This window comes from Lolium perenne, chromosome 3 (assembly GCF_019359855.2).
Source record: "Lolium perenne isolate Kyuss_39 chromosome 3, Kyuss_2.0, whole genome shotgun sequence".
Classification (NCBI taxonomy): Eukaryota; Viridiplantae; Streptophyta; class Magnoliopsida; order Poales; family Poaceae; genus Lolium; species Lolium perenne.
Window position 1 is genome coordinate 246640477 of NC_067246.2, and position 59182 is coordinate 246699658.

General features: G+C 43.9%; 2 protein-coding genes across 3 annotated transcripts; one reads left to right on the top strand and one right to left on the bottom strand.

Moving 5' to 3' along the window:
- Window positions 1–11687: 11687 nt before the first annotated feature.
- LOC127344602 (protein STICHEL-like 4) lies at window positions 11688–18521 on the top strand. The gene is made up of 6 exons (XM_051370909.2): window positions 11688–13695; window positions 14280–14499; window positions 14673–15134; window positions 16215–16863; window positions 17215–17275; window positions 18167–18521. Exons 1-6 carry the CDS (start codon window positions 11968–11970, stop codon window positions 18257–18259), a joined length of 3213 nt encoding a protein of 1070 aa, XP_051226869.1. The 5' UTR covers window positions 11688–11967; the 3' UTR covers window positions 18260–18521.
- A 290-nt stretch (window positions 18522–18811) lies between these two features.
- On the bottom strand, window positions 18812–21796 carry LOC127344603 (uncharacterized). Of its 2 annotated transcripts, none has more exons than XM_051370911.2 (6): window positions 21410–21796; window positions 20910–21065; window positions 20687–20819; window positions 20560–20599; window positions 20314–20422; window positions 18812–19227 (listed from the first exon to the last, which is right to left on the bottom strand). In XM_051370911.2, exons 1-5 carry the CDS (start codon window positions 21710–21712, stop codon window positions 20335–20337), a joined length of 720 nt encoding a protein of 239 aa, XP_051226871.1. In that variant the 5' UTR covers window positions 21713–21796; the 3' UTR covers window positions 18812–19227; window positions 20314–20334. The 2 variants fall into 2 exon arrangements, with proteins under 2 accessions (XP_051226871.1, XP_051226870.1); XM_051370910.2 differs by having other exon boundaries at window positions 18812–19124; window positions 21410–21795.
- Between the last annotated feature and the right edge of the window lie 37386 nt (window positions 21797–59182).

The following is a 59182-nucleotide window of genomic DNA, read 5'->3' on the forward strand; positions in this document are numbered from 1 at the left end:
CAATTTAGATACTAGCTAATCACAAAGAAGAACAAAGCGGAGATGGAGTATACCACACTAGATTCTAGAGCACGGTTCCTGTAGCGTCTTGTCACAAGCATGTGTTAAAATCATCTCTAGCAGCCAAAACTTAAAACGGCTTCTGCATTTTAATTTTTTTAAAAAATAAATGCTTAAAAATAAAAAAATAAAGAGCTACATGTAACTTAGCCTCTAAAACGCTACACTTTCTCTAGCGAACCCTTTGAAACGTTGACTATACAACATTAATTTGCCGAAAAACCGTTTAAGATTTCCCTGTTTCGCGCGGGCTCTGGTGGAACTGATCCAACAAATGCAAACGGTACAACCGAATCTGATTTAGGATAATAAAGTATAAATACGACAGGAATATAAACTAAATTATGAATACTTTAAATTTTACACCATACATCAATAATTTAAATTACATCGTTAGTTCAAATTCGAATAATTAAACAAATAATGAATGATCAGGATGCAAATAATGGTTCAAATCACAAATGAATGAATATGAACTCAAATGAGTAGAAGCGAAAGACTATTACTCATGCAACTGCCAGTGCTGCTCAATGAGATCATGCTCAAGCTGAGTATGCGTGCCAAAGTCTTCAATCTGCCGCTACGTCTCAAGAAATGCTTGGATACGATTTGGATTTCTTATTGGCTTAACAGGTGACATAGGCATCCCAAATGGGCCTGCCGAAGATGGTACCCGGGGTTTACTGGAGGCCCAATACCCGAAGAATAAGAAGATTCGGGAGCCCAAGATTTACTAAGGAAAGATAGAGTTGTAATAGAAATTGTTGTTTGTAATCTGGCGGGACGAGTTAGAAACCGTCCCGGACTCTGTAAACTTGTATAGCACGAATCCCTCGGCTTCACCTCATATATAAGGGGGAGTCGAGGGACAAAAGAATCAACCGAATCATTGTCTGCAAATCCTAGTTTTCACAATCGTCGAGTACTTTTCGGCTGAAACCTTCGAGATCTACTTACCCTCTACTTCTAACTAAACCCTAGCCTACAATCCATAGGCATTGACAAGTTAATCCCTTGTCAATTGGCGCCGTCTGTGGGAATTAGAGGCGTAAGGAGCTGATCTCGATGGCACGCTCAAGATCTTCGACATCGTCAACCGCAAGCAACACAATGGATCGAGGTAAACAGATCGCTACTGGTCTTGTCAAACTGAACCCGACGAAGTGTTCTTTTGGCGTCCCAGCAGGAGAACTTCTGGGGTTTCTAGTTTCGGCAAGAGGGATTGAAGCAAATCCCGAAAAAATACAAGCCATAGTAACAATGAGAAAACCAACAAAGTTGAAAGAAATACAGCAGCTAACTGGGCGAGTCGCAGCTTTGAGCAGGTTCGTCGCCAGGTTAGGAGAAAAAGCGTTACCATTTTATGCGCTGATAAAACAAGGAGATAAATTCCAGTGGAACGAAGAGGCCGACAGAGCTTTCGAGGATCTGAAGCGAAAAATCTCGACACCACCAATCCTGGTGGCTCCAAAGGAAAAGGAACCTCTCCTGCTATATATCGCAGCCACGCCCCAAGTGGTTAGCACGGTATTAGTTGTCGAAAGAGAAGAAGAAGGGAAAATCCATGGAGTGCAGCGGCCAGTATACTTCGTGAGCGAAGTCTTGTCACCTTCAAAACAAAGGTACCCTCAGTACCAAAAGCTAGCATATGGAGTGTTCACGACAGCACGAAAATTGCGCCACTATTTTTCGGCACACCCGATCATAGTGGTCAATGAAGCTCCCTTGTCAAATATACTGAATAACCCAGAAGCTACGGGTCGTGTCTCCCTTTGGGGAATAGAACTTTCCTCGGGACATCACGTATGAAAAAGAAAAGCAATAAAGTCGCAAATACTGCGGACTTCATCGCGAGAATGGATGGAGTTGCAAAATACAGACCTCCAGATTTATCGAGAACTTGGACCATGAACTTTGATGGGTCCAAGAGACTAGAAGGAGCTGGCGCAGGAGTAGTACTCATATCACCGTAAGGCGACAAATTGAAGTACATCCTCCGGATGACGTTCCTTAACGCATCTAACAATGAAGCAGAATATGAGGCCCTCATACACGGGATGAAGATGGCGAAAGCACTGGAGCAACTCGATTAAAAATCTTTGGCGACTCACGAGTTGGTGGCTCAGCAAGTTATGAACCAATGTGATGCAATCAATGATAGCATGATGGCATACAAGGAGGTGTACAACGAGCTTGAGAAGTTATTCGATGGATGCGAAGTAAATCATATTAGCAGGTTGAGCAACGACGAAGCCGACGTTCTTGCAAACATCGGGTCACAGTGCCTTCCAGTCCCGCCAGGTGTATTCTGGGAAGAGATAACAGAGAGATCCACTAAGCCAACAAAGTCAAAAAAGAAGGAGAAGAAACCCTTGGGGGCTGCCAAGGAAAAGCAAGAGGACGAAGAAGAGGATCAGGACTTGGTCCTGGTGATACGGATACCGTGGATGCAGCCGTACATATCATACATCATGAGGAAAGAAATACCCGATGATCCGGTTGAAGCAAGGCGAGTAATTCGACGCTCCAAAGCTTTTACGGTGGTCAAGGGAGAATTGTATAAGCGAAGTATTTCAGGCGTTTTGCAAAGGTGCGTTACACCGAAGAAGGAAGAATAATCCTGAAGGATGTACACGAAGGAATATGTGGCCACCACGCAAGTAGTCGAGCTATCGCAGCCAAGGTTTTTCGGGCAGGATTCTACTTGGTTGACAGCAATCGAGGACGCCAAGGACATAGTAAGAACTTGCGACGCATGTCAAAGGTTCGCCGCAAAACCTCACTCTCCAGCAGCAGAGCTAGCACCAATACCATTGTCTTGGCCCTTTGCTCAATGGGGACTTGATATGGTGGGTAAGTTACACAAATCCTGGCCAGGAGGAAAGGAGTACATGCTAGTAGTGTCGATAAGTTTACAAAGTGGATAGAAGCGAAGCCGATAAATTCACCGGATGGAGCATCCGCAGAAAATTCGTAAAAGGCCTCGTCTTCAGATTTGGAGTGCCCCACGGCATCGTCACAGGACAACGGCAGCAACTTCACATCCCATGAATTCAAAGATTATTGCGAAGAGGTGGGTATTAAGCTGAACTTTGCGTCGCTTGCACATCCTCAAACCAATGGGCAAGTCGAGAAAGCCAATGGCATCATCTGCAATGGTATCAAGAAGCGCTTGTTAGGACCACTTGGAAAAAGCTCGACATACCTGGCCGAAGAACTACCAAGCGTGTTGTGGAGCATCCGAACAACACCAAACACAACAACGCAGAAACTCCGTTTTTCTGGTTCATGGAGCGAGGCAAGACTACCAATCGAGATAGAGCACAACTCTCCACGTGTCGCTGAATATGATGAAGAAACGTCGAGAAGAGTGCTAGAAGACGACGTCGACGCACTTGATGAAGCTCGAGATGAAGTATTATCTCGGGTAACCAAATATCAACAGGACTTGAAGAATTACCACGATCGACGTTTGCGGCCAAGATCTTTTCAGGTGGGAGACCTAGTTCTTCGGCTCACGCAAAAAAGTCATGAAAAACTCGAGTCACCATGGCTTGGCCCTTATATTGTCACGGAAGTAATTGGAGGAGGAGCATACAGAATAAAGGACAAGAAGACAGGGGTGGAGGAGCCAAACCCCCGGAACGTGGCGCAACTCAGGCGTTTTTACGCCTAGCGTCCAAAGATCCTCGGTGTAAAGCTTCCCTGTCCCCAAACGCCCGCGAGTTTTCAGACGCACTCCTTTCCTTATTCGGGGCACCGAGTGGGGCCGGAGAAGGTTTTTAATGAGGCGGGCTCGCGGTGCTGCAATATAATAAAGATAGTGACAATATAACTTTTCTTCTTTATCGACATGACCAAAGTCTTCGCTCCGACGAATTTCAATATAGTTCATCGACAAAAGGAAAAACTTGCCTTGGTATTCAAATACCTCGTGAGTCAACAAAAATACAAAATAGTACTCAATAAAAAGCTTGGGGGCTCATATTCGCCTTAAATATATAAATGCCTTGGTTCAAAACCTCGCAAGTATACAAATATAGTAAAGAGTCACCGAAACACTCGGGGCTAAACAAACAGAGAAATATAATGATTGCTTTACAATATAGTCATGGATTACAAAGAAAAAAATATCTACAAGAAGAAACTAACTAGTCTTGATTCAATATGTCATCAAGAGTAACCCTGTTTTCCTCAGGAGCAGCACCAAGAAAATCGGCATAATGGCCATCGGCAAAAAGTCGGCATCCATCCGAAGTAGGTCTTCAATCATTTCTTCGGCTATAGGCGTAACCTTCGTGTTAATCCTGTCAACACCAACTCTCCGACGTTTTACTTTTTGGTGAACCTTCTCGACAACCTGGGTAAGGTCAAGCTTCGAGTGGCAGATTTGGAGCATGATAAGAGCAAATCTGGCGCCACTACTAGTTGAGCTTTGACAAAATCATGGATACTGCGAGCATCCTTGAACCTTTCCATCAATTCAGGAAGAGTTTTTGGTTGGACGTTCCGAGGAAACATGGAGTTGTAAACCATGGACAAGGTCTTGGTACGAAGTCGAGGAAATCGCGAGTTTGAGAGGCACGATCTTGAAATCGACAATTTGGCGGGTCCTTTCCGGGGTAGCCCAAAACAAAGAACCATGTTCCAAGGAGAGATTAACAAGGAGGGTTGTCCTAGCATTCACCCTCTCTTCCTCGGCAGCGACATCGGTAAAGGCACCTATCAAAACAAAAAAGCGGAAACCTTCAAAGAAACAATAGTATGCGAGATAAAGGATATCAGCGGATGAAACAGGCATACCCGACATATCTCAGATCGGCTTCATTTATTAATTCGAGCATGAAATTTTCTCGAATAGTCGCCTTTTCAGCCTCGGAAGCAGCAATTTCCTTAGCAGCTACGGCCTCGCGAGCTTGTTGAAGAGCAATTTTTTCGGCTTCGAGATGACTTACGAGATTGCTCCATCATCACAAGTGTTTGCTTCTTCGCATACGAAGTTGTTGCCGAAGTTCATCTAGTTCTTGCGACAAGGTATCGTCGACAGGAGCGGTATCACCAAAAGCTTTCCTCGCGCGGGAAGAAGAAGGCGAAACATTGGAAGGAGCAGAAGATGGAGTATAGTTATCAAATATCAACTGAAAAATAAACAAGACAACATCAAATAACAAGCAAAGATAGAAGTCTTCATTAATCTCTTGGAATAATTACAAGGGCATTACAGTGGAGTTAAGAAAGTACGTGTCGCCAAATGACTACTTTGGCGACAGAAGCAAAAGAAACAGAAAAGAAAAACAGAGGCATGCAACTAGACCTCCGGCCTCGAGGAGCTAGGAGTTGAAGCTGGCTTGATCCCCAGATACGCCAAGATCTTCTTCGTGTTGGGCTTGGCCGCCTTGATCAGCGACCTCCATCTTGACTGCTCTATCTCGACCGGTGTCGCCAACCTTCATCCAATCAAGCGTCTGTTTGAGCAACCAGGGCAACAAGGTACTCTCGACAAAGAACCTTCATATTCTCTGACGCATCTTCAATCCCAGGTCTTCCGAAGCATTAAACATCTTGGCGAGGTTAAGGAAAGTTGCGGGTTCTTCTTTCTTCGGGAAGAAATAAGGGAACAACGCTGACAATCCTGCATTAGCATTTGCCACGCCTTCACGAATCTCGCGCCCGTGAAACTCCAGAAGAGAAAGTGCGTCAAGGAGAGGATCGTTGACAGGATTATCCAGATCAAAATCCTGGTTTGTTTGGGCTGCCACACGAGACAAGACATCAGTCAAACAATCAAGAAACAGGAAGTGCAGTAAAATAAAAGGGATTGATAAAATTACTCAGAGTACGTCGACTTTGCGACTTCAAACGCTTGAGGATTCCTTCGTCACGAGAAGCTTGTGCAGCTTTGAGCTCATCCAAGGCAGTTGTCGCATCCTCAAGTTTCTTCTGCAGGTTCCTCGACACCGGCGACTTTCGCCTTAGCTTCATCAGCTTCGACCTTGGCTTTGCTAGCAGCGAGTTCGGCTTTCTTGCGAGCCGCCTCACTTTGCTCAAGTTTTTGAGCCAGTGCGTCGGCGCGTTCGTTAGCCTCTGCAAATTTCTCTGTCGAGATATGGAAAAAAGAGAGAAGAAAGATCAAAAAATCGCGGCAAGCAACAGGAGTGACAAATTAAGGAAAAACGACAAGTATGACAGTCGTTACCTTCGGCTCTATTAGCATATTCACGGTACCCAATAAATTGGGAACCGATGCGGAGAAGATCCTTGATCATAGGCTGTTCAACGTGAACACAGTAAGAGAAACATCGGCATAAAAAAAAAAAAAAAAAAAAAAAAAAAAGAGATGTGAAGAAATAAAATAAAGAAAATATAGATGTCGACAAACTTACATCATCTAGGAGCGGGGGCGACGAACTGCCCAACTGAGGGGCAGAATCAACAATCTTTTCAACCCGTGCCCTTTTTGGTGAAGGGGCACGGGGGCTCGAAGGAGTAGATGTATCAACATTTTGTTGAGGAGGCGACGATTCCTCCCCTTCAACTGGTTTTTCTGAAATTACTAAAGTATGTGATGTGCTCGTTCGAGCAGCCACATCTAAAGTTGGAGTTTCTTCATCATCACTGTGACAAAATAGTGGCAGCATAAAAAGCAAGGCAAAATAAAATTCTTCAAATAAAAAAGGAAAAGAGCAAGGAACCTACGAGCTGATGATACTTTCGATGTATGGATCATAAGCTGCTTTTCGAGGTGCAGAGCAGCTTTCTTCGGGTTTCGAGGTCCCGGAATCTTCGGCATTGCTCCTTTTCCTTTTGCTCTTCGGAGAAACAGCAGGAGGAGGAGATTGTGCTGATGTTGTATCTTCGAGAGGCAGCATCCTTCTCGGTAGATCCCGCAGATTTTCGAGAATGCGGGTTCATTCACAAAAGAGGGGGTCTCTGGTTGACATCATCGACAACGGCTCTTTCTTCGACCTCTCCATCCTCGGAAGAGGAGGAAGGGAAGCCATAGTAGGATGATTCTACAAAGAAATAGTGACAAAAGAGAATAAGTGAGATACCACCGCAAATAAGATACGAGGAACAGTTCAAAACAAGATAAAACTTCGAGAAGACAAAATACCTCGGGAAGAGGATTGGAAGCACTTTGTATGGTTCCACTCGACGGGAGGAGGGAATAGGATCCTTCTTGCCTAATCGAGAAATTCTTCGAACCAATTTTTCCAAGTCCTTTACGAGAAAGATCACTTTGGAGATTACGTTGGCGTCATTTTCACCGAATACGTCCAAAGGGGATTTTTGCGAGCCCGAAGAGGCTGCACTCTAATCCTAAGGAAGTAGGCAGTAATTTGAACACCGAGATAGCTCTTTGCCTCGAGTGTTTTGAAGATGACGGATACGAGCCATGAGCGCCTCTGTCGCTTTTTTTCTCTTCTTCAGAAGCTTCGGCATCCCAGGAACGGCGACGCTGAATCCTGGCACTTCCGTCGAAAGGAACTATGTTGTGCTCCACAGAATTGGCGCTTTCTTCGTGGATGTAGAGCCACTTTTTGCGCCATCCTTGGACAGAATCAGGAAACTTGACGTCGAAATAATCGACATCAGTCCGAACACAGATAACAACGCCACCTATGTTATAAGTGACGTTGTGGGAGCCATTACGGCGGAGGCAGAAAATGCGCTTCCACAGAGCCCAATTGGGAGTGATTCCGAGGAAGCATTCGCAAAGTGTGATAAAAATAGAAATGTGAAGGATGGAATTGGGAGTCAACTGGTGCAGTTGAATCCCATAAACAAAAAGAAGGCCGCGGAGGAAATCGTGGATTGGGGTTGAAAGGCCACGGATCAGGTGATCAACAAAACTAACCCGATACTCCATTGGAGGCTTGGGGTAGCTTTCTTCGCTAGGAAAGCGGATGGCGTCCTCCTTCGTCATGAGGCCGAGCCTCTTCAGCGTGTTGATGTCTTGATTGGAGATTTTGGATCTCTCCCACTCAAGATCCTCGGCGGCCATCTTGGATTCCGGCGTGCTGTGGCGAGTCAGACGCGTGCGCGGTGGCATCAACGGAAGTGGGCAGAGCAATGTATGTGCGTACGGAAGATTGGAGAGAGTTGGGCGCAGGGGAAGTTTTGCGAAAAGGAACAGGTGAGCGGCGCAAGCGAGGGGATGAACGAAGGTTGAAGAAGGGTTTATATAAGATTCGGGTGAAGCAGTGTGCCGTTGGATGAAGAAATCGTGTGGTGAGGATGGATCTTCTAGACACAAGGGCAAAAGAGTATTTTTACTGAAATAGGCGTTACCGTACGTGCGCCAGGAAAAGCGGAGGACGTGTGTCCACTACTTGCACGACGTGTCAACGTAGTCGAATCAATGGACCCACAGGGCAGAAAAATCACGACTATTCGAGGAGGATGAAGTAAATTTGATTAAGGGAAGTATGTCGACAAGAAAAACGGCGACAGAAAGAATTATTCAATACCTCGGGAACCTTTGGTCAAATACAAGTTTTTGCCCAAATGCTCGGGGGCTACTTCAGAAAAAAGTAAATTTTCGAGTATGATAAATATAGAAATTGCGGGAGCCTACAACCAAGCACAAGTCCGTGGCTGTAGCCTCGGGGGCTACTCCCATCGAGAACGCTGTTCGCGCACCCGAGAGATAAAAAAATAGAGAAGAAGAAAGAGATCATATTGGGAAGTAATGAAAATATAGCGACAAGGTGGACTAAAATGTTGAGCCTACAACCAAGCACAAGTTCTTGGTTGTAGCCTCGGGGGCTACTCCCATCGGGAACGCTGTTCGCGTGCCCGATGAAATTAACAAAAATAGAAAAACAAGAGAGTATATTTCGAGTTATAATTAACTCTACATATACTCCCATCGGGAGAACAATATAAGTCATATATGACTCGATAAAATGTGCCATTCCAACAGCCGGAAAAGCACTCGACAATATATTCTCAGAACGCCGAAGTTGCGATCAATTTCTGAATGCCGCAAATTTGCGAAGATAAGACCCCAGATCCGTTCTGCTGGGCGTGGCATCGCCAAAGACTGCGCTCTGCTACTTTTATCCGTATCAACAGATACGAAGAAAAATCCTAACGGACGCGTTAGGTACCCGATAAATTTGACTGGGACTCGACAGAATGGTAAGACCTTAAGCGGCACCTGTCGACGTTTACACCAGTATCCCGAGATCATGTCCGGGGACGTGATTTTGAAGTAGGTTTTTGCGGATTGCCACTAGAGCAGTTAACTAGTACCTGATCCGTCAGATGAACTAGCCCCAATTACCAGTATCCCTGTACAATATAGAATTTTATGTGAAGAAATATAAAAGGTTAAAGCTTTCGAGTAAAAATAAACAATGGAGATTTTCCCTGACTCTACGATTCAAGCAAAATCTCGGGGGCTACTGACATAGGCATCCCAAATGGGCCTGCCGAAGATGGTACCCGGGGTTTACTGGAGGCCCAATACCCGAAGAATAAGAAGATTCGGGAGCCCAAGATTTACTAAGGAAAGATAGAGTTGTAATAGAAATTGTTGTTTGTAATCTGGCGGGACGAGTTAGAAACCGTCCCGGACTCTGTAAACTTGTATAGCACGAATCCCTCGGCTTCACCTCATATATAAGGGGGAGTCGAGGGACAAAAGAATCAACCGAATCATTGTCTGCAAATCCTAGTTTTCACAATCGTCGAGTACTTTTCGGCTGAAACCTTCGAGATCTACTTACCCTCTACTTCTAACTAAACCCTAGCCTACAATCCATAGGCATTGACAAGTTAATCCCTTGTCAACAGGACTACCAACATTGTCGTAAAGAACCCCAAGTTCAAATCCCTCTCATCCTCGGGAATCATGTTGTGGAGAATCACATATGCCACCATGATGTTGTTGAGGGTTTTCTTTTCCTATAAACGAGAAAATCGAGCTTCCAAAACACCAAAATCTCTCTCAATATCCAGCCTATTATGCCTTGGCAAATTGAGCTTGCTTCCTTGTTGTTATATTTAAGGGTAGATGCCATCGGTAAGAAAGTAGCTAAATGTGTAATAATGCACATTAACGGTGTAGTTACAAGTCGGAGCATCACCGCTAACTAGCCTAGAGAAAAGATGAGACCCATGCAATACATCGATGTTATTGAAAGAACCCTTTTAACCTCGAGCTCAGCCACTTCCGCCCCGAACGGGATCCCAGTGAACCTCGAGCAGCAAGCTCCAACGGGTGGGGCATGGGCGTGGCGGATGACAAACGAATTTTTGGCGGCTCCACGACGGAGGTTGCAAGTGCGTAAGCTGAAATGTCCCTTCCACCAAGGGTTTTCCATGCTATACATGGCATCGACAGGTTGGACGTGAACCGTGTATCGATGGGCTAGGATCGATGGGTTGGACATGAACCTGCGTATCGATGGGCTGGGATTGACGGGTTGGACGTGAACCTGCGTATCGATGGGCTGGGATTGACGGGTTGGACGCGAACCTTCGTATCGATGGGTTGGGATTGACGGGCTGGATGCGAACCTGCGTATCGATGGGCTGGGATTGATGGGTTGGACGCGAACCTACGTATCGATGGGCTGGGATTGACGGGTTGGATGCGAACCTGCACATCGATGTGCTGGGTTATCGAATATTCCACCCCCTTTAAAGAACTAATTAAGGGAAAATGATTTTAATTGCACCAACATTTGTTCGTCCAAATATTTAAAACCACGGATCCACCTTTTTCAGTTGAATAAAAATTTCTAAAATCTTAGACACCCATTTCTAAAAGAGCTACAATGCAAGGAAGATATACTGAAATAGGTTGCACTTTCCTTTTAACTACAATTGCGCTTTTCTTAGCTACTTAAAGGAAAATGCCATACATACACAAACCCTCATGCCAAGACGTTTTAGAGCAACTCTAGCGGACTACTTATATCGACATGTAAAGTGAAACTGGGTTGATATTATAGTTTTTCCACCCTGCATCGTGATGTCTTCCCGGAGGACTTCATACGACATCTTCCTTCCGGAGACGCTTGCCGAGCGGAGGCGAGGGCACGCAAGGAGCGCTCGCTCAAAATCATCGACCTCGAGACCGATGAGGAGTGAGGCTGGTCACGTCCCGCCCACACCGCCGCCGCGCCGTAGGCTTCGCTCAGTATCCCGGGGCCGCATTTCGGTCTTATTTTAGGATTCTGTGGCGGGAGTCGCGTCGATATAGGTTTATTTTGCGCAATCACCATGTATGAACTCGTATGTATATATGTATGAACTTGTTGAATGCAATGATCTTTCTCCCTCGAATGTGTGTTTTTTCAAATTTTAAAGTTTTGGTTTAAGGAGTCTGATCTAGGCGGCAGTTTTTCAACCCGTAAAATCGATTTGAGGTGCATTTTGAACACGTTTCAAAATTTTCTTTTTTTTTTGAAGAACACGTTTCAAAACTTGGGGCACCGCACCCGCCGAAACCGCATCTTCCAAACCGGGCCTCGGTAGTCGGTACTGCCCATCCCAAACAGACGCCACCGCGCAGGACGCCCACGCCCCAAGGCGCCGAGCACAATCCATTCTCCCGTGCCGCCGTGGCCGTGATCCTCTCCTGCCCCGGCGACCCGGGCGCGATCTCCGAAAGTAGCGCGAGCTGCCACACCAGGCACGAGACTCCGCCACTCGCCACTAGGCCTGCCGCCTGCCTCACTACTCACTAGCCATCCCCACCCACCCCCTCGCTGTTCCCCCTCCCCTTCCCGTGAAATCCAACCCAAAAGCCCAAATCTCCCAACCATATACCACCGCCATTATCACTCCCACTCGCACTCGCAGTCGCTGCCGGGCGCGCACACCCACGCCGACGACCAGGTATGGCCTAGCGCAAGGGCCGGTGGGATTCGGCGCTGAAATTCAGGCGCCGCAATGCCGGTGCCAGACCGTTCCGCCGCCGCCGCCGCGGGGGGCGGCGGGCACCACCGCGGCCACGCGCACCTCACCAACTGCATCCACCTGCGCCACCACCACGCGCACGCCTCAGCCGCGCCCGCCTCCTCCTCGGGCCGGCGCCGGAGCCCCACGTCCGTGTCCGCCACGTCCGCCGCGCTCATGCGGGACCTCCTCGCCCTCCAGCGCTCGCGCTCGCTCCGGGACCCCTCCACCCGCCGCTCCGTCGAGTCCGCCAAGGTGGCGGCCGACCCCGACCCCTACACCGACGACGACAACGACGCCAACGACGGCCTCACCGCCAAGTCCCGCCGCAGCGCCACGGCGCTCAAGACGCTCCTCGACCAGCTCTCCGAGAACCCGCACCCCAAACCATCCAGACGCCCCCGCCGCCGCTTCAAGCGCGGGGCCGGCACCGCCCGCCGCGCCGGCCCCACCGGCACCAGCAAGGCCCCAGATCGCGCCGCCACCGCCGCCGCGCTCTCCGCCAACTCCAGCTCCCAGGAGGCCGTGTGCGGCGGCAGGTACCTCTTCCGCGACGGCGGCGGCGGCGGGGACCACGCGCCGCAGGGGCAGGAGGACTCGCGGAACGTCTGCGGCATCCCGTGGAACTGGTCGCGCCTCCACCACCGCGGCAAGTCCATCCTCGACCTGGCCGGCCGGAGCCTCTCCTGCGGCCTCGCCGACCCCGACAAGCCCTCTACCGCAGCCGCGGCGGGGGCGGCGCGCGAATCTGAGGCGGCGCACCTCGGCGGCTCGCGCTCCCTCTTCCCGGTCAAGTCCGAGAGGCTGGCTTCCTCGACCAGCTCCGACTCCGACGCGCTGCCGCTGCTCGTCGACGCGGCCACCTTAGGAATTGGCGGCGGCAGGGCTCCCGGGAGCTACTCGGGCGAGCTCGGGATATTCTCCAACCGGGGCAGCGAGATAGACTCCTCCGACCTCCTGTCAGAGGCGCGGTCCGGGCAGAACTCCCGCGGCTCCCACTCGCACCCAAGCCGGCACCGGAGCCTGACGCAGAAGTTCGCCCCCAGGACTTTCAAGGACGTCGTCGGGCAGAGCCTGGTGGTGCAGGCGCTCTCCAACGCGGTGCTACGCCGAAAAGTCGGGCTGGTGTACGTCTTCTACGGGCCGCACGGGACCGGCAAGACCTCCTGCGCGCGGGTCTTCGCCAAGGCGCTCAACTGCCGCTCCGCGGACCACCCGCGGCCCTGCGACGCCTGCAGCTCCTGCGTCGCCCACAACGTCGGCAAGAGCCGGGGCGTCGTGGAGATCGGGCCCGTGGGCGACGTCGACATGGACGGGATCGTCGACGTCCTCGACAGCGTCACGTTCTCGCCCGCGCCCGCGCACTACAGGGTGTTCATATTCGACGACTGCAACACGCTGCCGGCCGACACCTGGAGCGTCATCTCCAAGGTGATCGACCGGGCGCCTCGCCGTGTGGTGTTCGTCCTTGTCGGGCCTGACCTCGACCTTCCTCACATGGTCCTCTCGAGATGTCAGAAGTTCTTCTTCCCCAAGCTCAAGGAGTGCGACATCGTCAACACCTTGCAGTGGATTTCCACCAGTGAAAGCCTGGATGTTGACAGGGATGCCATGAGGTTAATCGCATCCCGTGCAGATGGATCGTTGAGAGATGCGGAGATGACTCTTGATCAGCTCAGTTTGCTGGGGCAGAGGATTTCTCTGTCTCTTGTCCAAGAACTAGTAAGATATCCAGCAATCATCAACATTTTTTTTTTTTGAAAAATCATATCATTTGCTGCAGATTCAGTGCCTGGTTTCCTTCTGATTTTGTGGGTGCATTGCTAGTTTTGTTTAGTCCTGTAATCCTGTAATCTCTCAACAAGTTAATTTGACCTAGTGTGGTATCTAAAGCTGATCCATATAATTGAAATAGCAGATAATTTGAACAATCGGCACAGGCACTAAATGCTACTCCTACATGTTTTATAGGAAGAAATATTAGATGCAGCATGAAATATATTTTCATATTATATCTATATAGTAGTATTAGATAGTTGTTGGTGATGGTTTTTTCTATAAACTTGGTCAAGCTATACATTGTTTTGACTCTTCAGAAACAGAGGGAGTACCTCTTTGATATGAATTTATTAATTTTCTTGATTCTCTGCTGAAATGTGGTTTCAAATTTAGTGCCAACAATTCAACTAAGGAAGTCGTTCGTTTAGAGCCCCTGTCAAAACTATAGTTTTATTTTCAGTCCATGCTCGTTTGCGGTTCTTGTTTGTGGCAAGAGTACACAGCTGAGCTGCTATTTTATGTCACAGGTTGGTTTGGTATCTGATGACAAGCTGGTTGATCTGCTTGATTTGGCACTATCTGCTGATACTGTGAACACAGTGAAGACATTACGGGACATTACAGAAACCGGAGTTGAGCCTTTGGCCCTGATGTCTCAGCTTGCCACAATAATTACCGACATCCTGGCTGGTTCCTACACATTCGCAAGAGAAAGACTACGAAGAAAGTTCTTCAAACGTCCAACCTGTAAGCAATAACTTTTGAGCCATGGATAGTTCAAAACTTATTTTTATCATGTCTACCTCTGCCAAGAGTATGAAATAGCTCATCTGGTTGACCTGCTTTTCCTCTCTGTTCCCTTACAGTATATATTTTGCAGCCACATAATGTACTGTTTGTTCTGGTATTACTAATTTCAGTGTCAAAAAACGATATGGAAAAACTACGCCAGGCCTTGAAAACACTGTCGGAAGCTGAAAAACAGTTGAGGGTTTCTAATGACAAGGCAACATGGCTTACAGCTGCTCTGCTTCAGCTTGCTCCGGACAAGCAGTATATGCTGCCAAGTTCATCAACAAGCTCAAGTTTCAACCGCGGTGTATTGCCTGGTTCCTTTCCTGATAAGGATGTAGCATGGCACTCGGCTATTGAGCATAATGGTAATGTAGCAAGCACTTCTTATGGGGAAAAGAGAACCATTGAACATGTATCGAATCGCAATGGTTTGTTAGCCAGTGTTGGCAAAGCAAATGAGCGATCTAAGCATAACAAAACTGAAAATGAGATGATCTGGCAAGCTGCACTTGAGAATATTCAGTCAGATACACTGAGAAAAATGATGGCAAAAGAAGGAAAGCTAAGATCCGTCAGCCTAGGCACTGGTAAGATTCAAAGTCTCACGGCTTCCATATATTTCTTTGGTTGATCTACATCATGTCATAAGTTTTTGAGCAGCTTGGACATGAGGGCATTTTTTCTTTTGTGTTGACAAGATAACAGACAATAGGATATGTATCAATGGAATAATCCTTTTGGAAACTGGGTGCTAGGTAGCCCTTTATTTGAAAATTTTAAAAACCTTGTTTCAAAAAATAAAAAATCGAAATTATATATATATATATATTATAATATATATATACACATAGTTGTCTAGTATGTACGTACTAATTTTGTCGACATATCTTTTTAGATGTGATGTAGGAAAAAAAAAGACAAATGTGAGGAGCAGAAATGAGTGTTTAATTCCTTTTTATAGTCATGATTTTTTATTTTTTGCGTAGACCAAACCATAATTTATTCTTCACATACTAAGAGTACACATATATGTATACAGATAGTTTTTTTTATAGATTTTTTTGAAACTTATGAATATCCTTTTTGAATGTTCCAAAGTAAAGGGCTACCTAGCACCCAAGAGCCATATCGGCACTCTCATTTATCAATTGCTTTCATAAACCAGCTTCAGTTACTGACGTAATTCTTGGCACATTTTTTACGTCAATCACAATACTCATAGCTAAACCGATAACCTCACCAGCTTGTAATTTTGGATGGAAGTAGTTCAGCCCATTGGACCACCTCATTCAGTTATGGATACACTTTCATGTCAATTGGGTGTCTACCTTATACTATACAAATGAATGCATTTCTGTCAACTAAATCACTACGATGGACCAGTGGGCCGGCCTGATTCTGACTCAAAAGTCACTCGGAAGGCACCCATACTGCTCGTGCTCGATCTCCCAACTTGTAGTTGTGCTATGTTGAATTATTATTTTCTTGCACAGATATGTTGATTTGAACTGCTTTTAAAAGAAGTTAAGTGGTTATGACAGAGATTTCACACACTCAATTGATACACCTGTATGGTTTTTTGTCTTGGTATATATTTATTGTGATGCATTGTTAGCCTGTTTTTCTACCAGATCACCGTTTAACATCAGTTTCTTTTCTTGCTACAGCACCCACAGTGCAACTAATATTCAGTTCACGTGTAAATAAGTCCAAAGCTGAAAGTTTCAGGGGACAAATTCTGCAGGCATTTGAGTCTGTTCTTCATGCTGCTATAATACTTGAAATCCGATATGAATCAAAAAATGATGCGAGAGCAGGTCATGATCCATCTACTTACGTGGATAATGACTCCTCCAACATGGCACTAAGGAGGTCCTTCTCCAAACATAGTCCACTTTCTTCTGGAGGTGAAACAAACCTTATCAGGAGGCTTAAAAAAGATAGACCTGTGAAGGGATCTAGATCTACTAAGACCAGATGGATGCAATCTGATCCCCATATATTAACAGAAGGCGAGATCATTGAAGTCGGTCCTTCTCACATGCATCGTCATGCTGAAGCAGATAAGGGTGTTCTTGATATAAATGAAAGAAAGAAGGATAATATATGGGAAGAGGCTTTGTCGTCACCAAACCAAGAGGCTGTGATTAGTCAAGGAGGAAGAAATGGAAATAAACAGCGTCGACAAAACAGCATAGTAAAAGGGAAGGTATCGCTTGCTCATGTTATCGGTAAGGTAGAGGCTTGTTCTCAAGGAGGAGGCTGGTCTAGACGAAAAGCTTTGTCAATTGCAGAAAAGCTGGAACAGGAGAATTTGTAAGTAACATGGTCCTATGATCAATTCATCCTGCTCAAATATCCTAAAATATAGGAGTAACACTTCAGAATCTTGTACTCCATTGTTTTATAAAAACCAATAACATCAAATGACAATGTCTTTTAGGGTTCGCAAAGCTCTTGCATGTTCCTTGAATTTTTTTAGAGAAATTGTAATATCACACACTAATAATTACTCTATACCGACTTCATAGGAGAATTAAGAAATCATTTCCGTAACAACATACCATGGCAGTCCAATTTACTATGTTTAAATTCATTTTGCCAATTCAGTTTTAGATTCGTACTGCTCAGAGTGGGGTGTTTAATTGTGATATTATTTGTGCACAGGAGATTAGAGCCTAGATCAAGGAGTATACTTTGTTGGAGAACTTCGAAGACTCGACGGAAGGTAATCTTTCATATTCAAGTTTTGTTGGAAACTGCGTGTCACTGAAGTCAGTATCAATGGGTCTTCAATACAAGTTAGGAATGTTAACCTATATCAGGTTTCCAAATGCATCTTGCTGCTTACAGATATAAATAATGTTAGGTAAGCAAAATTAAAGAGCACGTTCACTCCACCAAATGTGGTGCCAAAACTAACTCTTCTCCCAGAGAGAATTATGAATTTGTCCCCAACCAAAACCATTCATTTGCACCATGAAGGCTCTTCCAAGACAGAGCCACCCTATGCGAAGCCATGAGACTGAAATTTAGCAAATACTTGTCCGCAGTAAATCACATACCATCATTCTTTCCCGGGCCAACCACCTGTAAATCTACCTTGAAAGTATGTAAATGTTTCTGACTCATATAAGTGATGCTCATATTTAAAAGACTCTTGCTTTTGTGGAACTATACAAAGAAGCCACTATTATCTTAGTCCTTTCTGCAACATATAAGTGCGCCCCTTTTGATCTGACCTTTGCCTAGCTTGATATGGTGCTCTCCTTTGGTCGTATCTTAAAACAATATATACTATAAAGCTTCTATTGAGATGAGTACAATAATTCTATGACGAAATCCAATAAATTTTTTAAAAAAACATCCACGTAGTGCCAAGAGGAAACTAGTACCTTGTAAGATAAAATTTTCCTCTTGCATTCTTGTCGGATTTTGCAAATTGTTTGGAATGGCTTAAGATTTTAAAGTGAGCATTAGCACTGTGGATACTAGAGCACAACGTGGTGTTCCCACACTAGTTATGTGTAGCCAATTAGCTTAAATTACAGTTCTTGTTCTCATGTTTCTCTATCATATGTGTTTCTGCCAATGCTAATCCAGTCATTTTTTTCCACAGCTCTCATCGTTTAAGGTCAGGACTGGAAGGTCACAAGCTGTATCACGGCTTATTTTGTGTGGAAGATGCATTTCCACAAAATCACCAAGATAAACCTAGAATCCTGAAGTCGTAGTTTTACAAGGATTTAATTTAGCATCCAAAGTTTATATTCACTATGTACCTTGTAGGCCGTAGCTGTCAGTTTTTAGGTTCTCTAATCTGTATATTCTTTGGCATGTAAAAGAACGATAGAAATGACATACGGAGTAGCAATTCTTTTTGTTAAATATGCTTGTAATTCTTTTTGAAGGCCAACAAAGTATGTACTGGAGGCCTCGATTAATAAATAGAATATTGGTCAGTTTTTAGGTTCTCTACTCTGAGCTATTTTCCTTGCTTGACGATGGCTGGTGAGACCCCATGAATCATGCTAGCGTGTTATATAAGGCCTGTAAGGAAGAGTATTACTACTATGTATTCTTCTTTAAAGGTAGGGGTGGGCCAGAACAGTCTCGGTTTAGCCGTTTTTTGCTACTTTTTTTTTGCACTAAACTGGAAGTTGGAAATGATCTTGTGAAGGAGAATGAACTAGCCTAGCCGGTTTGTACGGTCCCACACCCCTATTTACAGGCCTGGCTATCCTAAAACTTGACATTTCAAATGTAAATTTCCAAGGCATAATTCATGTTCCTCTTGGAAAATTGCACTTACAACACTATTTAGAGGCGTGCACCAATATGTCCTCGTCATACAAGTAAAGCTCATACATATGATCAAAATCACAACACTTTCCCTGCCAAATTAGGGTTGCATGGTCATACATAGACAAAACTGTAATGTTTTCCATCGACCTCTAATGTATCTTCTGTAATAATGTCTGTCAATTGAAGAGACCACCGCCAGAATTGCCCTTGACACCACCATGTCACATGTAAGTCGAAACAAACTCCTCCAGATTCTCTTCTATTACATGAATCTGGACAATGAGACGAGCAGATCTTTTGTTATGGAGCCACAAATAACTGTAAGCTTGCAGAAATAGGCCTTTTCAGGTCCTTCCCAGTTGCAGTTAAATGATTCTAAACAATAAGTGGAGCACACGATCAGGCTGGCACATAGCCTATCATACACTGTCAAATTATGTGTCAAATTATCTGGCAGAAAGTTTAACATACAGAAACAACAATGCGTGAAACGCTATGTGGCAGCCAATAAAATATCAACTTGATGGCAACAAATGCAGTTTTCTTAAGGTGACACTGCATGAGTTCTGAAGTTCAAGGTAAAATCATCCCGAGTTAATCAAAAGTTAAAACATGACGACACCTAGACATTAGAAGCTGAATATCAGAGATTCTGAGTTGCAGCAAATGCTGTCATTGTGGTCGGCAACTTAAATTTGCAGAAAAATGGAACAAGCAAAAAGAAGATAATGATAAAAAAAAACTAAAACTAACATTAGCATGCATACGGTTTTTCTTTGTAAACGAGGAATTTGTTAAACATAATTTTATCAATTCTAAGTCAAGTTTTGTTTTGGAAAGCAAGATTTGTTCCTTGACTTCGACTTAGTTGTGAAAAAAGGCTCATACATCTGGTTTGTGAGGAGGGCAGCAGAGAAGGTGCGGATCAACCACCACCAACTCCCCTTCACTAGTAAAGATTGTTTGGCAGAAAGTTTCACATAAGAAAGCAACAACGTATGAAATGTGTTGCCTAGCAACCAACCGAAGTTCAGTTGATGGCATCAAATGCAGTTTTTTTCAAGGTAAATCATCTGCGCCTAGAGCCCTAGACAAGAGAAGCTAATCATCCGAGATTTTGAGTTGTAGCAAAACCATCATTGTAGTCAGCAATTTAAATTTCCAAAAAGAATGGAATAAGACGACACGAGGGAAACACAAAATTGCTGTCAAACACATAACATGACAATGAGGCTATCTCACACATTATGTCAAATTGGCACATAAAGAAATCAACAACATGTAATGCTGTGTGCCTGGCTGCCAACTAAAGTTCAGTTCATGGCAACAGATGCAGATTTCTTTTAAGGTGACAACTGAGAATGAATAACTTCTTAAGTTACAACTATAATCACCTGAGTTTATCATAAGTTAATGTACCCAGACTTATACAAGAGAATCTGAGTTGTAGCAAAAGCTAACCTGAAGATAAGAACTAGAAACTCATTTGTTCATTGTGGTCGACAAGTAAAAGTTCCAAAAAATGGAACAAGAGGACATGAAGCCAACACGAGCAGGCAAAGGAATCATCCTGGTATACAAATAAAAAATTAGTATAAAGACCAGGTATTATATGAAGTAAAGTACTAACTAATATAGAAACTGAATACATAATCTAGACTGCTATTAAAAATGCTGAGTTAAGTAGTAGAAGATAAGGAACAGTACCCAAAGTTAACAATTGATACTGGAATCCAAAATTTAAACCCTGCAATATCAGAATAAAGTGAACATACCATAACATCAGTTGTTTTTGTTCAAGTACAACATTACGAATACGTTCAAGCAGAATTACCATTGAGAAGAGTGGGAAGGGCATCATTCTGATATTTAGATGGCAATTCTGACAATTTCCCTAACCATAAGTTGTTCCAGGCGAAAATTATAGCAATAACACAAGGACCAAGAACAATCTGGTTCAGTACGACCTGGAATGACAACAGCATAAACAGAGATAATGTAATCATGTGGAAAGAGAATTCCAACGCATTAGGTTCATGGGAGGATGCAAACTGCACCTTAGTGGACAGACTCGCCAATGTTTGCTTGGGCATAGTCTGATCGAGGAACTGATACCATGCATATGAGCCCGGCCCATAGAGAAGGAATCCATAAGAAGCTATACGAAGCGAGCGGAGCAAATCATGGTTCAGCAATAGATCTGGTATGAGAGCCTGTAAGGAAGACCTCAGCAGGTGTCAGAACTCACCACATAGATTGTCAAGTTTACACTTATCAAAGCATCCACGATCATATAAATGGTAGTGCATTGTGATAAAGTGTGGCACGGTGGTGCAGGATTATGCTTTCTCTAGGCAAACTGCAGATTTGGACCTTACAGTTTGGTCTACATCTAAAGTGTTGGCACCAAGCCAGCCAACTGCTTCCGGTTCCAATTGTCGGAACAATTACAGAACTCCATCGCCATAATTTACTTCAAATGCATATGAATTTCATTTTGATTGCGGTTTTAAAGGGAAATATAACATGTGGAGTACCAATAGAACAGAGGAGTGACCTTGTTGTCGGCGGCTTCGGGACCGCGGCTTCGGCTGTCCATGATGCGGCGGTGGACCTGCGCAATTGTGTCGCCGGTGAGGGTGAGACATGCGGCGGTCACGGCCTGCTTGAATGGGAAGTCGAGGGGCCAGCCACTGCTTTGGCCGACGGATTCCGACGACGATGAGAGGGGCTCCCGCGGGGGTCCGCGGCGGCGGCCGCGAGCGTCTTGGTTGCGGCGGCCGCGGCGGCGCGAGTCGTTCTTTCGGCGGATAGACGGGAGGTTCCACCACCACTCGCCGCCGCTTCCAATGGCTTTCATCTTTATTGGCGGCGGCGGCGGCGGCGGCGGGTGCGCGGAGTGTTCTGAGGCGTGCGACAGTGTGGGGGTAGCTTTTGGCAGCTCAGCATGAGGAGGGTATTCATCAATAAGGTTTTGTGGTTCCCAATCCTCTAGCCGTTGTCCCTGCAAATGGGCCCAGGACAGCGTAAACCAAGAGATATTTTTCGGGGGCAAATGAATCGGTGTCTGAAAATGTTTGATTTGTGAAAGTTTGGTCCAAACGAGGTGGAATCTGGTATACCTAGAATGTGCTTAGATACATTTAATTAAATTATTGGCAACTAATATGAAATGGAGGGAGTAACAATTTGTCATACTCCTATGAAGTTAGTCAAGTTTGGTTTTTTCCATGTTCAAGTTTTTGCATTTTTTTGTTGCCCTTGTTAGATTTTTGGTCTTCCTAGATACATCGGCAAGGTGGTGTCTATGTAGCCTCTTCCTCCCTCGTCAATGTTCGATCCGACGTCAATGAAGAGCCACGATGAGTAGGTGTTACTAGATTTGTTAGATTTTTTTGATCTCGACAGTTGGTGTGTCGTTCAAGGAAGTTGTTTGCTGTAACATTCCAGGTTTAGAGGCTAGAAAAAGAGAGAAAACAGATGTGTGTTTTTCATTCATGCATAGAAAATCCAAAAAACAAATCGCGCTTTCAGATGAAACTTGTCACTTAATTTAATGGAATTAAAGTACATCATCAAGTCAAGCGCTATAAACCTCAATGTGACCTTTGCTAAAACCTTATTTTGGGTAGACATAATTTTATCCATATGTTTGATCAAATGGAATTAGAGATATTACACAACACCTAAAGTATTGATCAAATACCAAATCTTCTAAAGGGTCATAACATGGTATTCCTTACAACGACACATGAATGTGTATTCAACTACAAACCAAAGAACAGAAAGAATTGACAAACTATTTTTTACTTATCTTTTCCATGTCCTTTTTACTTAATCAATATTTGTACCATGCACATGGTATATTTCCAACTCTAATCTTGAACTCATGTTAAGGACATTCACACAAGTTCTTTATCAAACCTTTGACTATTCCAATCTTTTCTATCCATATTTATCTTTGCTAAACCTCAAAGAAAGGAGAGGGCTAACCATAGATCTTGATGATGACATCATTATCTCTAGAGAATAAGCTTAGGTTATTATTCAAGACATTTCCAAGTGAGATAAACTACTGATACAACCATAGCCATGTCTATTCAAGAGAGTACAAGATGTGTACCATATCCTGATTGATCAAGTCAACACTTGATCTTGGATTTGAGAGCCATATTCCACTAATAATACCTTAGGAAGCCAAACATTGTCATCACAACTTGGTAATGATTATAAATCCGAAGAGCCTAGTATGAGTGTAATAAAAATTGGATAATAAAGAGAGGATAGTGAAGAATAAGCTTATGATGTCTAATGAATGCTATGCTTTGGAAATATAAGAAGATAAGATAAACCTTATTTGATAAGCAGATATCATCGATCACATGAAACGATAGTGAAGTCACTAATAAACAACTCTAGCCCATGTAGAAGAAAAACTATTACATCACTAGTAGGAAAAGGCTTATAGATGGGATGCTATTCTGTGGCGCACCAGTTTTGCGTGTGTCACAGAATTTATTTCTGTGGTGCAGCAGACAATGTGTGCCATAGAAATAGCGTATTTTTGTGGCGCACCTCACTTATATGCACCACAGAAATAAGGTGAGCCTCATCCTCAACCATTGGTTTCACTATTTCTGTGGCGCACAAGACCACGTGCACCATAGAAATAAGACATTCTGTGACGCACCACCCTGGATGCGCCACAGAAATAAGACTTTCTGTGGCGCACGTGGGATGGTGCGCCACAGAAAATACACATTCTGTGGCGCACATGAGTTTCATGCGCCACAGAAGTTTTTTTTTCTCCCACATAACTCCACCCCCTGGATCGCCTTTTTTAGCACTGTAAAATACAAAAGAAATAGATAGAAATTTCAAAAAATAAAATCCTTTGAGATGCCAATGTATTATGTCATCTAGTACCACTGAAAATTAACAAACATGAATTTCAACTTTTTTTGCAAAATTACGTTGGAAAATCATCGGACTGGATTTCTGGTTGCATACAAACTCGAAAAAAAACGCACGATATATCAAAATGTTCCCACGAAAATTCTACATCCGAATTCACCTAGGCTTGCCCGTTTGGACAATTTTTAGAATCGCCAAATTTGAAAAGAGTAAAAAGTATGGCAAAGTCAAGATTTTTTCCTGCAAAAATGAAAAAATCGAATTTTTTGTGTGGCGCACCTTATGCGCATGCGCCACAGAAGTTTTGAGCCGGATTTTGAATTTCGGAGGCGCCATTCTCCTCCTCTTCTCCTCCACTTCTCCTCACGTCTCCTCCATCTCCCTTTTTCTCCCTTCTCCTCTTTCTCCTCCCTTCTTCCCCCTCCTCCTACTACTACTCCGGCGACTACCTCCTCCTCTGGCGACCTCCTCCTCCGGTGACCACGATGACGACCACCACCACCTTCTCCTCCTCCTCCGGTGACCACCTTCTCCTCCTCCTCCTCCTGCCACCACCTCCTCCTCCTCCGGCCACCATCTCCTCCTCCACCACCACCACCTCCTCCTCCTCCACCACCACCTCCTCCTACTCCACCACCACCACCTCCTCCGGCCGTCCTCCTCCTCCGGCCGGCCTCCTCCACCACCCACCCACCCCACCCACCCACTCAGCCAACCCACCCACCTCCGGTGACCTTCCGGCAAAATTTCAAAAAAAAATCGGAAGCCCCAGATCTAGATCTAGATATGGCGGCCATTTTTTAAATTAAAAAATTGTGGCGCACCCCCAGTGCGCCATGATGACGCGTAAAGCACACGCCCGTTGGGAACCCCAAGAGGAAGGTGTGATGCGTGCAGCGGCAAGTTTTCCCTCAGTAAGAAACCAAGGTTATCGAACCAGTAGGAGTCAAGAAGCACGTGAAGGCTGATGGTGGCGGAGTGTAGTGCGGCGCAACACCAGGGATTCCGGCGCCAACGTGGAACCTGCACAACACAATCAAAGTACTTTGCCCCAACTTAACAGTGAGGTTGTCAATCTCACCGGCTTGCTGTAACAAAGGATTAAATGTATAGTGTGGAAGATGATGTTTGTTTGTGAAGAACAGTAAAGAACAAGTATTGCAGTAGATTGTATTCGATGTAAAAGAATGGACCGGGTCCACAGTTCACTAGTGGTGTCTCTCCAATAAGAAATAGCATGTTGGGTGAACAAATTACAGTTGGGCAATTGACAAATAAAGAGGGCATAACAATGCACATACATATCATGATGAGTAGTGTGAAATTCAATTGGGCATTACGACAAAGTACATAGACCGCTATCCAGCATGCATCTATGCCTAAAAAGTCCACCTTCAGGTTAGCATCCGCACCCCTTCCAGTATTAAGTTGCAAACAACAGACAATTGCATTAAGTATGGCGCGTAATGTAATCAACACAAATATCCTTAGACAAAACATTGATGTTTTATCCCTAGTGGCAACATCATATCCTGTAAGGGTATTTCACCCTTATCCATTATTTTGGTAACGATGACACCGTGCTAAAGTATTTGGCCTAATATGTTTATAAGTACAATCTCAGGTATTAGGCAATGAGGCGTAAATGGTGTATCAAAGGAACAAGAAGGCTAAAGGTGACCCCCCATTTCAACAACAATCAAAAAGGGGTTACAGGAGAAATCCGGTCACCTGCCCGGTCCAACCGGGCTAGCAACCGGCCAGTCCGGCGTGGTGGCCGGTCAACCGGGCGGCAACCGGGCTCCGAAGGAGGAGCCAGAAGATCCGGTTTGCGCCCGGTCAACCGGGCTCTCGACCGGCGGGTCCGGTGCTCCGTCCGGTCCACCGGGCGGCAACCGGGCGCCAACCGGCCACCAACCGGAGGAGCTCCAGGACCAGCAAAAGGCGTCCGGTCTCTGGCCCGGTCAGACCGGCCTCTCCGTCGGGCTGTCCGGTCTGTGGCCCGGTCAGACCGGGTTCGTCGAGGAAAAGCTGAGGTGGCAAGTGACAACGGCCATATTTCGAAGAACACTATAAATAGCCCTTCTCCTACCTCTAGAAAGTTAGGCACTACACTACAAGCTGTTCTTGAGCTCTCTCTCTCATACTCCATTGCTAGAAACACCAAAAGCCTCAGATCTCCCTCCTCCTCCACCCAAACTCAAATCCCTCCGGGGAATCATTAGAGGAGGACCCGATCTACCGTTCTACCAAGCCAAATCTCATTCCCCCTTGTATTCATTGAGAAGCTTGCTTCCTAGGGTTCCTTGGAAACCCTAGGTAGGCAAGAGGAGTCCGGAAGCATCCGGGCTGTGGATTTGCTCCGGGCAAGATTGTGAAGGTTTGGAGGCTACCTCAAAGTCTACCACAAGTGAGTGAGCTATTCCTTCGTGGGATAGGCTCCGGAGAATAGGGTGAGCCTTCGTGGCGCGGGGAATCCTTCGTGGGACCTCCACTCCTCCAAACGTGACGTACCTTGTTGCAAAGCAAGGGAACACGGGAATACATCCTCGTCTCCGCGTGCTATCGGTTATCTCTAACCGAACTCCTTACTTGTGATTTAATCACTGTGAGAGCCTTCGTGCTCGAGTTAGTTGTATCCTCATATAGGTTGCTTCACCTAGTTTGCATTAGGCTCATCTTTATATTCCGCAAAGCCTAATATTGCAAAGAAAGAATTAAAATTTGTAGAAACCTATTCACCCCCCCCCTCTAGGTTTACCATCTCTATACTTTCAATTGGTATCAGAGCCTGGACTCTTATTAAGGGCTTCACCGCCTTAAGAGTGAGATGGATAAACTCTTCGAGGGTCTAGATGAAGACTCTAACCTTTCGGTTAAAGAGATGAAATCTAGATTCTTGGCATATGAGGCCGAGAAGAAGAAAAAGGAGGATGAGCTACAAAACCAAATGGCAGAAATGACTGCCATGCTTAAGAACCTAACTGCGGGTGGAACTTCTAGTGGGGCTTCGGTCTCTAAGGAGTCCTACCATGATGTTAACTATAACTATCCTAGAAACACTTCACCCATGCCTCATATAAACCATAGTGGGACCGTTCCCCATTACGATGGAACTCACTTTCCACATTGGAAATCTGCTATGGAATCTCATATTCGCAGCTGCAGTGTGGAGCTATGGGAGCTCATTGTTCATGGATATCCGGAGCCACAAGATCCCACTCGGTTGACATCCACCGAGTTCTACAACCGTCAACTCAATGCATCCGCACGTGACAAGATTAGAAGTGGCATCAACCGCAAGCTTCTTGATCAAGTCGATGACATTGTCTCCGCTAAAGAGTTGTGGGATCGGATCGTAGTACTACAAGAGGGAACCGATTTGATCCAATCAGCTCTCTATGAGACCGCAAAGCAAGAGGCCTACCAATTCATGATTCGAGATGGAGAATCCATATTTGATGCCTATGCTAGGCTTGGTGCTCGAAAGTAAGGGTCAAGGGACTTGGTGTTGAGAAGTACAATGACGGATTTGAGATGAACGAAGCCTTCATAAAATCCAAGGTCATTGCTATGATTGCCGTCAAACAAGAAGACACCAACCTTGGACTCAACTTGCAAATCATGACCAAGAGTGCCGATCTCAACTCCGATGATCTAGTCTCCTATGTGGCCGCCAATGAAAGCATGGCCAAAGCCGGGAAGAGGCTCAAGGCAATGAACCGTGTTGATGAAGCCTCACACAACCATGAAGCGTCACACAACCTTGCTCTCAAAGCTAGAGCCGACCATGAAAGCAAAGAAGACTATGAGATTGAAGAAGATGAAGAGATGACTTCAACTAGTGACATTGCTACCGACTTTGCTTTCTTTGCCAAGAAGTACAAGGCAAAGTTCCCAATGCTCCTCAATGACAAGAAGAAGAAGAGAACTTGCTACAATTGTGATGAAGATAACCACTTTGCAAATGAGTGCCCTTATGAGAAAAGGGTAGACAAGCCAAAGTTCATCAAAGGGGTCAAGCCAAGATTGAAGCCGAACCCAATCAACGATCGGTACAAGAAGAACAAGGGAAGAGCTTTTGTTGGGGCCGAGTACTTGTCCGATGAAGAAGAGGAAGATGAGGAGAAGGAGGCCGGAGTGGCCGGTTTAGCATACTCTAAGCCCGGGTCACTCTTCACATATGACTACTCCAAAGATTACTCCACGGAGAATGATGTTGGCTCTTCCTTCATGGCAAGAACAACTCAAGATGATGACTCCGATGACTCTCCCTCCTCTCCAATCATTGGCTCTTGTCTTATGGCAAGGGAAACCAAGGTAATGGAACCTCCACCTTCCCTATCTAGTGTTCTTGATGATGAAAACGAAGATCAAGAAGAATTAACTATGCTTAAGGAACTCTATGATGTTAGATGCACCCTTCGTGGTGAAGCTCTTGTCAAGTTTGATTTCTTGATGGACTCACTCAAAGAAAAGGATGAGTCCATTGAGGAATTAGAATATCAATTGAATGAGAAGGAACGGAGATTCAATCTCCTAAGACAAGAGCTAAAAACCGAAAGGTGCATATCTCAAGGCCTTAAGCAACAAATTGAAACTTATGAACTTGATAAAGTTAAGGACCTAGAAACTATTGATAGGGCTCAATTATTGACCCAAGCGCTCAATGCTTCAAAGGAGGAGCTTGAAGTTGCTCATGCTTCTCTCACTAGGGATCTTGACCACCTTGAAAGAGCTAACAAGCTTGTCAAGGATGAGCTCAAGAAACTTGGAGAGAATCATGATCTACTTCAAGAATCCTACAAAAAGGCTCTTGGATCAATGAAGGATCCCATTGATGTTGAAAAACTTGCTTGTTCCTCCATTTCCTTTACTAGTGAGCATGCTAAACTTGTTGAGGAACATGTTCGTTTACAAGAGGAACTTTCTTTGCATGTTGAGACCAATGCATATCTTGAGTCCTTGGTGACCAAATATGGTCTTGACTATCATCCTAATGAATCTTCTTGTGAGCAAGCATCTATTCTTGAGGAAAATGTTAGGCTAACAAAGGAACTTGCAAAGTTCACCACCGCCAAGAACAAGATGGGATTGGATGACCTCTTGAGTAAGCAAAGGTCAAACAATCAAAAGTATGGACTTGGATATACTCCCAAGTCTCACAAGAAGAACAACTACAAGAAGGAGAAACCCGCTCAAGATAAGAACAAGAAGGTCACTAACAATGGCAAAGCCTCAAAGGGCAAAGCCGCTGGTGGTGCCCACACGGGGCCAAACGATCACTATGCATTATTTGTTGATTATTATGGTGATGTCTATGCTAACTATGTTGGCCCTCCTAATGGCTATGCTTATAGAGAGTACTCAATTTGGGTACCAAAAGATATTGTTGCCATTGCAAAGGAACCCATTAATCGATGGGTTCCTAAATCCTCTACTTGATCTTGTAGGGGTATTCCTCCGGTGGTCCAAAATGGGTGTTTGATAGTGGATGCACCAATCATATGACCGGAGGAAAAGGTGTGCTTGATCAATTCATTGAAGATATCCACAAGAAGTCAAGCATTACCTTTGGTGACAACTCAAAGGGAAAGGTACTTGGGTATGGCAAGGTAGCAATCTCTAAGGACTTGTGCCTTGAGACGGTTATGCTTGTTGAACACCTTGGCTATAACTTACTTTCTATATATCATCTTGCCGATGCCGGGTACAATTCATATTTCACTAAATATTATGTGCAAGTCTTTAGGAGTGACAATCTCAAATTGGTCCTTGTTGGATTTGTGGAGAACAACCTTTATGTGGTTGACCTCTCGAAAGAGAGCCCCTCCTTCTCCACATGTCTAATGGCGGCCAAGCATGACGAAGGATGGTTGTGGCATCGCCGCCTTGGTCATGTTAACATGAGAAATCTTAAACAACTCCTAAAGGGTGAGCATATTGTGGGACTAACCGGTGTTTCCTTTGAGAAAGATCGTGTTTGTAGTGCATGTGTAGCGGAAAGCAACTCAAGAAGAAGCATCCCATCAAGAGTATTGTTACCACATCTAGGCCTTTGGAGCTCCTTCATTTGGACCTCTTTGGGCCATCACACTATGATACTCTTGGTGGAAGCAAGTATGGACTTGTCATTGTTGATGATTACTCAAGATACTCTTGGGTCTTTCTCCTTAAGTCTAAGGACGAGACCCATAGAGAGTTCATCACCTTCGCCAAGAAAGCTCAACGTATGTATGAATCCGAGATCAAGGCAATTAGGACCGACAATGGCACCGAGTTCAAGAACTACACTATGCAAGAGTTTGTGGATGATGAGGGCATCAAGCATGAGTTTTCGGCGCCATACACCCCTCAACAAAACGGTGTTGTTGAAAGGAAGAACCGGACTATCATTGAGATGGCAAGAACCATGTTGAGTGAATTCAACTCACCCCACAACTTTTGGGGAGAAGCCATCTCTACGGCCGTCCACTACTCCAACCGGCTCTTCCTCCGTCCCCTCCACAACAAAACCCCATACGAGCTCCTTACCGGTAACAAGCCTAATGTCATGTATATTCGTGTCTTTGGATGCAAATGCCTTGTTAAGAACAACAAAGGAAAGCTCGGTAAATTTGAAACTAGAACCATAGAGGGTATATTTGTTGGATATGCGGAGAACTCTCACGCCTATAGATACTACAACCGGTCCTCCGGGACTATTGAAGTATCTTGTGACGTGGTGTTCTTGGAGGATAATGGCTCCCAAGTGGAGCAAGTTGTTCCATGTGTTGCAGGTAATGATGTTGATCCATCTAGTACCATCAAGCATATGGGCATTGGACACATCCGGCCCATGGAGGTTCACAATGATGATCAAGATGATGGAGTAGATGTCTCAAGCACGCCACAAGTAGAGCCTAGCTCAACTCAAGCCGAACCATCAAGAGCAACTCAAGAACCATCCTCCACTCAAGATGAGTCTCAATCCGAAGAACAAGAAGAAGATCCTCATTCCATGGAGCAAGATCATGATGACGATCAAGAAACATCCTCAACTCATGATCAAGCTCAAGTGGTCCCTCATGATCAAGTACTTGCAAGAGATGAATTCATTGATCATGAAGGAACCATTCGGAAGATCAAGGCCGCTACAAGGGCAAGTGACATGAAAGTGGATCAAGTCCTTGGTAGCATCTCAAGAGGAGTGGTAACTCGTAGACACCATGCATTACTTATCACTTATTGTCAACATCATGCTTTTGTGTCTAGTTTTGAACCACTTAAGGTACATGAAGCCTTGGTTGATCCGGATTGGGTAATTGCCATGCAAGAAGAATTGGAGTGTTTCACTCGTAATGAAGTATGGTCTCTAGTTGAGAGACCCAAGGATCATCGCATCAATGTCATTGGGACCAAATGGGTATTCAAGAACAAGCAAGATGAGAACGGCATTGTTATACGAAACAAAGCAAGGTTAGTGGCGCAAGGGTTTGCCCAAATAGAAGGTATGGATTTTGAGGATACCTTTGCGCCGGTAGCCCGTCTTGAAGCTATTCGTCTTTTGCTTGCATTTGCATCTTTCCACAATTTCAAATTATATCAAATGGATGTGAAAAGTGCATTTTTGAATGGTCCCCTAAAAGAAACCGCATATGTGGCTCAACCCCCGGGTTTCGAAGACCCATGCCGACCCAACCACGTGTATTTACTCCATAAGGCACTCTACGGTCTCAAGCAAGCTCCACGTGCTTGGTATGAGTTCCTTAGGGACTTCTTACTACATGATGGGTTTTGCATGGGTACGGTCGATTCCACCCTTTTCACCAAGCGGGTTAAAGGGGGTGGCCTCTTTATATGTCAAATATATGTTGATGATATTATTTTTGGTGGAACTAACCCCAATCATAACAAAGCTTTTGAGCTATTGATGACTAGGAAATTTGAGATGTCCATGATGGGAGAGTTGAAGTTCTTTCTAGGCTTCCAAGTGAGGCAACTTGCAAAAGGCACCTTCATCTCTCAAGAAAAGTATGTGAAGGACATGCTCAAGAAATTCAACATGACCAATGCAAGTCCAATGAAGACACCCATGCCCGTAAAGGGGCAACTTGGTTCATGTGACGGTGAGAAGGATGTGGACATAAAGGTATACCGCTCCATGATAGGATCCTTGCTCTACCTTTGTGCCTCTAGGCCGGATATCATGCTAAGTGTAGGGATGTGTGCTCGTTTTCAATCCGCTCCCAAGGAGAGCCATTTAGTGGCGGTCAAACGGATACTAAGATACCTTGTTCTCACTCCTACTCTCGGGCTATGGTATCCAAAGGGGTCAACCTTTGAACTCATTGGCTATTCGGATTCCGATTGGGCCGGTGATAAGGTTGATCGGAAGTCTACCTCCGGGGCTTGCCAATTTATTGGCCGGTCATTGGTGAGTTGGTCATCCAAGAAACAAAACTCCACCGCCCTATCCACCGCCGAAGCCGAATACATATCCGCGGCATCTTGTTGCACTCAATTGTTATGGATGAAGCAAACCTTGAAAGACTATGGTGTGTCTCTTGGTACGGTGCCTCTTCTTTGTGACAATGAAAGTGCAATAAAGATCGCCAACAACCCGGTTCAACATTGTCGCACCAAACATATTGACATTCGCCATCACTTCCTACGTGATCATGTTGCCAATAAGGATATTGATCTCACTCATGTGGGAACAACCTACCAATTGGCGGATATTTTCACTAAGCCTTTGGATGAAGCCCGCTTTGTTAACTTGAGAGGAGAACTTGGTATTCTTGATCCTAAAAACTTGGATTGATTAACTTCTTGCACTATATTCTTGCATTTATCTTGCTATCTAGCCTAGAGGCATAGCATATATGGGGATAGTCATCTTACCATGTCTTGGTATGATGCATACCTATGTGTGCAACATAAATAGACCCAATGTCATTATATGGACCCAAGCATGTCTCTTCGAGGTCTCATGACATTTGCGCTTTCACATAGGGGGAGTAATCCCCCGCCCCTCATTGAGCCTTCATTACCACTTGATTTGACTATATAAGGCCAAATGATCTTATTGCAAAAACTATTTCAAAATAACTTATGATTCTTGATATACACTTCGAATCATGCCCATTGTTGCTATTCACATCTTGTTTGGATTTTCTCTCCAATGGGTATGCCTAGAGAACTTTGTGTTTCCAACCCCATGTCTATGCTCATCTCATCATCATCTATCTATCTATATGTACATGTCATCATTTGAGCACTTACACACACTTACACACAGCATAGGGGCAAAAAACGAGGCAAAATTAGACATTTCTGGGCTGGCCGGTCGCTGGCCCGGTCGGACCGGGTCCCTGACCGGATGGTCCGGTGGACCGGGCGGCAACCGGAGTTTGGACCGGGTCAGCCGGTCACCAGCCCGGTCTGACCGGAGATCTGACCGGTCGCGCGGCCCACTATATATTGGGAAGAGATACCCCTTGGGGTCTTCTTCCCCATTGTTCCCCAATCCCCAACCTCCATGGCCGGCGCCCTCAACACCTCCACCAAGATCTAGGCACTTCCCACCACAAGAACTTCCCCAAACTTCACCACACCATAGATCGGGGCCATTGGAACATCTCCACCGAAGGATTTGGTCCCTCTCCAACTAAGCTTGGGAATTCTTGGAGTTCTTGGGTTCCAAGCCCTACCTTGTGTTCTTCTTGTTCTCTTGATCAAGGAGGACAATGTCTTCGGGTAATGTACTCTCCTTTCCTCCCTAAGTTCTAGTCCTCCTCACACATTGCAAGTTCTTGCCAAAATTTGAGGAAACCTTAGGGTTAGGTTTAGGGTTTGCAAGTCCTCATGCCTTTAGAGTGTCTCTCAACACAAAGCACATTCTCCACTCTATTGCTATAGCATGTACTCAAGTTTTTCGAGTTTTTGCATGAATTTGTGGTAGAAATCTGGGCACAACATCACAAATCGACAAACCCGGTCTGACGCCCGGTCGACCGGCCGCTCAACCGGCCGGCCCGGCGTGTGGCCCGGTCAACCGGTCGCAAACCGGACCATCCGGTCTGCTGCCCGGTTTGACCGGCCTGTGCGCCGGATTGCCCAGTTTTCGCACAAATCTCATCACTACACTTGGGTATATGCTATGCTTTTTGGATTCCCTCTTATTGATGACATGTACACTTACCCCACTGCTATCCTTGCTATATTTTCTCATTCACAGGAAGTTGGAGTGGTGAGCCATCACGTGGCCAAGTTGCCAAGCGAGGTCGGACGGCTGATCCTCCCCGCCGTTCTAGTAGCCGTGCACCCCCAAGCTCGGCAAGGTGCGACACTTTGGCAGCTCAGCTCGGGGCAGAACCAAGTCTGTTGCTACCAAGCGCAAGGATAAGAATGTTGTCCAAGAGGATGATGAGGTAGTACCAACCATCAATGTTGGGGCTGCAAACCGTCTTGAGTGGCAGGAATGGAGGACACTGAATCCGTATCGCTTTGAGAAGCCCACTTACACTCGTTCGGACAAGGCATTCTGGACCAACACACAAGCAGCCCTCTGGGAGGGTTACTATGATTCTCATGAGTTTATGAAGCATGGTAATATTGTATCACCCAAGGCTATCAATCCCGAAGAACTTGCCTTGCATGAAGCCACCAAGTATCGGTTTGTGGTTCAAACCTTGAGGAATCTGGGATTGTATGACCTTGTGTGCCTCAAGCCTGATGATACTCAAGATGATCCTACCTTTTGTCCCCTCCTTGTCCGTCAGTTTCACTGCACTGTCTTCTTCCATGATGATGAAGCCCGCACCCTCACTTGGATGACCGGCAAGACAAAGTACTCATGCTCCTACTCTCAGTTCCGTGCAGCCATGGGTTGTGGTGATGACAGTGATCCAGGGTACAAGATTCATTCACGGTCCAGGCTTACTAGGGGTGACATCTCTTTCTGCTATCCTGCAAACCCTACGCCTGGACCTCCCACCATCTCTGGGATGTACTACTCCTATTTGGTACTTGCCAAGCTGTTCCGGGAAAACCTCATCAGCAAGTCTGGAGACCACAGTGAAGTCCGGAACTATCACCTCAACTTGATGTACTATTGTCATCCTGACAGAGTGAGGAAGATTGATGGCTGTGACCTTATCTACTGTGAACTGAAGAGGGCAATTATGGACCGCATGACTCCCAACTACGCCCAATATGTTCAGCGGCTCATCAACTACATTGTTCCTGCTCCTCGGAACGTTGTTGGTGAGAAAGTCATCATGGATACATTCAAGTTCCCCATTCAGGAGGCCACTCGTGAAGACGTTCCCTCCATGATGCCCACCGCTGAGCGCCGCTCCAAGGCACACCATGATCATGATGCTAGCTCCAGTCACTCTCGGCGCTCCCAGCATGGGGCCGCTCGTTTCTTCACATGCATGTTCCAAATGTGCAAGAGAACCCATGATGTTGCCCATCAGACCCATAACATGACCCAAGAGACACGGAGGCGCCAGAATGAATTCATGGCCTCAAGGAACCACCCTGTTCCTCCTCCTGGCCCTGAGATGGAGCCTGTGATAGCACCTCAGTGGGAGATGCCTCTTCTTACCGATGAGATGCTCCAGAACTTTGACTTCTCAGTGTACGCTCATGGTGCTCTCCCTAGGCCTGCTCGTGCTCCTCCTGCTGACTATCTTTGATGCTTTGAGCGTGATGATGATGCGGGAAATGATGATGCCGGTGATGATGATGCCCGTGATGATGATGCACGCGAGAGCTCCTCCTCGCTTGGGTTTGGTCACTACTGATGGGTGCGATAGCATCTCTCCTCTTTTTCTTCGCCTTTTTGGTGTTCCGATGCCAAAGGGGGAGAAGAGAGTAGAGTCTAGACCACGGGGTCTTTGATCGTCACAAGCCATGGGAGTTGCTTTATTTGGATTTTATATGGCTTGTGCTAGTTTACTTTGAGTTTTTCCAAGAACCATTTGCTATTCGTGTATGGATATGTATGGATGACTATTATGTGTGTGCTACTCCATGTTAGGATGATTATGCTATGCTTATATATCTTGATATGCACATCTCCATACCATGCTTGTTTCCTAAAGATATTGGGGGAGCTACTCATGATTCTCAAATGGTGCACTTTGCATTCAAACGCAAATTCTCCAAGTGCACACATTATGGGGGAGCTTTCGTAATATCTTATATGGAATCAAGGTTTAGAGCTTATCATAATATCTATTTGTGACTCTAGCTCGGTTTGTCATCATATACCAAAAAGGGGGAGATTGTAAGGGTATTTCACCCTTATCCATTATTTTGGTAACGATGACACCGTGCTAAAGTATTTGGCCTAATATGTTTATAAGTACAATCTCAGGTATTAGGCAATGAGGCGTAAATGGTGTATCAAAGGAACAAGAAGGCTAAAGGTGACCCCCCATTTCAACAACAATCAAAAAGGGGTTACAGGAGAAATCCGGTCACCTGCCCGGTCCAACCGGGCTAGCAACCGGCCAGTCCGGCGTGGTGGCCGGTCAACCGGGCGGCAACCGGGCTCCGAAGGAGGAGCCAGAAGATCCGGTTTGCGCCCGGTCAACCGGGCTCTCGACCGGCGGGTCCGGTGCTCCGTCCGGTCCACCGGGCGGCAACCGGGCGCCAACCGGCCGCCAACCGGAGGAGCTCCAGGACCAGCAAAAGGCGTCCGGTCTCTGGCCCGGTCAGACCGGCCTCTCCGCCGGGCTGTCCGGTCTGGCCGATCGAGACCGGGTTCGTCGAGGAAAAGCTGAGGTGGCAAGTGACAACGGCCATATTTCGAAGAACACTATAAATAGCCCTTCTCCTACCTCTAGAAAGTTAGGCACTACACTACAAGCTGTTCTTGAGCTCTCTCTCTCATACTCCATTGCTAGAAACACCAAAAGCCTCAGATCTCCCTCCTCCTCCACCCAAACTCAAATCCCTCCGGGGAATCATTAGAGGAGGACCCGATCTACCGTTCTACCAAGCCAAATCTCATTCCCCCTTGTATTCATTGAGAAGCTTGCTTCCTAGGGTTCCTTGGAAACCCTAGGTAGGCAAGAGGAGTCCGGAAGCATCCGGGCTGTGGATTTGCTCCGGGCAAGATTGTGAAGGTTTGGAGGCTACCTCAAAGTCTACCACAAGTGAGTGAGCTATTCCTTCGTGGGATAGGCTCCGGAGAATAGGGTGAGCCTTCGTGGCGCGGGGAATCCTTCGTGGGACCTCCACTCCTCCAAACGTGACGTACCTTGTTGCAAAGCAAGGGAACACGGGAATACATCCTCGTCTCCGCGTGCTATCGGTTATCTCTAACCGAACTCCTTACTTGTGATTTAACTGCCTGTGAGAGCCTTCGTGCTCGAGTTAGTTGTATCCTCATATAGGTTGCTTCACCTAGTTTGCATTAGGCTCATCTTTATATTCCGCAAAGCCTAATATTGCAAAGAAAGAATTAAAATTTGTAGAAACCTATTCACCCCCCCCTCTAGGTTTACCATCTCTATACTTTCACATCCACAACCTTAGAACTTTCTGTCACTGTCCCAGATTAAATGGAGGCATGAACCCACTATCGAGCATAAATACTCCTTCTTGGAGTTACAAGTATCAACTTGGCCAGAGCCTCTACTAGCAACGGAGAGCATGCAAGATCATAAACAACACATATATGATAGATTGATAATCAACATAACATAGTATTCCATATTCATCGGATCCCAACAAATAGATGATCTTGATCATGATAGGCAGCTCACAAGATCTAACATGATGGCACAATGAGGAGAAGACAACCATCTAGCTACTGCTATGGACCCATAGTCCAGGGGTGAACTACTCACACATCAATCCAGAGGCGATCATGGTGATGAAGAGTCTTCCGGGAGATGATTCCCCTCTCCGGCAGGGTGCAGGAGGCGATCTCCTGAATCCCCCGAGATGGGATTGGCGGCGTCGGCGTCTCTGGAAGGTTTTCCGTATCGTGGCTCTCAGTACTGGGGTATTCGCGACAAAGGCTTTAAGTAGGCGGAAGGGCAGAGTCGGAGGGCTGACGAGAGGACCACACGCTAGGGCGGCGCGGCCCCCCTTGGGCCGCGCGGCCCTAATGTGGCGGCGCCTCGTCGCCCCACTTCGTGATCCTTTCGGTCTTCTGGAAGCTTCGTGGAAAAATAAGACCCTGGGCGTTGATTTCGTCCAATTCCGAGAATATTTCCTTTGTAGGATTTCTGAAACCAAAAACAATGAGAACACGACAAGCGGCTCTTCGGCATCTTGTCAATAGGTTAGTGCCGGAAAATGCATAAATATGACATAAAGTGTGTATAAAACATGTGAGTATCATCATAAAAGTAGCATGGAACATAAGAAATTATAGATACGTTTGAGACGTATCACGCCACAGAAATAAGACTTTCTCTTTCTGTGGTGCACCACAGAAATAAGACTTTCTGTGGCGCATGGGCAGGTGCGCCACCGAATTCTTATTTTTGTAGCGAAAATTCTATGGCGCACCGCCCATGTGCCACAGAATGTGGTTTTTGGTGCGCCACTAACGAGCCTTTTCCTACTAGTGCATTCCATTAAGACCTTGCTTAACCAAACACCTATATTAACCCTAGTGATATCATGGAGTAATCATTGTGAGGAAGAGCAACCCTAGTTAATCCCATGTTAAATAAAACTTAGAAACCCTAGACCACCTCTCTATTCTACTTATGCTTTCAACATGAGATCAACCACACACATAATACTATTCCATATCTCAACCCTAACTTATGTGTATCATGGATCACAAGTACAACCTAAAGACCATATATACCTTAAGCTTGAGTCCCAATTAAGTGATTAGTGTTAAACCAATATTAAACTCTATATTTCCATCCAAGTGCTTTGATTAGGTGACCAACACAAGAAATAAAGGAATCAAGTGACCAAATGAACTAGTGTCTTATAATTTAGACCACCATCTTAGCAAATGCATGAACCATGATGAGCATAGGATCTACCCTAAGCATTTCAAGCTAAAGTTTAATAAAATAAGAGTATTGGCTATAGAATGGACCTAACCACTTTTCTAAATCCTTAGAAAACTTTCAGCACATAAAATAATTCCATAAGAACATTTTCTTAAAATGAAATCAAATAATAACCTTTGTCTTGCAAATCGTTGTTTAAAAAACCTATATATCACTTGGTAAATAAAAGATAGCTTCTGAAAAGTAATTTGAGCTCAAATTTTAAATATACAAATCAAACCTATGGAGAATATTTTCTTCTCATTCTCAATAGTGTTTAATAATTATATAAAGTATATTAAATAAACCACCAGAAGTGTTTATAATTACTTGAGATATTTTAGTGGAATTCAAATAAGCACATACATGCAAAACAAAATTGAATTCAAAATGGAATTCCAACACAAAAAGTACAAAATAGAAAACAGAAAAAAGGAGATCAACTTATATGTCAGGCTGAGCCAGCCCAGGAACTGGCCCAAGCAGCCAAGCCTAGGCGCGGCCTAGCATCACCATCGCGCCAGCCTAGCCACATACCGTTTTCTGTATTAAAATGAGAGGGAAAACACCTTCTTCTTCCTCCCGGGCATTGACAACGCGACACCGCCAGTCGGCCACAACCTCACCGACGATAAGGACGAGCGCGCACGTCGCAGACCAGCCAAAACCTCAGTGTATCAATCTCGGGTCACTCCTATCCTAAAAGAGTTAAGATTTACGACCAAAACACGGCCCAAATCGCCGCTGTATCTGCACCGGTCACCGCCGTTGTGCTATCGTTGCTGACCATTCCTCACCCGAAAATCTACGCCATACTTTTTCCAAGATTTGCAGAGACGGTGGCGGAGGCGAAAGTCCTCTCCAACTCCGAGAGAGGGCAGATCCTGCAGCATCGGAGCCTCCGGTGAGGGGGGAAATCGACGCCATCGTCATCAACAATCCTCCTTGGCATGTGTGGAGGCCTCTCCATCAACACCATCATCATCACAATCTCCATCTCCAAGATACACCTTGTTCCCATCGTAGTTTGTGATTGATTGAACCCCGGATATTGTTTAAGTGCTATTTGAATGATTGTGATTAGTAATTTGTCTTTATTTGGTGGAGATATTATATTTTCAGATTGTTTCATAATCCATATGCGTTTGATCCATATCATGTTGCCACTTGTGAGTATATCCCCATGTTCCCGAGGGCATATGATGAATTGGCTATGATTTCCATATAATACGCAATGAGTATTTCCACAAGTTTTTATCTTTTATGTGGTTCTATGTTGGTTTTATGTGAATGCCGACTGCATATTACTTCACCTATATGGGCTCATAGGTCTGCACTTTGATGTAATGATGAGGTTTGGAAGGGACGGAATGACAGAAACCATCTTCAAATACTTTGAGTTGCATTAGACCAATGAACTAACTGCTATGGTGGGACATTTATGTTTTAATGATTCATATACTTTCTCACAAAAATTTCACTAGGACCCGTCATATATAATGTTGTATTTGCTCATATCTATGGCTGCAGCTAATTTAGGCCCCGCCCTAAAGGAATGAAACCTGACAAGATATTCACCAAATTGTGTAGAAATCTAAATTCTAAGTAAATCCATGTCGTCCATGGGAATGCTTGTCACATATAAGTTCACACACACACACACTTGATGTTGTGCTGCATAGATGATTGGGATTTCTGTACTTTATTTTATTGCAAACAACAAACCCAAAACACCAAAACCACTTCACCCTTTTATTGTTTTACTTGTCAAACTTACTAACCAATACCTTCATCTTCTCGTGGGTTCGACAAACTTTCTTATTCAAAATTACTACAATTGATCTCCTGCACTTGGGAGCTATCAAGACACTTTTCTGGCGCCGTTGTCGGGGAGCATCGCGCTATTGGTAAGTTTTTTGGTAAGGAAACTTCTATTGTTTTTACTATTTACTATTTATTTTATCATGGCTTTCTTAGGACATGAGGATATGAAACTAACTCTATATGAGTATGTTCATGTTGTTAAGAACAAGGTTTAAATATCTCTTGAACCAAATGTGGCGTATCAAATCTCTATTGGTATTGCCAAAAAGGCTAGGAAACAACCGTTTGCAGGGGATGGAAGCCAAACTGCTATGGGTCATTTACATGCCATGGAAGATCTATGTTCTCTATTTTAACTTGTTGGTATTCCTCATGATGGACTGAAAAAGGAAGTTATTATACGTATCTCTTTCTAGTAATGCCCGTATATGGTTTAGATCTCTCGATGATAAATACCGCCTTGATTGGGAATATCTGAGGAAGACTTTCTATCTCAAGTACTATACCCCTACAGAAGCTTATGATGACCGTTGCCACATTTATACTTTTGAACTGATGTTGGAGTAAGTATTTCTCAAGATTTGGGGAGATTGAATGGACTCATTCGTAAAAATCCTTATCATATGGTATTCCTGAAAGCATAATATTAATCAACTTCTATGGGACATTACCTCAGCATCTTAGGAACTTTCTGGATAATTCCTCTGAACGAAGTTTCACTAATAGAATTCAAAAATAAGCAAGGGACTTATTGGATACCATTTCTAAAAATACCGATGCTTGGGATCTTGCTAGAGGTAATGAACCCCGCTTAGAATATGAATAATCATGTGTAGAGAACTTCTATACTACTATATTGTTTAAGGTGCTAAGTAACTAGTTTGTCCTTGATACTCATGTTTTTATATAAGTTACTAAATCTTTTGATAACCATCTGAATGTCCCTAAAAAAGATTTGATGTTTATGTTGAGCCTTATAAATATTCTACAATTTTTCTTGAAGTTGTGAAATATAATAGGTTAATCAAGTATCATCTGTCAAAATTGAAGAATATGTTGAAACTCCTCCATATCCAAGCAGAGTGAAGGAAAATTTTAGTCACTACTGTTGCAAACAAGAATGCTAGAAGATTTAGTGAACCATATGAACAAATTGAAGTTCAACATCAAATTTTGGCCATTAAAGAATTGAATGAAAAAACTCCTTGTGATGTTTATTTATGTGAAGATTCCACCAAGGTAATTCAAGGTAGGGATTTCTATTTTCGTGCCCTCGGGTCGTTAGTTGTACTCAGTTTTCCCCAGCCCCTTAGTTTTTCCTCAGTTTTCCCCAAGCCTATGTCTGAAACCCGCAGAAGGAGCTCAGACGGAAGGAATCCGTTTATTTGGACGTTCTGTGCTGACGTGTTGCGCCGCGTCGTCTGTGGGGCCGCGTCGTGTGGGGCCGCATCGCGTGGGGCTGGTAGAAAGGGACCGCGTGGGACAGGACGAGAAGCGTTTGGTTGCACGTGAGCAGGAGCTGGGTTTTGTCTCTCTCGGCCCAAATTGGCATTTTTAAGAGCACCTTTTCCCCTCTTTCTCTCTCTGTCTTTTTCACCAAATTAGTATCAAATCTAGAGAAGCTTCTATTTCTGTCTTTCTTCAATATGGCAGCAAATCTAGTAGCAAATCTCTAGGGTTATTTATGCCTTTTGGCCCTCTTTTTTGCCCAATATGGCAGCAAATCTAGAAGCTAGTATATGATAAATTCACAACAGCATAATCAGAAAACTAAGTATAATACATAAACTGCATACAGCAGCCAAAAGCAGCCAATAACGTTGTTAATGTTCACGACAAACTAAGCTGAAAAATATACAAGACGCACGCAATGTATGGACAACAAGAAGATTAGGATACCCCAGGATGAATGAATTTGTTCTTCATTCCTCCTCATATATTTCTTCGTCGCTCCATTCGTGCATTACCCCAAGGAAATATTCATTGAACTCGTTCCGTCTGCAGTGTGCGGCCAATACATCCTCCAGACGGTATGGCCAGTGTTCATTTTTCATACCATAGTTTCCTATTCTATCCACACGTAGTGGCCACTCATCCCATGCCTTTGTATCATGAGAGTACTCTCTGATATAACCCAAATCCGTGTAGTAGATGCAGCCAGGTCGAAGTGTCGGGTGCACTCTAGTGTCGACGGAGACAGACCGGATATAATTCACGAAGAAGGCATTACTGCCAATGTTACTGACCGGATGGAGAGAGCGGCTCTGAGTGTCCACATGGTACACCAATGGTTTGCCCGCCAAAGCCCGGTTGACCAATGATGACCCACAAGTATAGGGGATCGCAACAGTCTTCGAGGGAAGTAAAACCCAATTTATTGATTCGACACAAGGGGAGACAAAGAATACTTGAAAGCCTTAACAGCGGAGTTGTCAATTCAGCTGCACCTGGAAACAGACTTGCTCGCAAGAGTTTATCGATAATAACAGTTTTATAGCAGTAGCAGTAGTGAAATAACAGCAGTAGAGTAACAAAGACAGCAGTAGTGATTTTAGTAAACAGCAGGATTAAAATACTGTAGGCACGGGGACGGATGAACGGGCGTTGCATGGATGAGAGAAACTCATGTAACAATCATAGCAGGGCATTTGCAGATAAAAATAAAACGGTGTCCAAGTACAAAGCAATCAATAGGCATGTGTTCCAATTATAGTCGTACGTGCTCGCAATGAGAAACTTGCACAACATCTTTTGTCCTACCAGCCGGTGGCAGCCGAGCCTCAAGGGAAACTACTGGATATTAAGGTACTCCTTTTAATAGAGTACCGGAGCAAAGCATTAACACTCCGTGAACACATGTGATCCTCACATCGCTACCATTCCCTCCGGTTGTCCCGATTTCTGTCACTTCGGGGCCATTGGTTCCGGACAGCGACATGTGTATACAACTTGCAGGTAAGTTCAATAAACAATGAATATCATGATGAAACAATAACATGTTCAGATCTGAGATCATGGCACTCGGGCCCTAGTGACAAGCATTAAGCATAACAAGTTGCAACAATACATCAAAGTACCAATTACGGACACTAGGCACTATGCCCTAACAATCTTATGCTATTACATGACCAATCTCATCCAATCCCTACCATCCCCTTCGGCCTACAGCGGGGGAATTACTCACACATGGATGGGGGAAACATGGCTGGTTGATGTAGAGGCGTTGGCGGTGATGATGGCGATGATCTCCTCCAATTCCCCGTCCCGGCGGAGTGCCAGAACGGAGACTTCTGGCTCCCGAGACGGAGTTTCGCGATGTGGCGGCGTTCTGGAGGGTTTCTGGCGACTTCGACTTCTCCTCGTGCGTTTTTAGGTCGAGGCCGATAAGTAGTCCGAAGGAGGGCATCGGAGGCCGGCCGAGGGGGCCACACCATAGGGCCGCGCGGGCCCCCCCTAGGCCGCGCCACCTTATGGTGTGGGGCCCTCGGGCCTCCACCTTACTTGACCTTCTGGCTCCGTCAGTATTCTGGAAAAATAGGGCCTTCTGCATAAATTCCGAGGATTTTCCCGAAAGTTGGATTTCTGCACAAAAATGAGACACTGAAACGATTCTGCTGAAAACAGCGTTAGTCCGTGTTAGTTGTATCCAAAATACACAAATTAGAGGCAAAACAATAGCAAAAGTGTTCGGGAAAGTAGATACGTTTTGGACGTATCAACTCCCCCCAAGCTTAGATTATTGCATGTCCTCAAGCAATTCAGTTAACAACTGAGCGATAAAAGAACTTTCACGAACACATTTGCTCATATGATGTATATATTCTCATGCTATGGCTAATACTTAAGTAGTTCATAGTGAGATACATGCAAATAAGATCATCTAACAGCTTTGTCAATCATGAAGAGATACCAACAATTAATAATAAGCATCATGAATCATGTATGTAAGCAGGATTGCAATGTTCATAAGAGAGTATGATAAAGTGGTATCTCGCTTGCCCGTATTTGATCGGCAAAACATAAATGCCCAGGCACCTCTGGAGTTCATAGAAAAACTAGAAGTAGTGATTGTCAAAGATAAAAGCATCAAAGTTATACCACAATCAATCATATTTTGAGACAAGCATATTATACTAAGAATGACAGTTGTGCTCTCAAGATAGTGCTCAAAGAAATAATGGAGACACAACATAAAAGTAAAAGATTGACCCTTCGCAGAGGGAAGCAGGGATTAACATGCGCTAGAGCTTTTCATTTTTGAAATCAGGAGTAAAATCATTTTGAGAGGTGTTTGTTGTTGTCAACGAATGGTAATGGGTACACCAACTACCTCGCCAACCGGACTTTTAAGAGCGGCTCCCATGAATTATTTGCATATTTATGTGGCACTCCTTCCAACCTTTCTTACACAAACCATGGCAAACCGAATCCTCGGGTGCCGTCCATCAATCACAAACCATGGAGGAGTGTCTATTTAAGTTAATTAATTTGGGACTGGGAATCCCGTTGCCAGCTCTTTTTGCAAAATTATTGGATAAGCGGATGTGCCACTAGTCCATATGAGAGTCCGCCAAAAGTAAATGACAAGGTTGAAAGCTAAACACCACATACTTCCTCATGAGCTATGAAACATAAACACAAATTGGGAAGCATTTTGAAGGTTTTAAAGATAGCGCATGAGAATTTACTTGGAATGGTTTGAAATGCCATGCATAGGTATTTATGGTGGACACTCTGGAATAACTTGGTTTTCATGTGTTTGGAAGCACGAGTAGCGTTCCCGCTCAGTACAAGTGAAGGCTAGCAATAGACTAGGGAGCGACAAATCAAGAGAGCAGTAACTGTCATAATCATGCTTGCGGCAAAATAAATTAACGGAGGCATAAAAGTGATACAAGAACTCTGAAGCAATATAGATCATCGAGGCTTAATTGACTTTTTGTTCAGTCATATGCATGCGTGAGCATGTGCCAAGTCGATATAAATGAATTATTCAGAGGAGGATACCACAATGCCATACCTACTTATGAATAAAACAATGCAAGCAAACATCCATGACATGCTACTCATATTAATAAATTGGAGTTAAACATGAGAGATCATGAAATACTAGACTTTCTCAAATAACATATACCTCACATGAACCAACTAAGCATGCTCACATGGATGAGTATATGTACAAAAATGAAAACAAATAGAGTTCATACCAGCTTCTCACCACAATCAGATTGTCGTAGATCGTCATTATTGCCTTTTCACTTGTATAGCTTGGATAATATGAAACGAAAACCACGCTCCAGCCACCGAAGACCATTGAACTCAAGATGAACTTTACAAACCAAAGAAGAATAGCAAATATTTTTGGTGTTTTTGAATTAGAAACAAGAACAAAAGGAAACCAGCAAACAAAGCAAAATCTTTTTGGGTTTTCTTGTAGCAAACTAGCAATAGCAAATAAAGCGAAACAAATGCAAGAAACCAAAGCAAACAAATTATGAAGAGAAACAACAGAAATATTTTTGGTCTTTTTTTGTTTTGGAAAGGAAACAAAGCAAAAACAAGAAATAGCAAACTAGAAGAAACACAGAAAAGCGAGATGGCAGAAATCTGCCAAAACCTGACAGCAGTACATAAATCGATTTTTACAAAAATCTTACGTTGCTCAGCTCGAAAAGTGTTCAACTAATGAAAGTTAGATAACAACCTGGGGAACCTGCACAAAAATTGGCAGCTCAAAATAACGTTCTGGCCGTGCGCACGAATTTTTCTAGTAACAGTCCAGAATCTGTTTTCAGGCAGCACTTCCCCAAATATCATCTCCCTCTCATTAGAAAACCACTCAAAGAGACTAAACAAGTATGTACAAGTATCCAGCAACCATAATATGCAAAGAATGAGTGATGCCGGTATACCTCCCCCCAAGCTTAGGCTTTTGGCCTAAGTGGAGTTCAACCCCAACGAGGGTCGCTGTTCCTCGCCGGTGGATAATTCATGGCGTAGTCATAGTAAAGTTCCTGTGCAGAAGAAAAGCGTGGAAGCTCCACATGTCCAACATGTTGATGCGAGGAACTTGCTGCATCGGATGATGAGTCGAGGTGTTCCTCGACCTCCGTGTCGTCTCTTGCATGATGGCCTCCTCCCTCTATGTGTGCACCCAGTGCACCTTCTGTGACCGACCAATCTTCCCTGGAATCAAGGTTAGACAGAACAGGCGCAGCCAATCTTACTAGTTTCTCAGTTTTCTTAGTTATTCTCCAGACTTTCTTATAAAATGTCATCTTGTAAAACAGGTTACCCAAGTTGGAGGAATCAGAAACAAATTCATGTTTAATCATAGAGGCTATGTCAAGTTTTTCTATGGAGAATGGAATATCAAAGTGATGAGGTTCTACATTATGAAAAGCTAGTAAACGAGAGGCGATGAGACCTCCACAAATTCCACCTTTCTCACGGTTAGTAGCGAGTCTATAAGCTATCAATGCCCCCAAATTATAAGTCCTACTACTTTGCAGTGCCACAGCTAGAAAAGCTAAATCCGGGATAGAAAGTTTACCACCAATCTTTCTAGCAAGAACGCATTTAGTAATGAAATAGGCAAAGTAGCGGATAGTCGGGAGCTGAATGCTAGTGATTTTACCACTATACTCTGAGAAACTCCTTCCATAGCAAATCATCTTGAAGAGGCTTAAGAGTTCTTGCGGCGATCCCCTTATCTTCTCGCATGATCCCCATTGCGGTACTCTAATTGCTGCACAAAAATCACTGAATGGCAAGTTGACAGCTTTATTGTAAATTTTATACTGAACCGTGGGGTTAGATCGCGACCAATTGAACTTAAAGTCCTGCACAAAAGACATAGTTAATTTTGCATATTGTCTTGGCTCTCCTTCAACAAAATCACTCAGCCCTGCTCGAGAAATTAGACTCCGAACATCTTCCAATATTCCCGCGCTTCTCATGAAATCCGCGCACGGGTAGTAAGAGGGGTATACTCCCTCTTCACGATTCACTCTCATAACTTGTTGGACCTCCAATTCTTGTTGGTTAAGTTGATATCTACTCCACTCCATTTTCTAAAATTTTCAACAAACAATATAAAATTTGATTTGGTGACATATAATCAAGGGGAACTAATATAGGAACTTGCTAGAGTACTAATCATGCATCAAAACTAGTTTATACAACTTAGAACAAGCATGCAAGCTCACTAAACATGTTACCTACAGCAGCAAAATATTCAAGATATACTCAACCAAACAAAATTCTACTTGGATAGGTGGAGGAGTCACATACCGGAGAGCAAATGTGCCAAATTTCAGACAGAAATCTGGGCTGAGCAAAGAGATCGAAAAATCCTGAGCTCTTGAGCAAAAACGCGAGTGAGAGAAAGCTGGTTCGAGTTTTTTCGGGAGAGAGAAGATGCTGGGAGAAAGAGATGAAGTGGTGGGGCAAGGAGGGGCCCACACCACAGGGTGGCGCGCCCCCCTCCTTGGCCGCGCCGGCCTGTGGTGTGGCACCCTGTGGTGCCCCACAGGTCATCCTCTGGTGCTCCCAGGTGCCTCGTCGAAAAATAGGACCAACGGTATAATTTTTGTGAATTTTTGAAAAATTTAAAAAATACACATTTCTGGGTATTAAGTTTATTATTACTGGCCAGGAAAATTTTGAAAACTCCAATTAACTAAGGAACTTTGCAAATTAAAAATGCTACAGCAAATAAGACAAATGGAGGAAGAAAGAGATGTTGTTTACCTCCTCTATGCATATAAAAAAGTATTTGTTAACAAGGTTGATCAGGTCTTGCCACCAAATAAATTTTACATAGCATAAGAAGAAATAAACCTTAAATCAATCATGTTACCTTGAATTGTATTGATATGGATCCAATCACGAGAGTTTGATATTCTTCCTTAGGCTCATATATAGGACAATCAATAGTTCCCACTTTGATAGTTGTCACATTAGAAATAGTATTAACTCCACACGCTTTCTCAATCCTCTTGGGAAAATAAACGGTATGCTCCCTATCATCAACATTGAAAGTAACCTTTCCTTTATTGCAATCAATAACAGCCCCTGCGGTGTTAAGAAAAGGTCTCCCAAGAATAATAGACATATTATCATCTTCAGGCATTTCCAACACAACAAAATCAGTTAATATCAAGCAGTTAGTAGTAACTTGAACAGGAACATCCTCACATATACCAACAGGAATAGCAGTAGATTTATCAGCCATTTGCAAAGATATATTAGTAGGTATCAACTTATCTAAGTAAAGTCTCTTATAAAGAGAAAAAGGCATAACACTAACACCGGCTCCCAAGTCACATAGAGCAGTTTTAACATAATTATTCTTAATAGAACAAGGAATAGTAGGTATACCTGGGTCGCCCAACTTCTTTGGAACTTTGCCATTGAAAGAGTAATTAGCAAGCATAGTGGAAATTTCCTCATTAGGAATTTTCCTTTTGTTAGTAACAATATCTTTCATATACTTTGAATAAGGAGGCAATTTAATAGCATCAGTCAAAGGGATTTGCAAGAATAAAGGTTTCATCCAATCACAAAATTTATTATAGTGTTCTTCTTCCTTTGATTTCAGTTTTTTAGCAGGAAAAGGCATTTGCTTTTGAACCCAAGGTTCTCTTTCATTACCATGTTTCTCAGCAATAAAATTTTCTTTAGTGTACTTTTTATTTTTAGCATGCTTTTCAGGTTCTTCTTCAACCTCTTCTTTATCAGAAGCATCATTCTTATCATTATCTTTATCATGTTCATTACCACTTTCAGTTTCAGCATCAGAAATAGAAATACTATTAGGATCATTAACAGGTTCAGAGGATTCTACAACATTTTTATGTTTCTTCTTCTTTTTCTTCTTAGAAGGAGCACTAGGTTCAATGCGTTGAGAATCTTGTTCAATTCTTTTGGGATGCCCTTCAAGATATAGAGGATCCTGGGTAGAGACACCACCTCTAGTTGTTACTTCATAAGCATGTTTCTCTTTAGAATTATTCCCTAACAAGTCATTTTGCACTTTAGTGAGTTGATCTATTTGAGTTTGAACCATATGAAAATGTTTAACAAGCATCTTAACATCATTGGAGGTTCTTTCTACAATATCATGCAATTCACTAATAGCTCGAGAATTTTCCGTTAAATGATTCTCTACTCTCATATTAAAATTTTCTTGCTTAACAATATAATTATCAAACTCATCTAAGCATTGTGCAGGAGGTTTCGAATACGGAATATCTTCCCTAGTAAAGCGTTGAAGGGAGTTTACCTCAATCATGGATGAAGGGGGAATTATCTCACATATATCTTCTATGGGAGGAAGATTCTTCACATCTTCAGATTTAATACCTTTCTCCTTGAGAGACTTCTTGGCTTCCCTCATATCTTCATCATTTAATTTAATTAAACCCCTCTTCTTTAATATTGGCGTTGGAGTTGGTTCAGGCGTAGTCCAATCATCATGATTCCGGCCTATTTTAGCCAATAATTCTTCAGCGTCGTCTAGAGTTCTTTTCCTGAAAACACAACCAGCACAACTATCCAAGTATGCCCTAGACTCAATGGTTAGTCCACTATAAAATATATCAAGTAAATCATGCTTTTCCAAATCATGATCAGGCCGAGCTCTAATAAGAGAGCAAAATCTCGCCCAAGCCTCAGGCAATTTCTCTCCATCTTCCTGGTCAAAATTATAAATTCTCTGCAAAGCAATATGTTGAGCACTAGCAGGAAAGTATTTACGGAAGAAAACATCAAGCAATTCTTTTGGACTTTTAATATAATTAGGTGGCAAACTATTATACCAAGTTTTAGCGTCATCCTTTAATGAGAATGGAAAGATTTTAGCAACAAAGTAAGTACGCATCTTGACATCATCAGAAAACAAGCTACTTAGAGTAGATAACTCAATCATGTGTTCAACAGCACTTTCTTTTTCAGTACCACAAAAGGGTGTTTTCTCAACAATAGCTATATGAGATATATCAAGAGAAAAATCATAATCTTTATCCTTAATGTTTATAGGAGATGTGGCAAACTTAGGATCAGGAGACAGTTTATATCTAACAGCATGTTCTGCAAGCAACTTTTTAATTTTTCTTGCATCAGTAGTAGCATTGCATTTTTCAATAAAATCATCATTAAGCTCCACATAATCTTCATCAGGATCATCACTAAAATAATCAAGTTCAGGTGAATTAACAGGTGTAGTAGCATTTTCATTAGGAGTTTCAGTATTTTCAATTTGTCTAGACCTAGCAATTGTAGCATCTAGAAAAGATCCCAATGAATCACTATCATCAAGCACAGCGGAAATATTATCAATATTATGAGAGTTTTCAGATTCAGCAGAAGTACCCGCATGTGAAGCATGTGGCGGTGAAACAAGTTTATCAATCACAGATGGTGAATCAAGTGTAGCAGAGGTACTCAGAATTGTACCTTTTCTTGTAGTGGATGGTAATATGGCGACCTTAGTATCGCGAGGTTTACCCATGATGGAGAATTTGTAGCGAACAATATCGATCCAAGTGAACTTCCAAATAAAGCTATGCTCCCCGGCAACGGCGCCAGAAAATAGTCTTGATGACCCACAAGTATAGGGGATCGCAACAGTCTTCGAGGGAAGTAAAACCCAATTTATTGATTCGACACAAGGGGAGACAAAGAATACTTGAAAGCCTTAACAGCGGAATTGTCAATTCAGCTGCACCTGGAAATAGACTTGCTCGCAAGAGTTTATCAGTAGTAACAGTTTTATAGCAGTAGCAGTAGTGAAATATGACGATACGATAAGAAAGACAGCAGTAGTGATTTTAGTAAACAGCAGGATTAAAATACTGTAGGCACGGGGATGGATGAACGGGCGTTGCATGGATGAGAGAAACTCATGTAACAATCATAGCAGGGCATTTGCAGATAAAAATAAAACGGTGTCCAAGTACAAAGCAATCAATAGGCATGTGTTCCAATTATAGTCGTACGTGCTCGCAATGAGAAACTTGCACAACATCTTTTGTCCTACCAGCCGGTGGCAGCCGGGCCTCAAGGGAAACTACTGGATATTAAGGTACTCCTTTTAATAGAGTACCGGAGCAAAGCATTAACACTCCGTGAACACATGTGATCCTCACATCGCTACCATTCCCTCCGGTTGTCCCGATTTCTGTCACTTCGGGGCCATTGGTTCCGGACAGCGACATGTGTATACAACTTGCAGGTAAGATCAATAAACAATGAATATCATGATGAAACAATAACATGTTCAGATCTGAGATCATGGCACTCGGGCCCTAGTGACAAGCATTAAGCATAACAAGTTGCAACAATATCATCAAAGTACCAATTACGGACACTAGGCACTATGCCCTAACAATCTTATGCTATTACATGACCAATCTCATCCAATCCCTACCATCCCCTTCGGCCTACAGCGGGGGAATTACTCACACATGGATGGGGGAAACATGGCTGGTTGATGTAGAGGCGTTGGTGGTGATGATGGCGATGATCTCCTCCAATTCCCCGTCCCGGCGGAGTGCCAGAACGGAGACCTCTGGCTCCCGAGACGGAGTTTCGCGATGTGGCGGCGTTCTGGAGGGTTCCTGGCGACTTCGACTTCTCCTCGTGCGTTTTTAGGTCGAGGCCGATAAGTAGTCCGAAGGAGGGCGTCGGAGGCCGGCCGAGGGGGCCACACCATAGGGCCGCGCGGGCCCCCCTAGGCCGCGCCGCCTTATGGTGTGGGGCCCTTGGGCCTCCACCTTACTTGACCTTCTGGCTCCGTCAGTATTCTGGAAAAATAGGGCCTTCTGCATAAATTCCGAGGATTTTCCCGAAAGTTGGATTTCTGCACAAAAACGAGACACCAGAACAGTTCTGCTGAAAACAGCGTTAGTCCGTGTTAGTTGTATCCAAAATACACAAATTAGAGGCAAAACAATAGCAAAAGTGTTCGGGAAAGTAGATACGTTTTGGACGTATCAACCAACAACACAAGCAGCAAATCACCATCCGACTTCACAAGGTAGAACTTCTCATTTCCAAGTTCTTGAAATGAAATTAGTGTCTCCATCTTGACAGTGCTCGCGCGCTGCTGCAACTGTACATTGGTGCACACTATTCTTCCGGACTCAAAATTGTCCGCAGCTATTGCATACAGTTCACCATTGAATGGGGTAATGCAACGCAGACAATGGTTCTCGATCAAAAATCTTTCTTCTCCCCAATCTTCATATATATCCTTAGTTGGAGTGCTCTCATCGACCCAACCAATTTCCGGCGGGAATTGTGCGGCAACGAAGACCATAGTCTGGGATTTGATTACAGCGACTGAATTCAGAAAAACAGATGGCATCTGCGCCTCAAACATAGTGTTCGATGCCTTTGTGAGTGGGTTCAGAAGCCGTATCTTGTGCGGCGGGTTCTTCTGGGCAAGCACGATGACGCCACGGCAAAAGCCGACGAAGTAGTATCTAAAATATATAGATGAAGATAATATTCAGCACTAAGATGTTTAAGATTGAAAATAAAAAGGTAGATATGGAGGAATTTGAACCTTGTACGAACTTCCGATAGATCTATGGTGACGGAGCGTGATGTGCCGAGTTGGAGGAAGGTGAACTCAGCGACGCGTGGAAGGGCGTGGTATAGCATGATCCATTCGTCCAGGTGCACGTCGGGCTCAGGCAAACCTGAGCGCCAATTTCTACAGACTTGCCTCATAGCAGAGTAGGTGTCGGCGTACTCCTAGTTCGCCAGTAAGCATTCGCCGATCTTGTGAAGTGGTCCATCAGCCGAGAGAGAGGCCCAGTTCACGGAGGCGCCGCGCTTGGATGCGCCACCCTCGGCGGCGATGGGCTCGGAGGCGACGGGCGCGGAGGCGACAGCCGCCGGCGCATTCTTCTTCTCCATCGCCAGCAGGGTAGCGTGCGTAGGGCGGTTGGGGTTTTTCCGATTTGGAGAAGTTGATGGGACGTGAGAGGGGTGGTTTCGTGCGTGAGCGAGAATGAGACGACTGTGTGCAGAGGGAGGGAAGGAGGGGCTTACGCGTCCTAAATGCGACCCGCGTCCTACGCGTCCACTATTTGCACGTCTGCACCGCGACACGCGTCAACAATGGCACGTCTTCCACTTCTGCACCGCAACACGCGTCCTCGGGTCTAACCCTGGAAATTTAGATATACTCAGGTATACACTCGAGTCATATACTAGCATTTTTTGTGTGCTCAGTTTTCGCCTTGAGTGCTAATACTGGCTAGTGCAATATACTCAGTTTTACCCTCAAGTGGTTGGTCAACAGAGAGTCAACAAATGGGATTAACTAGTTAAATGAGTTATTTAATGTGCAAAAAATTCCGAAAAAGAGTGGCACTTACACATTGAGTCTTTACCACAAATTTCCACTTCTCAAATCATAGATAAATCATAGATAAATCAAGTTTCACCACAAATTGCCACTTCTCAAATCACCTAGTGGCTATGAAGGTGCATGGTTTTCCATAATAAGCCCTACCCAAAACAGCTTTCCCCAAAACATACTTTGTCTGAATGAGGCCATAATTTTCACACTCATGTAGATTTGTATTGAAAATAGTTTGAGGTAGGCCAAGATGGGTTTCATTGTACAAAACACGCATTTTCCATTTTTTAAATCTCATATTTGAATCCCTTAGTCTGTTTACTACTCACTTGCCCTTGGTTTCTTGATACTACTCAGTTTTGCCCTCTCCCTTCACAAACTCTCACAGACGCCCAACATTGCCCTGATTGGTCTAGCCCATGTCACGCGGATCGTGCCCACCGACCGTTGATCGTATGATCTAACGGGCAGGATAACCCCTATCTCTCTCTCTGGTGGGGGCCACCACCCTCTCTCTCTCTCTGTCGTCGGTTAGCTTCACGCAAAGTTTGGTTTTCTGCATTATTTTTCACGAGCTAAATTATAAACTCTTTTTAGGCATTACGTTTCACGCAAAAAATGATAAACCATCACCGATTTGTTGTAGCCATTACTTTTCACGCAAAAAATGATAAACCATCACCGATTTGTTGTAGCCATTACTTTTCACGCAAAAAACGATAAATCGTCACCGATTTTGTTGTAGCCATTACTTTTCACGCAAAAAATGATACACCATCACCCATTTCTTGTAGCCATTACTTTTCACGCAAAAAACGATAAACCATCACCGATTTTGTTGTAGCCATTACTTTTCACGCAAAATGATACACCATCACCCATTTCTTGTAGCCATTACTTTTCACGCAAAAAAATGATAAACCATCACCGATTTTGTTGTAGACATTACTTTTCACGCAAAAAATGATACACCATCACCCATTTCTTGTAGCCATTACTTTTCACGCAAAAAACGATAAACCATCACCGATTTTGTTGTAGCCATTACTTTTCACGCAAAAAATGATACACCATAACCCATTTCTTGTAGCCATTACTTTTCACGCAAAAAATGATAAACCATCAACGATTTGTTGTAGCCATTACGGTAAATGATAAACTATCACGAATTACCATTTCTTTTAGGCATTACTTTTCACGGTAAAATGATAAACTATATCACGAAGTTCCATTTCCGTCAAGATAGTCCGCATTACTTTTTTGTTGAGATATATACCCCCACAACGGTCGTCTCCTCCTTAATTTATTGTGTAAACCCCCACAAAGGTCATCTCCTCCTTAATTTATTGTGTAAACCCCCACCAACGTTCACCTCCTCCTTATTTTATTGTGTAAACCCCTACAACGGTCATCTCTCCCTTATAAACACCCACACGACCATCCCTTGTGTCAATAGGTTCTGCCTCTCTCTTCTTCGTTCACATACACTTGATCCATTGCCATGGCTTCCACGTCTCGGACACGGACCGGAAGGGGAAGGGGAAGGGGAAGGGGAAGGGGAAGGGGAAGTGGATCATCATCATTGCCACCACCACCGTCAACACTGCCATTGATCATAGAGGAGTTCTTCATCGTCGTCTATGAAGACCCTTTGGTTAAGAAGGTACGTACGCGTTCCCACATATATGATGCATGTGATTAATTATGGGCATGTTCTAAAAAACCTTTAATTTCAAACGATCGGCGCTCGATCTCTTTGCAGGCTCTCCCAAAAAAGTTTGCGGACTATCTTGACGGCCAGGAGCCAGCTAAGGTGTATCTGCGAGCAGCTGACTGTGGTCCTCGTCTCTGGACCGTGGAGGTCCTATTTGACGGTCAAGGCCGGATGTACCTCGACAAGGGCTGGGAGAATTTCGCCATCGCGCACGGTGTGGATTTCGGCTGCTTCGTACACTTCAAATATGAAGGCGATGATGTGCTCACAGTGAAGGTGTTCGACGGAACAATGTGCAGGAAGTACTACTACTCGGACGACGAAGATACTGACGATGAAAGCGACGACGACGTGAAGCCATGCATCCATCCCATTTAGATAAGGGGATTATGACCAAGAATATATATGTAGCTTCATATGCATCGATTTAGAGATCTAACTATTTTCTATATATTATGCATGTAAAAGATAATATCGCATTTCCACTATTATTCGAGCACCACATCCTCCAAACGATGTCGATGCCGATGCTGATATCGGCATGGTCAGAACGGCTATGCTCGCCGCCACTGCTAGGTCAACGTCGGGATGCACAATGTTTAGCATAAGAGTCACTTTAGATTAAGCTGCAAAAATAGTCACCTGCCACAGCGGTCATTGGCTGCGGAGGCCCACAGAGCGGCAATATAATTTTCTATAAATAAATAGACGACCCACTGGTCATTGGCTGCGGCAGCCCCATAGAGCGGCCCTATTTGTCATTGGCAGCACCGCGTATACAATCAGGAAATAAAACAGCCCATGCGTCAGCGGTAGATGGATGGCTACCCGTCAGCACGAGACGGTCAGAGAGGAACTGCCCTCTATGCAGCCCCACCTCTGTGCAGCCCCACCCGTCAGATTAACGGTAACGGTAAGGCCTCTGACCTGACGGCAACCCTCGTCTTCGAGGGGTTTCAAACTAGAGGGAGGGGAAAGCTGAGGAAAAACTAACGAGCTGGGGAAAACTGAGTACAACTAACGAAGCAGGTGCACGAAAATAGAAATCCCTTCAAGGTAACACCACCAAAGTTGGTAAACCTATTATATCATGGGATATTCACTTTGGCTCATATGAGCATTTGCTCTCACTATGTGAATCTACATTTCGAAGTTTCAAAAAATTCTAAAGTAAAAATTTTCATGTACATCTACACATTTTATGTTCGTGCACAAGTTTTCAAAAGAAACTAAAAAAATTTGTGGCTCCTGTAAAAAAGACAAATTTTGATGCTATAACACGACTACGTACAGGACATTTTTTTGTCTTTTTTGTACACGCCACATAAAATATTATTTCTCCATGAAAACTTGTGCACTAACAAAGAATGTCACGATGTACACCAAAAAAATTATGTCAGAATTTTTTGATATTTTTTTAATTATTTTGTATAATGGGACCATTTGCTCCTATGAGCCAAAACGCCACCTCCAATATATCATGTGCTATTGGAACTTCATGCTATCATGGTCTATGTGATATTGGAGCAAGTATACGTGTAATACTGTATTCTCTATATCTTGAAATCAAGCCTAACATTGATCCCATACACATGGAAGAGACATGCATAACTATCCAACTTGTTAATAAAGAGTATATTTGTCCTCTAGGTATGGCTAGAGATGTTAAAGTATTAGTTGAAAAGATCAAATACCCCACAAATTGTATTGTGCTTGGTTGCTCCCAATATTCATTTTGTCCTATCATATTTGGTAGACCATTAATTCTTACATACCGTGGGTGCTGAAATTAGCTTACCAAAAGAGAAGCTATTCATTAAATGTTCTGGTGAAAGACTTGAATTTAACTTTTCAAAATCTACTAAGAAGCATTTATAAAAATAAAAAAAAATAAAAATATATAGTGGAAACTCTTGCTTTTGTGGAAGTTGCTTCATCGGGCACGATGGAATGATATGTACTTAATCAGGAGGAGTCATTTAGCGATGAAAATAAATAGGCTTTAGAACAAATACCGTCTCAGCAACCACCACAACTGCAGTTACATATTCCACTTGATGATCTAGGAGAACTACCCCAACCAAAAGAAGATCCTAGTTTTGAACTTAAACCTTTGCCTAAAGGTATGAAATATCTATTCCTTGATGAGAAGAAAGTATATCCTATTATTATTAGTGCTAACCTTTTAGGTGAAGAAGAAACAAAGTTACTTGAAATGTTGCGAGCTCATAGTCCAACTATTGGCTATTCACTTGATGACTTGAAAGGTATAAGCCCCACTTTATGCATTCATAAAATTAACTTAGAAGAAAATGCAAAGCCTATTGTTCACTATCAACGCCGTCTTCATCAAAAACATGAAAGAAATGGCAAGGAAAGAGGTAATCAAAATCATTGAGGAAGGTATTGTCTATCCCATAGCTGATAGTAAATGGGTAAGTCTTGTTCACTGTGTGCCTAAGAAGGGTGGAATTACTGTGGTTCGAAATGATGATGAAAATGAACTTGTAGCCTAACATACTATTACTGGTTATAGAATGTGCATTGATTTCAGAAAGCTAAACAATGCTACTCGTAAAGATCATTATTCTTTTCCATTTATTGATAAAATGGTAGAAAGATTATCTAAACACTCACACTTTTGTTATCTAGATGGTTATTCAGGTTTCTCGTAGTTTCTGATACACAAAGATCATCAGGAAAGACAACATTCACCTATCCCTTCAGGACTTTTGCTTATAGGAGAATGGCATTCGGTTTGTGCAATGCTCCTGCTACTTTTCGAAGATGCATGAATGTTATATTTATTGATAAAATTATGGAAGTATTCAATGATGATTTTTCTGTGTATGGTACCTCCTTCAATAATTGCTTGTTCAATCTTAATAAAGTTTTGCAGCGTTGTGAGGACCAACACTTAGTCCTAAACTGGAAAAAGTGCCATTTCATGGTAACAAAAGGTGATGTTCTTGGACACCGAGTTTTAGGAAGAGGAATTGAATTGGACCGCGCCAAGATAGAAGCCATAGAGAAGCTATCATACCCACATGATATCAAAGGTATAGGAAGTTCTCTTGGACCTGCAAGTTTTTATAGAAGATTTAATGAAGACTTATCCAAAATATCAAAGCCTCTAACTAACATTTGCAAGAAGATGTTCCATTCTATTTTAATGATGATTGTGTCGGGTCTTTTAATGTCTTAAAGAATACTTTGATAAGGGCTCATATAATTCAACCTCCTAATTGGAATTTGCCATTTGAAATGATGTGTGATGCTAGTGACTATGATGTAGGTGATGTTTTGGGCCAAAGGGTTGATAAGAAACTAAATGTCATATACTACGCTAGCAAAACTCTTGATGGCCCCAAAGAATCTATGCTGCCATTGAAAAATAATTCCAACCTGTGAACTTTGCATGTGATAAGATTAGACCCTATATTGTAGACTCTGAAGTCATAGTACACTCTGATCACTCTGCAA

What these genes read in the sequence shown, in the direction of transcription:
- LOC127344603 (XM_051370911.2), bottom strand. Translation starts at nt 21,712, where the DNA reads ATGAAAGCCATTGGAAGCGGCGGCGAGTGGTGGTGGAACCTCCCGTCT. An exon ending in TGGCGAGTCTGTCCACTAAG is followed by an intron (nt 20,820 to 20,909) that starts GTGCAGTTTGCA and finishes TTGTCATTCCAG; the next exon opens with GTCGTACTGAACCAGATTGT. An exon ending in CCTTCCCACTCTTCTCAATG is followed by an intron (nt 20,600 to 20,686) that starts GTAATTCTGCTT and finishes CTGATATTGCAG; the next exon opens with GGTTTAAATTTTGGATTCCA.
- LOC127344602 (XM_051370909.2), top strand. Translation starts at nt 11,968, where the DNA reads ATGCCGGTGCCAGACCGTTCCGCCGCCGCCGCCGCGGGGGGCGGCGGG. An exon ending in ATCCGTCAGCCTAGGCACTG is followed by an intron (nt 15,135 to 16,214) that starts GTAAGATTCAAA and finishes TTCTTGCTACAG; the next exon opens with CACCCACAGTGCAACTAATA. An exon ending in CTTCGAAGACTCGACGGAAG is followed by an intron (nt 17,276 to 18,166) that starts GTAATCTTTCAT and finishes TTTTTTCCACAG; the next exon opens with CTCTCATCGTTTAAGGTCAG.